General features: G+C 40.8%; 1 long non-coding RNA gene across 1 annotated transcript; it reads right to left on the bottom strand.

Annotated features, from left to right (window-relative positions):
* Positions 1 to 20,947: 20,947 nt before the first annotated feature.
* Gm39609 lies at positions 20,948 to 46,048 on the bottom strand. The gene is made up of 3 exons (XR_872300.2): positions 45,996 to 46,048; positions 44,507 to 44,623; positions 20,948 to 22,945 (listed from the first exon to the last, which is right to left on the bottom strand). It is a non-coding gene; the product is annotated as a predicted gene, 39609 (long non-coding RNA).
* Between the last annotated feature and the right edge of the window lie 26,041 nt (positions 46,049 to 72,089).

Raw genomic sequence — 72,089 nt, forward strand, 5'->3', positions numbered from 1 at the left:
CATGTGCCCATTGAGCAATGACAGGGATGGCTGGGGAGAGAGGCTGATTGTCCACAGAACGGGTCATCTTATCCACTTGATTATTGAACTCCTCCTCAGCTGAAGTCACCTTTTGGTGAGCATTTACATGGGACACAAATATCTTCACATCCTTTGCCCATTTGGAGAGATCTATCCACATACTTCTTCCCCAGATGTCTTTCTCACCAATTTTCCAATTGTGATCTTTCCAAGTCCCTGACCATCCAGCCAATCCATTGGCTACAGCCCATGAGTCAGTGTATAATCGTACATCTGGCCATTTCTTCTTGCAAACAAACTGTAATACCATGTGTACTGCCCGAAGTTCTGCCCACTGTGAAGATTTCCCTTCACCTGTGTCTTTCAAGGTTGTCCCAGAAAGGGGTTGTAATGCTGCAGCTGTCCACTTCTGGGTGGTGCCTGCATAACGTGCAGAGCCATCAGTAAACCAGGCTCTAGTCTTCTCCTCTTCGGTCAGTTGATCATAGGGAACACCCCATGAGGCTATAGGTGCATGCTTGGCAGCAGATGGCATTGTAACAGGAGTAGAAACCATAGGCATTTGAGCAACTTCTTCATGTAACTTGCTTGTGCCTTCAGGACCTGCTCTGGCCCGATCACGTATATACCACTTCCATTTGATAATAGACTGCTGCTGTGCACGTCCCACTTTATGACTTGCAGGGTCTGATAGTACCCAGCTCATGATGGGTAGTTCAGGTCGCATAGTGACTTGGTGTCCTATTGTCAGACGTTCAGTTTCCACTAAGGCCCAATAGCAGGCCAAGAGCTGTTTTTCAAAGGGAGAATAGTTGTCTGCAGATGATGGTAGAGCTTTGCTCCAAAATCCCAAAGGCCTTTTCTGTGATTCACCTACAGGGGCCTGCCAGAGGCTCCAAACAGCATCTCTATCAGCCACAGACACCTCAAGTACCATCGGGTCTGCTGGGTCATATGGTCCAAGTGGTAGAGCAGCCTGCACAGCAGCCTGGACCTGTTGAAGGGCCTTCTCCTGTTCCAGGCCCCACACAAAGCTAGCAGCTTTCCGAGTCACTTGGTAAATAGGCCTAAGTAACACACCCAAGTGAGGGATGTGTTGTCTCCAGAATCCAAATAGACCCACTAAACGTTGTGCTTCTTTCTTGGTTGTAGGAGGGGCCAGGTGCAATAACTTATCTTTCACCTTAGAAGGAATATCTCTGCATGCCCCACACCACTGGACTCCTAAGAATTTCACTGAGGTAGATGGTCCTTGAATTTTGGTTGGATTTATTTCCCATCCTCTGATACGCATATGTGTTACCAATGAGTCCAAAGTGGTTGCTACTTCCTGCTCACTTGGTCCAATCAGCATAATGTCATCAATATAGTGCACCAATGTGATATTTTGTGGAAGATCCAAACGATCAAGATCCCTTCTAACTAAATTATGACACAGGGCAGGAGAGTTAATATATCCTTGAGGCAAAACTGTGAAAGTATACTGTTGGCCTTGCCAACTGAACGCAAATTGCTTCTGGTGGTCCTTATGGACAGGTACTGAGAAGAAGGCATTTGCCAGATCAATAGCCGCATACCAGGTGCCAGGAGATGTGTTAATTTGCTCAAGTAAGGAAACTACATCTGGTACAGCAGCTGCAATTGGAGTTACTACCTGATTTAGTTTTCGGTAATCAACTGTCATTCTCCATGATCCATCTGTTTTCTGCACTGGCCAGATAGGAGAGTTAAATGGAGATGTGGTGGGAACCACCACCCCTGCATCTTTCAAGTCCTTGATAGTGGCAGTAATTTCTGCAATTCCTCCAGGAATACGATACTGTTTTTGATTCACTATTTTCTTTGGCAGAGGCAACTCTAAAGGCTTCCATTTGGCCTTTCCAACCATAATAGCCCTCACTCTACAGTTCAGGGAACCAATATGAGAATTCTGCCAATTTCTGAGTATATCTATCCCAATTATACATTCTGGAACTGGGGAAATCACCACAGGATGTGTCCGGGGACCTACTGGACCTACTGTGAGTCGGACATCAGTCAAAACTCCATTAATCACCTGCCCTCCATAAGCCCCTACTTTAACTGGAGGGCCACAATGTTTCTTGGGATCCCCTGGGATCAGTGTCAACTCAGAACCAGTATCCAGCAGACCCCGAAAAGTCTGATTATTTCCTTTTCCCCAGTGTACAGTTACCCTTGTAAAAGGCCGTAGGTCCCTCTGGGGAAGAACTGGAGAAAGGGTAACAGCAAAACCTTTGAGTGTCTTATCAAGATCCTTCCTCAGAGGAACCTGGCCACCCCTTCATTCAAGGGGTTCCGGATCTGCAAACTGTCTCAAGTCTGGAAATTGATTCACTGGCCGAGATTGCTGTTTACCACGATCTAATGTAGCCTTTCTTTCATTTGTTTGAGAATTTTTCTGCTTATACAGATCAAACAAATATGCAGTAGGCTTCCTATGTATTTCATTCCTGGAAACACCATGATTGATTAGCCAGTACCAAAGGTCCAAGCGAGTCATGCCATTATAAATTTCACCTCTCCTGTGCTGACCATTACTGGGTATGTTATTATAAACATTCTTTTGTCTACGCTGTCCATTATAATAACTAGGATCACCTTGTCTCCGGCGATTCAATGCTGCCACCTGGCCCTTGTTACCTCGGGATCCAACTAAACCCAGTGAATTTAATTCATCTAATTGAGCAGAAGCATCTCCAATGCTAAGATCTGGCACAAGGAAAAGGGAAAGAACAAAACCCTTCAAATGTGCTGGTGCCCCTCTCACCAATTTGCGTCTTATAGAGCTGGTGAAAGGCATATCTTCTGGACCTTCCCATTGTGGACAATTATGCTTTACACAATATATCCACTCTAGCATTGCAATTTCCCTAAGTCTTAAAATCCCTTCATCAACACTAAGCCACGGAATATCAGGCATCTCCAAGTCATTTCCAGTAGGCCATCTTTTGATAAACACCTCAGCCAACCATTCAAACAAACTTTTGACACCTTTTTTAACTATGCGAGCTTCCGTATTAAACCTAGAATCTCTACTCAGAGGACCCATGTCAATAAACTCAGCCTGCTCTAGTTTTATGTTCCTTCCACCCTTATCCCACACCCTTAAAATCCATTCCCACACATATTCACCAGGTTTCTGCTTGAATGAATTAGCAAACTCATTAAGCTCCTTAGTAGTGTAGCGAATTTCCTCATGGACTATACTTTCTACCTCCCCTCTAGGAGCCTGTTTTGCTTTGAGTCTGGTTACAGGTCTAGAAGAAACTATTGGTGGGCCGTGAGCAGACTCTGCAAAATTAATTTCCTCATGTGGGGAAGGCATTATTTCAAGAGGTGGGGCTGAGGGTACTACTTCCTCAGGTGGGGCAAACCCTTGAGAATCTGAGGATTCAAAATTCTCAGCTTCAACATGGTCTTCCCACACATCCCCGTCCCATGTTGTAGGATCCCATTCTTTGCCAATTAGAGCCCTTACTTTAACTGTCGACACACTCTGAGGCTGAGACTTGAATTTTCTCTGTAGTTCAGCCAACCTTACAATGAGAGTTTCTGTTTGATTTTCTGCAACTTGAGCTCTATTGCTACAAGAGAGAAGATTCTCCTCAAGGACACACTTAGCAACTTTTAGATCGTTTACTTGTGTCTGGAGCCTTTCGATTTTATCACACAACTCCTTCCTTTCATTCATCATTTTTTCCACAGATACTAAGAGCAGCCAGCCAGTAAAATCATTTTTCGATTTTTTCCCCATCTTGTAGAAAGCTTTGTGCACTGAATCACCTAATTCATTAAGAAAATCAAGGGCATTAGCTTCTTTAAGTTCGGAATATAGTTTCAACCATGGGTCTTCAAAATTCTCTGAGCTCCCAGGAGGGAGAGAATCTGGAGAGGTTTCAATATTTGAAAGTGCTGGTGGATCAACAAGCCAATTCCAGTATTTTAAAAGATTCATCCTTGTACTTCTGTTACTCTAGAACCACTCCTGGTACCAACTTCTGTATTAGTCAGGGTTCTCTAGAGTCACAGAACTTATGGATAATCTCTAAATAGTAAAGGAATTTATTGATGACTTACAGTCGGCAGCCGAATTCCCAACAATTGTTCAGTCGCAGCTGTGAATGGAAGTCCAAGGATCTAGCAGTTACTCAGTCTCACGCAGCAAGCAGGCAAAGGAGCAAGAGCTAGAGCTAGACTCCCTTCTTCCAATGTCCTTATATTGTCTCCAGCAGAAGGTGTAGCCCAGATTAAAGGTGTGTTCCACCACACCTTTAATCCCAGATGAAAGGAGTAGCCCAGATTAAAGGTGTGTTCCTTAAACTCGGAGATTCAATCTTCTGGAATCCATAGCCACTATGGCTCAAGATCTTCAAACCAAGATCCAGATAAGGATCTCCAAGCCTCCAGATAAGGGTCACTGGTGAGCCTTCCAATTCCGAATTGTAGTTCATTCCAAATATTGTCAAGTTGACAACCAGGAATAGCCACTACAGGTACTTTCTCTAGTTCCTCCATTGGGGGCCCTGTGATGCATCCAATAGCTGACTGTGAGCATCCACTTCTGTGTTTGCTAGGTTCCAGCATAGTCTCACAAGAAACAGCTATATCTGGGTCCTTTCAGCAAAATCTTGCTAGTGTATGCAATGGTGTCAGCGTTTGGAAGCTGATTATGGGATGGATCCCTGGATATGGCAGTCTCTAGATGGTCCATCCTTTTGTCTCAGCAACTGTGAGCCTTTCTATGCCCACCCCAGTTCCCGAATAATGACACCTAGACCATTTACTTAAAGCTTTTAGTCTCACAATGAGGCATTGTTTCTTACCAGCTCTTAATTCAGTTACCCTGTTTGTACTAATCTAAGTTCTGCCATGTGGCTGGTTAGCTACCTATCCTCCCTTTCTAGCCTGTTTCTTTCTTTGTGTCTGTCTGGTTAATTCTCCCACTCCTCAGAGTTTCTGTCTGTGTCCAGAAATCCCACCTATTTTACATTTTTTATGGGCCATAGGCTCTTTATTTTAATCAATCAGAAGGTGCCTTAGGCAGTCAAGGAAGGAGCGAGTCAAATCTTCACACATTGTACAAAAACATCACTCCAATATCAGGCTGCTGGAGGCTGTCATCAACAGTCTTACTGAGCTGTAAACTCTGAACTATGATAAATGGCCAACATGGCAAGATATGATCTTGGATGCAATCGTGGCAAGTGTTATGGGATAGGCAATAACATGCTGATTGGATTTAAGGACTGCTCCATGGAAGGAAACACTTGCTGCTACTGTAGATCTACACAAGAATCCTGGGGTTCATGAGCTGGTGGGGGTGCACCTACTGATATTATTTTGTTAAATGAACATAATATCAAGCTGCCCTTTGAATTCATATCTCTACAGATTCATGCAACTCTAAGACTTCATCAAAGAAATGTTTTTTAATGCTTCTGATAGCAGTTACTATAAAAATTCAACAAATGACCAAAGTACAGAAACCAAATATCTGTCAATACTTGACCACAAATTGTGTGTGTGTGTGTGTGTGAGAGAGAGAGAGAGAGAGAGAGATACGCCCCTCCTTTCAAAGCTCGGGAGCCAATGCAGAAGAGGAAGAAAGTTTGTAAGAGCCAGAGGTCAAGGAGGACCAATGTAAAAGAGTGGCTTCTGGACATGACAGGACATCTATACACAGGAACCCATAGGAGCTGTTGTTTCCTGCATGAGATCTGCACATCAGTCTCATCAACATTCAGGTTTGGGCCAGGGAAAGGCTCAGGAACCTCCAGCCTAGCCGAGGAGCTCCTAGTGGTTGATGGCTACTGGTTTCAGGGTAGTTTTCTTTAAGGTTATGGTCCCTGATAGTCAACCATGGTCCTGTGGATGGCTCCATAGCTCTCAAGTATTTAGACAGCACAAATGAGATTTGGTGGATTATTTTAAAAATAAAAATAATAAAGTTCATAACAGGTTGAATATAGGAGTAGGGGGTAAATAGTATCAAAATATATTGTATACACATATGGAACTCTCAAAAAGTTAATGAAATATATTTTAAAATACTTGCAACCAAATTTAACAACATATTGAAAATATCATTTATCATGACCAAATGGCTTAATTCCAGAGATGAAAGAATGATTATACACACTTAAAACAACAAACTTGATGTAGTATATGAATGAATTCTAGGACATAAATCCTATCATCACCTTAGTTAAGTGCAGGGAAGTTCTTAGATAAAGTCTAATATCCTTTCATAGTAAATACCTTAAAGAAACTAGGCACAGAAGAAACATATCTCAATATAATAAAGGCTATATTTGGCAAACCTATAGCCTGCATTCTACTAAATGGGGAAAAGATCTAAGGATTTCCTCACAAATCAGGAATGAAGAAGCCAGGTTGTCTGCTCTCTCTGATTTTACTCAAAAAATGCTTAAAGGTTTTAAGCTACAGCTATAAGACAAGAGCAAGAAACAAAGGGATACAAAAAGAAGAGAAATTATTCCTATTTGCAAACTGGGACACAGATAATAAGAACTGTAGGGGCAGGGACCACTGGGATCCAGGGACCCAGAAACCTTGCCCAACCAGTGGCATGGGTTCCTTCCAGTCTGGGCCAGAGCCCTGAGCAGACTTTGGGCCCAAACTCTGCAACCAGTCCCACAACACCCAAAGGAAGCTCCACCCCCAGGCACTCTAACACACCCAGAATCATAGGATCAGAGATGCCCAGAGAAGACATTGGGGGCTAACTCCACAGCCAGTCCCACAACACCCAGAAGATTCTCCACTCGCAAGTGCTCTAATACTCCCAGGACCACAGGATCACGGGATCACAGGGTCCCAGGAGCTTGGTCACACAAAATCTCAGGGTTCCAGAGGCAGCTTGACTCCCAGGAGCACTGACACACCCAGGATCTCAGGATCACAGGATCCCAGAATCACAGGATCACAGAGACAGATGAACTCTGAGGAGTTCTGACACAACCAGGATCACAGCAAGGTCAGGCTTCAGTCAGATATAGCAAGGGCAGGTAGCACTAGAGATAATGAGATGGTGGAAGGCAAGTATAAGAATATAAGCAACAGGAACCAAGGTTATTGGCATCATCAGAACCCAATTCTCCCACTATAGCAAGTCCTGGATACACCATCACACCAGAAAAGATTTGGATCTAAAAATCACTTTTCATGATGGTGGTAGAGGACTTTAAGAAGGACATAAATAACTCCCTTAAAGAAATACAGAACACAGGTAAACAGCTAGAAGCCCTTAAAGACAAAACACAAAAATCCCTTAAAGAAATACAGAAAAACACAATCAAACAGGTGACAGATATGAACAAAACCACCCAAGATCTAAAAATGGAAATAGAAACAATAAAGAAATCACAAAGGGAGACAATCCTGGAGTTAGAAAACCTAGGAAAGAGATCAGGAGTCATAGATGCAAGCATCACCAACAGAATACAAGAGATAGAAGAGAGAATCATGAGAGTCTTATATTATTCTTATATTCTTCTATTCTTATGCAGAAGATACCATAGAAAACATTGAAACAACAGTAAAAAAAAATGCAAAAGGCAAAAAGCTCCTAACCCAAAACATCCAGGAAATCCAGAACACAGTGAGAAGACCAAACCTAAGGATAATAGGTATAGAAGAGAGTGAATATTCCCAACTTAGAGGGCCAGTAAATATCTTTAACAAAATTATAAAAGAAAACTTTCCTAATCTAAAGAAAGAGATGCCCATGAACATATAAGAGAGCTTAATTTGTAAAATAAAGCAATGATGCCCATGGACATACAAGAAGGCTACAGAACTCCCAACAGACTGGACCAGAAAAGAAATTCCTCCTGTCACATAATAATCAAAACACCAAATGCACTAAACAAAGAAAGAATATTAAAAGCAGTAAGGGGGGAGAGGTCAAATAACATATAAAAGCAGACCTATTAGAATTATACCAGACTTCTCACTAGAGATTATGAAAGCTAGATGATCCTGGGCAGATGTCATACAGACCCGATGAGAACACAAATGCCAGCCCAGGCTACTATACCCAGCAAAATTCTCAATTACCATACACTGAGAAAATAAAATATTCTAAGACAAAACCAAATTAACACAATATCATTCCACAAATCCAGCCCTACAAAGGATAATAGATGGAAAACACCAGCACAAGGAGTGAAACTACACCCTAGAAAACCAAGAAAATAATCTTTCAACAACCCCCCAAAACCCACACAAACATAATTCCACCTTAAGAACAAAAATAACAGGAAGTTGTTGTAGATAGTCCTGGGGTTAATTATCTTTGATGTTAATTCCGTTCTCCTGTGAGTGGTTGTGAACAAGGAATGAGTCAGCACTTAGGTGATTTCCTATAAGCCTGCTTCCCATCTTAATTTGTAAAATAAAGGATAGCTGATGATTGGGCAGATAAAAGGGAAGGTGGAGTGGAAGGTGAGGAGGAGGAAAAAGAAGAAAAGTGGAGGAGAAGCACATGGCCTGGAGAAACCATAAGTTCTAAGGGGTCTCATAAGTGGAGAAGATGGTAGCAAAGCAGTAGATCTGCCCAATCTAAGCTCACAGCATATATTCATATGAATTGAGTTGTGTTTTCATTGCTGGGGCTTCTTTGGAATGGAGAATTACCGCAACAGGAAGTAACAATCACTTTTCCTTAATATATCTTAACATCAATGGACTCAACTCCCCAATAAAAAGACATAGACTAACAGACTGGACATGTAAACAGGACCCAGCATTTTGCTGTATACAGGAAACACACCTCAGTGACAAAGGCAGACACTGTCTCAATAGAAATAGATGTATAAAAGTTGGGGTCTTAGACATATGCACTTAGCACTTAAAATGAGCAGAATGCATAGAAACAAACAAATCTAGGACTAGTTGACTATTCTGGGTCTTTTGTTTTTCCATATCAAATTGAGGATTTTCTTTCTATTTGTGTGAAGAATTAAATGAGGATGTAGATTATGATTTCATTGAAGCAGTGAATTGTTTTGGTAGGAAGGCCTTTTTTTTTTTTACAATGTTAATTCTACCAAGCTATATGCTTGGGAGGTCATCAAATTTGAGTAGGTGTCTTAATTTCTTTCTTCACACATTTAAAGTTTTCATTGTAGAGGGGTTTTTTTTAATCTCTTTTATTATGTATGTTCTCAATATTTTATTTTATTTGAGAAACTGGGAAGAGGAGTGTGTCCATGATCTCTTTCTCAGCATGCTTGTGACCCATATGTATTAAGACTGATAAATTTTGTAAGTCAATTATGTATCATAACACTTTGCTGAAATTATTGATAATGTCTACAATTTTTCTAATCAAAATTTGGAAACATTGGGTATAAAATAATATAGTCTTCAATTGAAAATAATTTGACTTAATATTTTGCCATTTGTATCCCTTCTCTTGCCTTATTGTTCAAGCTAATGCTTCAGTCACATTATGGAGAGCAGTAGGGATAGTGGGCAGTCCTTTCCCATTCCTGATTTTAATAGGGCTTATTAATGGTTTTATTCATTCAGGATGATATTGATATGGGTTTGTCATATATAACCTTTATTATGTTGGAATATGTTTCCTACAGTCCTACTTGTTCTAGGGCTTTTATTAAGAAGGCATGTTGAATCTTATCAAAGACTTTCTTTTTTCTTTTTTGCTTCCACTGAGATGATCATATGATTCTTGTATTTTTTGTCCATGTATTTGGTTTATTACATTTATTTCTTATATATGTTAAAATAAAATATAAACTTTAGGGAGGAAAGAAAGAGAGAGAGAGGGAGGGAGAGAGAAAAAATGAAAGAAAGAGAGAGAGAGAAAGAAAGAAAGAAAGAAAGAAAGAAAGAAAGAAAGAAAGAAAGAAAGAAAGAGAGAGAGAGAGAGAGAGAGAGAAAGAAAGAACTGCAGGGGTTTAGGCATTTGCTGCCCTGCTTTCCTATGGAGAGACAGGAGGCAAAGACAGGAGGGTAGAGAGAAGTTAGCCTGCCTTCCACAGTGGGGAAACAAAATCAACAAAAGCCATTTTATAATATACATAAAATGCTTTTTCTGGCTAATTAAATCCAATGCATTTTAAAGCAGTTAACAATATGTGGTTATCACTATGCACTCTTGGCTATGTAGCGTTAATTATGATGAACTCAGCTGGCTTTATCTAAGAACAGGAAGGATGTTAGCTAAGAGTATAGCACTTATGATGGTTTATTCTGTGTTAGACTTAAAGTTATAAACTTGGGAGCTTTACATGAAAAACATTCATTTTCTAAATAAATTTTAATGTTGAATCAAAAACTCCCTTAGGGAATAATCTCTGTAGATTTTCCATCTTTATACTGTAGAGCCAACATTAAAAGTATATTTGAAGCATCGTCTTTATGTAAATCACTGTACTTGGCATTGTGAGAAATATAAGTGAATTGGGTTGTAATTTAACACCCAGAAATTCTTCATATACTTTTGGTATGAGATCCCTGAGTGCAGAGACTGGAGCAATTCACTTAATGACCAAGTCCCTGGAGGATGCAGACAATTACAAAGGGTAGAAGTTTTCTCTCTTGAATGCTCTACAAGCTGATTGGAATTATGGCTCTCTACCTGTTAGTGTACTAAAAATTATTAGATTTTATACTGAGAATTATGCCTAACTCTGTACACTGGCCCATATAGAGTTCTCTACCTGGAATTATTACATTTATTAGACTATCCTGTATACCTGGGAAAGGTTCTCAGAGTGTTAAGCTATGCCTGCCTTCTCATATACCCTTCTCTATTCATAATTTTAATGGTACTTTGCCTTATCTTATCCCCTGGCTACAACTGGTTGAACTAAGGATGGATACTCCACCCTATGTGATTCCCATAGGAATTATCTGTGTCACTGAATTGGACTGTTGGTTTAAAAGAAGATAGATTGAGTCCATTAAGACTCCTTTTCAAGACCTGGAATTGTACAGTAGCTAAAACTAAAAAGTCTGAATGTGGTCACCATAGGTTTAGGTGCAAGCTAGCCTGTGGGGGGTGGGTGTAACTGATGTGGAAAAGAGGTCAGTGTACCATATATTTGTGATGTGCTTCTCAAGAGGAAAGTTGATTGGCTAATGCCCTGATAATTTGTAACTCTTGGTCTACATCCAGTTCATATATACATATTTGAAGACATTGTTTTTGAAATAACTTAAGTAGATTGTTTACAGACAAAATATTTTAATTATGACACAAACCTGATGGTCTTACCTTTTGTTTGTTTGTTTAATTTGGAAGTCCTAATTAATAACTACAGAAAACTTTGACCTAGTAAGAATATCATTCTTCCAAAAACGTTTGAATTGGCATTAATTTTCCCCCAAAGAGAGGCAGGCACACCTCATATGAATGGATGAAGCATATACTGATTGGACCCTCTGAATGGCAAAAGAATTACATAGATATCAAAATGTATAAAGAACAAGTGTCCTGGGATTCTCCTTTAAATAATATAGCAAAAGGCCAACAAGATGGCTCAGCTGGTAATGTGCTTTCTTCCCAAACCTTGTGATCTGAGTTTGATCCCCAGAACCCACATAAAGTTGGAAAGAGACCTGACTCCATGAAGCTGTCCTGTCGTGAACACCGCTGCATGAGTGTCCCCTCAACACAAGAAACACTACATCTTAAAGTTGTCCGTATGTGGTGGTTTGAATAGGAATAGCCCCCATAGGCTCACACATTTGAATGCTTCTAGATGTGACCTTGTTAAGGTGTAATCTTGTTGGAGGAATTGTGGTACTAGGGGTGGGCTTAGGGCTTTCAAATGATCAGGCTAGCCACCCTCTTCTGCTTGCTGCCTGCAGATCTTGATGTAAAACTCTCAGCTACTCTCTGGCACTTGTTTCCCTGTGTGCCTTCATGAATCCTACCAAGCTGATAATAGACTAAACCTCTGAAACTATAAGCAAACCCCAATTAAATGCTTTCTTTTATAAGAATTGCCATGAGTTGCTGTGGTCAGGGTGTCTCTTTACAACAGCAGAACATTGACTAAGGCAACATATACTCAGAAAAATATATTAAATGGTAATATGTATCTCTAGGTAAGGTTATGAATGATGTTAAATGTAATGCTTTCCTATAATAATTACTTCTTATAAATTTTCAGAAGCTGAAGGTTACAATATGAAAACCAGTACTACATAGTGGTGCAAATCTGTAGAAGCGGCATGTGTGATAATGAGTCATAAACATTGTTGAGTTTCAGGTTAGCCTGGGGTGCATAGCAAAGTACCATCTCAAACCACAAACACAGAACAGGAGCTCTAGCCCTGAATCTCACAAGTGCTGAGTTCTTCTAGGCATTAGAACAAGGTGGACGCTGATGTTCCTGCCTTATAAGTGAGCATTGAGTTCTGTGGATGTTTAACAGACCTTCCTCACATGGTGACCAATGAGACATACTTAAATGTGAGTTACACGAGACAGGAGTACAGTCTATTTTATGTGCAGTTGTATATCCGTATCAATAGATAGTTTTAAAGGAATGAGGAGGGAAATCAAGTATGCCTTATTAAGATCTCTGCTCCAAACCTGTACTTTAAACGAGTTTAGCATGCTTTTCTACCTGTGGCCTCTTTTTACCAGACAATTTTTTTTTAATGATTCTGGACATATAGCTATAGAAACTAGACACACAAACCAAACATATACTGATATAAATCATAAAAATATTTGAAAACAAGTCTTTAGAATGCCTGTGATTTTACCACTTATTAAACCTGAAAACAAATTTAAATACTAATGAGATGGGTGTGCCAGCTTTACTTTACATAAAAGGTGGCAATGTGGCTAAATATTCGATGCAATGGGACATGAGCATCAACATCCTTCCAGTGTTGATCAATATTTTGATTTCATAATTATCAGTTTTGAGACTGTTGCTTCACACTAATATATGTAGAACAAATGGCAGAATATGTTTCTGGTCACTTCAGAAATTATTGAAAATTCTGACCTTATCTCAAGATAAAATTCATTTAGTGATTGTTTTAAAATGGAACTTATGACAGCAACTTAAGCGTCAGGTTTAACATCAAACATTCTAACAGAATACAATTCAAAGCTCTGATACTTCCCTGCTGAAGAATAAGATAAAATAACCACAAGTTTTGTGTTTTGGACTGGAGCCATTATGTGTCTACAGTAGTGGAAAACGTTGTATATAGTAAAAACACTGCCACTCATAACATACAATTGTCTCAAATCTGAGTCTAGGTGTTAGAGACAGTACCCATGGACACTGCATGGTGTGACAATACACACAATGGAAAGTGTGCATGCTGTGTCTTCAGAACCAAGTTTGCAGGGAAGCCATAGAACATAATACGGCCAACACTTCCACAAATACCCTGGGTTCATTGCATTTTATTCTGAATTTGTTATTGGTCATTATAAGTCCAGAGACTGCTTACTGCTGTCAAAGTTTTTTTCAGGCTCCGTATCAGGTTGCAGGACCCCATACAGGGTTGTGATTCACAATTTAAGAAGTTAGGCCTGAAACTAGCATGCAGTTTATGATAAATGTGTTCCTTTATCTTTTATTTTACTCAAAATGAAAGGAATAAAAATTAAAACAAGAAATGCTTATAGTATGTGATAATGTCAGAGAAATTATAAAGTCAAATTATAGAATTAATAGGCTAATTAGATAAATATAAGCTTAAGAAAACTTTATGTTACATATTTATATTTTAATTAATATAATGTTTGCATTATAGTCATTGCTAGGGCAATGTGGAGATTTGATGCTTAGTTATAAACTCAGATCTGAATTTATTATGTAATTATTTTATGTAGAGAAAATTCACCTTCTTGTAAATAGATATTTGACACCATATAGCTTTCTTAGCAGCTAGTAAAGAACATTCTTTATATTGTTGCCCCAAAATCATATTTTTTCTTTTGTAGTTGTCCTGTCTTTGAAACCAGGTAAAGTACTTCTTTGGGAGGAAATCCGACAAACAGTAATTTTGTGATAATTGAGCAGTGTCAATCCTGGCTCTATTTCAATTTGGACAATAACATTGTAATATTGTAATGACCAGATCCTGGCCAAAAGACTAAGCTAGTCATAGCGATTAATTTGCAAAATGCCAATGCTTTCATGAGTCCAAGTTTGGTCCTAAACTCTCACCAAGTTGCTGATTAACTGGAGGCAAAAGGGGAAGGGTTAAGATACTGATGCTACTAAGAACATGTCTTCTGTTCTCAGCCTGACTTACTATTGCCCATGTCAGAGAAGAGAAGATGCACACCAAGACAAATGAAAACATCACTAATTGAAAACAACTAATTGTATGTCTAGCAAAATGAGTCACCTAAATTTTTTAAGTGAATAGACTGGTAAATAGTCTGATTGTCTTAGTGTTCTATTGCTATGGAAAGGCACTTATATAAGAAAGTATTTCATTGGGACTGGCTTGCGGTTTCAGAGGTTTTCTCCATTGTCATCATTGCAGGAAGCCTGGCAGCACACAGGCAGAAAACTGCTGAAGAGAAAGCTGAGAATTCTACATCCAGATCCACAGGCAGCAGGAAAAGAGAGCAAGGCACTGGGCCTCAATCCTGACCCCACCCCAGTGACACATTTCTTCCGACAAGTTCACACCTTTTCCAACAAGGAAACACCTCTTAATCCTTCTCAAGTAGTGCCACTCTCCAATGACCAAATAATCAAATACATGAACCTATCGGAACTATTCTTATTCAAACTAGCATATTCTTCTCCCTGGCCCCCATAGCCTTGCAGCCACATCATCATGCAAATGAATTCATATCAATTTCAAAAGTCCCCATAGTCTATCACAGTTTCAATATTGTTTAAAGTCTCTTTTGAGACTCAAGGCAATCTCTTAACTGTAATCTCTTGTAAAAATCAAAATAAAAAGGCAGATCACTTACTTCCAACAAACAGTGGCACGGGATATTCATTACCATGCCAAAGTGGAGGACAGGGAGCATAGTGTGGAAATACTACACCAAAGCAGGACTGAAACCAGCTGGGCAAACTCCAAACTCTGCATCTTCATGTCTGATGTCAAAGAGGTCTTCAGATCTCCACCTCTTTTCAGCTTTGTTGACTGCAACATATTTCTTAGGCTGGCTCCACAGCCTGTTAGCAGCTCTCCATGTCAGATATCCCATGACTCTGGTATCTCCGACATCTTGGTGTCTCCAATGGAATCAAAGACTCACCTTCATAGCTTCATACGATGGCCTCTCTGGGCCTCTATATAAGGATAGATACCCCTGACATATGCCTGTCCTCAGCATCTTTTCTTAGCCAAAGAGGGAGATTCTATGACCCCTGTCTTATATTCTTGACTCTAAAACCAGAATGATGTGGCCAAAATTGCTAAATTCTGCCGCTTGTCAAGACCTTGTTTTCCAACTTAGAAACTGGGTTTGGAAACAGAAAACGTGCCTAATGCTTGCTAATGATGTGAATACAAGAGTTTCCATCTTTTTAAGTCTTGCTTTTGTTGTTTTGGTTTTTTGGGTTTTTTGGTTTTGGTTTTGGTTTTTTGAGACAAGGTTTCTCTGTGAAACCCTGGTTGTCCTGAAACTCACTCTATAGACCAGGCTGGCCTCAAACTCAGAAATTCCCCTGCCTTTGCCTCCCAAGTGCTGGGATTAAAGGCATGCACCACCACTGCCCAGCTTAAGCCCTGTTTTTTCAAGAATAAAGAAATAAATACTTTGGGAGCAGTTGGAAATAGAGAATTACACATCATTATTCCATGCCTAGATCCAGATTCTGATGTCCTCATGCCTCCACCTGGAATAATTCTCCTACCTGTTAGCTATGTTAAAAGATTGTTTGCCCAACATGAGTACAATATTTTTGGCTATTATTATATAGTTATCAAAAAAAACCTGCTGGATAGAATGAAAACCACTCTCTTCCTAGCTTGGTCTGCTGCAACTTTCTGAGACAAAGAAAGGAAGGCAGGTTTCTAAAAACCTATTTCTGAAATAGTTGGTAATGACAGTACCAGTGTGAAGGACATGTAAATCGGGTGTTTAACGTGATGGGGGAGGTAAGAGAAACTGATATGTCAAATGTTTCAAACTCTAGGATCAAATTGGAATAATATCAAATGTGATTATAATCTGAGGCAGTGGAATTCAGTTTTCCTTGTGTGGTGGGAATTTCTCAGAGCAGGTCCAGCCTCACTGATTACTGCAAGGTTGATGACACATGGATTCCCAGTGCCAACAATGACTTCAGGCTGATATCAACCTTTAAAATTGCTTCCTGTAAACTCTTTGCTAAAGTAACAAGCAATCTTTATTGCTTGAGATTGACTTTTAGCTGAGGGACTCCACCCAAGGATCTGGATTTAATAAAACAAAATACATGTTGGCATTACAAATATCTTCTTTTCAGGTGCAAGTTCCTCACAAAAGTTTTTGTAAAGCAAAGTACTTTCAATTTCTTTTTTAATGTTTTACTTATTTATTTTCTGTGAATCAGTAAATGAGTTGAGCAGCATTTATTTGGCTATATACCTGGGCAAATGTACCCACTCCTATGTGCAAGGGCCCTGACAGAGTCAGAAGAGGGCATCGTTTTAACGAGAAAAGGAAGAAAAGAAAGGTATTCTTTCCTATTTGGTAAAGAACCATGGTAGTCATCTACTTTGCTCATTCCAAAAAATTTACTGTGATCGAAATAATGGAAATAGGAAAGCTGGCTTTAAATCTGTTTTTCAAAATTAAATAGCCATGAAAAGAAAGACCCTGTTGGGCTAAGACAGAACATGTACTTACTTAGCCAAAGTATACGTAGCCCTAAATTCAATACCTACCATGTGTGCACTTGAAAACACACACACACACACACACACACACACACACACACACACACACACACACAGTGGGTAATGCAAGCACTGGAGAGCTGGAAAGTTAGCAATGAAATTCAGAACCAGCAAATGGCCTGAGAAGTACTGAGGCTAATGATGATACTCTCAGCAGAGGACGGTGTCCTCTGGCAGGGAAGGTGCCCAGATGTCGGGAGCCCGAAACGGGGTCTGCCTCAGAAGCTGTCATCTAGGGACCTTGGGGGTATCCTCCAACTCCTCACCCAGGTGACCTGGTGCTGGTGCTGACTGGAAGGGACTTGTGACTCTGGTCAGGCCAAGTTTTCTGCTTCTCTAATGCTGGTCCCGTGCGATTGGAATGGAACAGAAGTTGTGTTCCACTCACCGGTGGTCCTAAGATCGAGTGGAGAGTCCTCTAGGGACCTTGGGGGGGGGGGGTCTGCCGACTCTGCGCCCAAGGTGCTTCCCTAATGCTCAAAAAAAGCCCAGGACCAGGTGGGTTTAGTGTAGAGTTCAATCAGACCTTCAAAGAAGATCTAATTCCAGTTCTTCACAAACTATTCCACAAAATAGAAGCAGAAGGCACTCTACCCAATTCATTCTATGAAGCCACAATTACTCTGATACCTAAACCACAGAAAGACCCAACAAAGATAGAGAACTTCAGACCAATTTCCCTTATGAATATCAATGCAAAAATCCTTAATAAAATTCTTGTTAACCGAATCCAAGAACACATCAAAACAATCATCCATCCTGACCAAGTAGGTTTCATTCCAGGGATGCAGGGATGGTTTAATATACGGAAATCCATCAACATAATCCACTATATAAACAAACTCAAAGACAAAAACCACATGATCATCTCGTTTATTCAGAGAAGCATTTGACAAAATCCAACACCCATTCATGATAAAAGTCTTGGAAAGATCAGGAATTCAAGGCCCAATACCTAAACATGATAAAAACAATCTACAGCAAACCAGTAGCCAACATCAAAGTAAATGGTGAGAAACTGAAAGCAATCCCACTAAAATCAAGGACTAGACAAGGCTGCCCACTTTCTCCATACCTATTCAACATAGTATTTGAAGTCTTAGCCAGAGCAATTAGACAACAAAAGGAGATTAAGGGGATACAAATTGGAAAGGAAGAAGTCAAAATATCACTTTTTGCAGATGATATGATTGTATATATAAGTGACCCTAAAAATTCCACCAGAGAACTCTTAAACCTGATAAACAGCTTCAGTGAAGTAGCTGAATATAAAATTAACTCAAACAAGTCAATGGCCTTTCTCTACACAAAGGATAAACAGGCTGAGAAAGAAATTAGGGAAACAACACCCTTCTCAATAGTCACAAATAATATAAAATACCTTGGTGTGACTCTAACTAAGGAAGTGAAAGATGTGTATGATAAGAACTTCAAGTCTCTGAAGAAAGAAATTAAAGAAGATCTCAGAAGATGGAAAGATGCTCATGGATTGGCAGGATTAATATAGTAAAAATGGCTATCTTGCCAAAAGCAATCTACAGATTCAATGCAATCCCCATCAAAATTCCAACTCAATTCTTCAACAAATTAGAAAGGGCAATCTGCAAATTCATCTGGAATAACAAAAAACCTAGGATAGCAAAAACTCTTCTCAATGATAAAAGAACCTCTGGGGGAATCACCATGCCTGACCTAAAGCTGTACTACAGAGCAATTGTGATAAAAAAAAAAAAAAACTGCATGGTACTGGTATAGCGACAGACAAGTAGACCAATGGAATAGAATCGAAGACCCAGAAATGAACCCACACACCTATGGTCACTTGATCTTTGACAAGGAGCTAAAACCATCCAGTGGAAAAAAGACAGCATTTTCAATAAATGGTGCTGGCACAACTGGCTGTTATCATGTAGAAGAATGGGAATTGATCCATTCCTATCTCCTTGTACTAAGGTCAAATCTAAGTGGATCAAGGAACTCCACATAAAACCAGAGACAGTGAAACTTATAGAGGAGAAAGTGGGGAAAAGCCTCGAAGATATGGGCACAGGGGAAAAATTCCTTAACCTCAAAATATTGACAGCTGAAGCTAACCATCACAACTTTTATAATTCTTACTATTCTAATTTATATTCTTCAAATGAAGTTCTCCTATTTAAAAAAAATGCTTGATCTCCCATATCCTATTTTTGGAATATCATTTTTTTTTTTTGCATCCTAAAACTCAATAAATGCTGATTGCCTACTTTTCATCTACCAAAGTAGGTGTTTCGCTTGGACAAAGTATTTGACTCTGTCTTTAGTTATGGAAGAATAAACTCAAGTTGTGAATAATTTCAAAAATAAAATCTGATTCCCACACGTATGTTCAGAATGTTTCACATAAAGAATGGCAACTTACAGAATCATGAAGGATTTGACTAGGTCCTCTGGAAGAGCAGCCAGTGCTCCTAACTGCTAAGTATCCCTCCAGCCCTGATCTGATTCAACTATTTGTCACCAATATATGTTTTCCTGCATCCTACAAGATGACTCTATAGGCAAAGATATTAGAAGTACACCATGGTTAGCTGAATTTGGCCTCCAGCATACATGTAAAGGCAGCAAGAGAAAACCAACCTCACAAAGTTCTTCTCTGACTTTCACACATGAACTATGACACTTCTACATATCACAAGACACACACACACACTTTTTAAAAAAATAGGCATGATGATTCAAGTGTCTGAGAAACAAATCTTATTCTTCTAGGCTGCAATGGAAAAACATTTAGCAAAGTTTGGCATTTCCTTTTTTTTGTAAAACTTGCTCAGCAAACTGCACCAGTTAAGTACAGTTTGATAAATTGTTATGTTAACAATTATGACATCTGAAATGTTTTATAAAGCAGCTAATTTAATAAAAATCACTACTGTGAGGACTTAAAAAAATAAGCATGATGGTGCATGTTTAATCCTAGCACTCAGGGAGCATATACAGAAGACTTTGTGAAGTTGAGGTCACCTCAGTCTACACAGCAAGGTTCAGGCAGGCAGGGTCATATAATAAGACACTGTATACTTCTAAGTGTTTCCTTCATCATTCCTGAATGTTAGGACTGTGGGAAGCCACATGTGCCGTTGCAGAGTGGCACTGGCTACCGCTGGCCACCACGCATAAGTTTGGGCAAACAACCAATGTGTACATATGTAGTAAAGCTTTTTGCCAAGACACTGCCTGGCCCGGGCATGATAATGAGGTTCTGCGAGTATAACCAATCAGATGAGGAACATGCAAATGAGGTATGATAATGAGGTTCTGTGAGGTACTGAGAGTAACCAACCAGATAAGGAACATGCAAATGAGATATAGTGCATAACCAATCCGGGTGTGAGACATGCCTCTCTTAGGCCTATATAAGCAGCACCAGTTCTGGGCTCGGGGTCTCTTCACCTCTGCAATCAAGCTCTCCCAATAAACGTGTGCAGAAGGATCCTGTTGCAGCATCGTTCTTGCTGGTCGAGTCCAGCGCAAGATAGGACAGGGTTGGAAATGCCCTAGTGGTTTGGACAAATGAGATAAGGGGCTGGAGAGATGGCTTGGCATTAAGAGCATTGGTTGTTCTTCCAGAAGACCTGGGTTTGATTCCCAGTTCATACATGGCAGCTGACAATCATCAATAACTCCGGTTACAGAGTATATGGCATTGTCTTCTAGCCTCCACAGCCACCAGGAATGCATGTGGTATACAGACATACATTCAGGCAAAAGACCCTTACACATAAAATAATAAACAACAAAACCTCAATAAAATATGAAGTAAGAAAAGGCAATACAATAGTAGCTCCTCAACTATAGAGACCACATTCCTTTTAGAAACATTGTCTACTGCAAGTACACAATGTTTGTTTTTGTTTGAATTTTGTTGATGTGAAAGACACCATGACAAAGGCAACTGTCTTAGTTAGGGTTTTACTACTTTGAGCAGATACCATGACCAAGGCAACTCTTATAAAGGACAACATTTAATTGGGACTGGCTTACAGGTTCAGAGGTTCAGTACATTATCATCAAGGCAGGAGCACAGCAGCATCTAGGCAGGCATGATGCATCATAAACAACTAGCTTTTCATGAGTTCCAGGGGGATTCAAACTCAGGTCTCTGTGCTTGAACAATAAGCACTTTACCCACATAGGCATTTCCAAGCTCCTGGGACTGTCCTCTTAAGGACTTAGGTGGAAGGGCTCTGTCCAAACCTTGGAAAACCAGATTGGAGAAATGATTATTTAGTATGAGCTTGGTGTGTGTGTGTGGGGGGGGGGGGGGGTGTTGTTGTTGTTTTGTTGATATTTGTTGGTTTGTTTTCCAAGGTAGCTTCATACAACCCAGTTGGCCTTCAATTCTTCCTTTTGCTTTCACCTTCCAACACCATATTTAGAATTAACATTTTGATGCTAAAAATTAGTATGAGTTTTATGTACCTTAAATTAATAATTATGATTATGGAATAGATATTAAACCCATTACTACCAAATATTCAGTAGCAAGATCCTTCAGGATCTTCATTTTCATAGTTTCAATAAGATTCCTGTAAGTGTCCCATGGGACTGTTACAAATGAACAGAGAAAGAGCTCTGGCTAAGGGTGATTCTCAGCGTTGTTGAAGTCCTTCCTATTTTATGACATGGTAGTATCCACCAGACTGACTTTTGTCCTGCTCCTAGCCCTCATATGCCAAGGATTTCTTGTAAGATCCGTGACTCTCCCTAAAGACCTCTTTCAACTATGTGGGCAGACTTCATTGAGGACAGGCTAGAAGTGCTGGAGATTAACAACTTCCAGAAGCTAAAGAGAATCAGGGGATAAATACCTTATTCTTCAAGTAGGGCAACTCAAGAGCAGGCAGGCCCTGAGTGCTGTCCTAGAAGTTTCTAGAGCCATTGATCCCCACATGATAGCAGTGGTAAGATGTTTGTGAACACTGCACGTTGACTTCTTTGGTCACATCTGGACAAAATGCATATGCTAAAATCTATGCTTCAGTGTCTTGTGTCTGCTGTGCCTACAGTGAAGCGAAGCTTCACTCCTGTCCCCTGGGCCCTGTTACTGTAATATTTGAGGCCTAGAGAAATGTACAAAGTTTGGAGATTGACAGACCTTGAGAACTGGTCTCCCCCAACACCTGGAATTTGGAGCTTGAGGCCATCAGCCCCCTGCATCTCTCCTGCTTCCTCCCTACTGATGTATAGGAAGGGCTTCCAAGCCCAGGGTTGTGCTGTTCAGTTTCTTTGGTCCTGCCTATCTCCGTTTCAAAAAAAACAGTCATGTTTCTGGTTTAGTTTCTTTTATATTTTCAACCTCTACTTTTTTCTTTGATAGCTGTCCATAGTTGGAGTGACAATTTATCCACATGAGAACTGAAGTTCTACAGTTGGTGATAAGATATAAATCCATATGTATTGATTTAAGAATTATGACTGAGACAAAGCTGGACAGATAATTCAGTAGCTAAGAACACTTGTTGCTCTTGTAGAGGACTCAGGTTTGCTTCCCAGCACCTACACGATGCCTCACAGCCATCTGTAACTTCAGTTCCAGCAGTTCCAGTGCCCTCTTCTGATCTTGGAAAGTGCTAGGCATGTACATGATATACATGCATCCAGGAAAAACACCTGCACACATGAAATAAAATAAAAACCTCTAAAAGACAATAACCAAGAGAACATTGTGGTTGGGAGTTTAGACTGACTGCTTGATGAGAAAGTAGAGATAAGGCCTGGTACCTGGTAATCAGAGACCCTCACAGGGAATGCTGGGACCCTTGACCCAATCTTGTCTCTTATTTCACAGAAAAGGGAATTGACCCAAGAAGTATCCCTACTGGAACAGTCTCATAGCTTAGAGAGGTAAGCAGCTTTCCTTCATCCCTCAGGTCCCTCATGTTCTGCCAGAGGCTAGTCAACTCCCTTCTGGTGCAGGGCCAGCTCCACCACAGCGTTCTTCCTTTGTTAGCATTGGAATTTGCCATGACCGTTAGGCCTGGAAAATATGAAAACAAATAGAACATTCTACTAAGTACCCTCCATATGGCAGAGTAGCAACTATCCCAAGAATGTTTTGCATATGGGGTGAAATATTGTTTGTTCTGTTTTAATTCTTAGAAAAAAAAAATCTAGTTGCATGATTCTTTTTTTCTTCAGAATTAACCATGAGTACCATATTATTTAGCCTTCTACAGCAAAGCAGAGAACAAAGCAGCCATTGTAGACCCCCTTGTTTTGACCTCAGGACCAATGACATTGCTCACCCCTCCCACTGAAGGCCACAGATACTGGTCTCCTGCAGAGTTCTGACTGCCCAGGGTGGCGGGAGGCTGCAGAGGAAGCTTATCCTTAGCCCTAATTCCAAAAGGACAATTCTTCTGATTGTTCTTGAGTCTTGTCAAATCAAATGTGCTCAACAAGAGCTTCCAATTTCTGCTTTTGGAGTAAAAATAAAAAAGGCCAACACATTCCTTTTATGTTTGTGCAAATGACACAGAGGCAAGAAACTGGGGTAACACCAGAAAGAGTCTTTTGATATGTAACTCAGCTGATTTCCCACTGAAGTCCCATGACATGAATGAACATAACACACAGTTGTTCCTCTGTGTCCTGGAGAGGTTGGCTCTAGGCCAGACACTCAAGTCTCTTATATAAAAAGCATAGCATTTGAATATAACCTATGGTCATCCTCCTATATAAACAGTCTAAAGACTGATTCTGATACTTAATACCATGTGAATATTGAGTGACTAAAAACTACTGAACCTTAGGGAGTAAAGACAAGAAAAACATCTGTCCATGTTCAGAAGAGATGCAGTCTTGCTAGACATTTTGACCTATGGTTGGTTGGATCTACAGATAAGGACACTGTGGGCTCAGAGAGCTTGTCACTAGATGGAGTTTTTAGGGTCCCTGTGGTAGCCTTGATGCCTAGGCTTGTCCATCCATCCTCACTGGGTCAGTGAAACCAACAAACAGAAGTGAAAAGCAGGAAGCAGTTATCCAATGTGGTCAAGCTGAAAAGATACACAAAGAGATCAGTGGTTCCTATGCACCTAAGTCTAGCTTTGGAACCCAGACAGGGGATTTACGTCTGAATAGAAGGCAAGAGGCAAGCATAAGTCTCATTGTGGTGTGTGCCTGTCAGTGCATTGACTTTGACCCATCATTATCTGGGCTCCAGGCTCTCTTGCAAGGTGCCCTGACAGGTAGTCAGACTGTGAAATCTCTTCCTAAGAGACAAGTTCCTCCTCTGGCTGGCAACATTGCTGTAGCTTTTACTTCCCCATGAGACTCCTGGAAAATTCAAATTCCTTCGAGTGTATTGTCTCAATAGTCTGATGGCTACAGGGAGGGCATGAGGTGCTCTTGAGGAATCTTCATTCTGCAGGAGGTTACAAGCTCACTGGATTTACTTGCATCTGGATTTCAAGATCATATTCTTGGTACTTTGTCTAAGGAGTGTGCCTTTATCAACCTCCAGGCATAGTGACTCAGGCATAGCTGAAGATCCATTAAAATACAACTTTCTATACCCACATCATGCTTCCGTATTAAAGTGGGACATTCATAGCTCACTTAGTATTCACTTCAGAACAAAGCAATCCAATACAGTCATATAATTAAAAGCCAATTTCCTGTAATGTAAAATTTCGTGCAATTCAATATTGGTTGAGCAATACACTGACAGTAATGTTACATGCTCTGCACTGCTCTCATTTTCCGCATTAATTCATGTTTGACTAGAACCTAATTGGGCATGTCTCACTACAGCAATCACCCCTCCTCCACAGAGATGTTTAGCCACTGAGTGTCTGCTGCTGTTAGGTATGGATGTGAGAGAGCTAGCCTAAGAGTACCTAATCCATACACCCTCCCTAAGTCCACCTCTATGCTGATTCTCCTGCATCTCCCACAGGAGAGTCACTAGATGTAAATTAAAGATTCTAGAAAAATCAGAGTTTCAAAGGGAAGACATTATAGTAAGTAGGAACGGCTCCAACAAGCTCCCTCCAGGGGCAAAACACCAGCCAGGGATGGGCTCTTCCTGGAAAACCATCCTCTTGAAAGCAAACAAAGTGACACATGAAAGCTGACATATGAAGGCTCTAGGAAAATAATACAAATATCTTTCTCATCTTAATACCCTCAGTTCAGCCAATTGCTTCCATCATTACATACCAGCTATACCAAGATGATGGAATTGTATTTGCTAGGAAAGGGAGGTAGGCAATTCAAGAACATGGAGCACTCAGCAAGCGTGGTGGGTGGGGACTGTGTGTGGATAGATGAGGGAGGACACAGGGTGACACACTCTTAAAATAGGAAGGACATATGTGGATCAGGTTAGGCATGATGTTGCACACCTGTAATCCAGCACTCAGAGACAGAGGAAGGGAGTCATTAGTTTGAGAGTTTTAGGCCAGTGTAGACTATATATCCTGGAAGGGGGAGGGAGGGAAGGAAGGAGGGAGGGGAAGAAGAGAAGTGGAAGGAAGAAGAGAAGGAGGGAGGGAAGGAGGGGGAGAAGATGACAGGAAAGAGGAAAGAAAGGAAGGGAGAAAGAGAAGGAAGGGGAAGAAGGAATAGAGGAGAAAATGTGTATACCCAAATAAACAATACTACTCTCTAAATGTGTCCTGAAGATGTTAGTATCCTGTTCTTCAGCCTCCTCCTCTTCTTCACAGCCTGGTGTACTTCAAGCCTGCATCCCTTGTGCCTAGGAATAGGAATGGAAGCTAGTATGGCCAGAATGAGGAATTTAGCAATGTGAATCACTAAACAGACTTTTCTGGGACTCTACTAGAAACTCCACTGCTATAATAATTAAAAGTCACAATAATATCACTAATGGTTAAGAGTAATTATCATTGTTCCCATCCTTCATCTCCTCAGCATTAAAACTTCTTTGGAGAACTGTGTAGCAAATTTGAAACTGTGGTATATTATGGCTCCTGGACTAGACCATTAGAGAATCCAGAGAATCAGGCAGATGGACAGGGCTTTTGAGCACAAGAAAACATGTTGGGCCCTGTACCTCAGGGTCAGCCAGGAGGATGAGCAGATTAAATTCTGGTCTGCTTTCCAGACTGAACATCTGGGCTCATGCCTGCATCAGTGAGGAAGATGGGACATATTTCCTCATGTTCACACAAGCTGCACAGCAACTGGACCCTGAGCCTAAGCTAGGTATTATTTTTTTACTCCAGAGGTAGATTCCCAGCATCAGGAATAGTACGCACAAGCTGATACTAAGTCCTTTTAGAGAGTTCCAGAACCGTGACATGCACACTTTGGCGTGCCACCGAGGCTTCCCTGTTAGTCTTTACCTGGTGCTGTTACCACTGTTCTGAAGCCGATAGCAACTGGGTGTCTTGGTTTCCCACCTTACTTTCTTATGTCTCTTTAATTCTCTTATCTTGAAGAAGCAAGGCGAAATATAGTGCTTTGATAAAGAAATGAGAGCACTGACCACTGTAGGTTGTCCAATACACACACACACATACATACACACACACAATTTTTGAAGGAAGAGAAAAAGAAAACCTGCTTTTCAGAAAGCACAGAAAAGTAAAGTAAAAGTCCAGCATGCTACAAACCTGGGGTAGTGTCCCAGACCTTCCTCCTTCTACTGATTCTTGCTCGCCACCACGTTTTAAGGGCAAAATATCTCTCCTTGACTTCTAAGACTCTCCTTTATCTTTATTACAGGAAACTTCTTGTTTTTAAGTTTATACCTAACAGTTTCTGTCACTTAAAAAAAGGAGGAAAGGAAGAAGAAAGAAAGGGAAAGGAAAGGAGAGAAGAGAAGAGAAGAGGAGAGGAGAGGAGAGGAGAGGAGAGGAGAGGAGAGGAGAGGAGAGGAGAGGAGAGGAGAGGAGAGGAGAGGAGAGGAGAGGAGAGGAGAGGAGAGGAGAGGAGAGGAGAGAAGGAGAGAAAAGAAAACAGAAGAGAAGAAAAAAGAAGAAAAGGTAAAGTCATGGCTAATTTGCCTGGGGCTTCTGCAGTTTCACTATACTTCATTTTACCATGAGGACAGCTATCTAGTAAATAAGGTTTGTCTTCAGTTTCTAATCCCTTCATGCCCTTTTATTCCTCCTGAGAACATTAAGCTATGTAACAAAGCCATATCCAGATGAGTTTCTATAGTGTAGCATTCAAGACATGATTCCAGAGTTATTGATCTTATCCATTTGTCGGAAATTTAAGTACAGGCAGATAGTCTTTTCAGTTTATTGGTGACAAGCAACTGGCTGACAAATGACCCCACTTTTGTCTTTGTAGGGGAAATCCTCGAGTTATCAATACCGAGTCACTTGTTCAAGAAGAATGCCTTGGGAATCGACTGGCTGCTCAGAAGGTGTGCCAACCTCCTTTCTTCAGGTAGGGTGCCTTTTACAGAGGGGGGGCCATCATCTTAGCAAACACTCTCTGTGCTGTGAAAAAGCCCAAAGCTATCTCAGAAACTGCAGACAAAAGAGCTTTTGATGACAGACATTGCTGATGCCTGGTGCCTTCAAAGGCATTCCAAAACTGGTGAAGGAATAACATAACTTATGTTTCTCCAGGATATTACTCGCTGAACCAGTGGCTCACTGGAGAATAATCGAGTGAATGTGCACATAGTCAGTTTAGGAAAACACTGTAGATCTTCATGCCTATTGCACTGAACCAAGTGACCTCTAACAGAATCCATTTTAGAGGTGTTGGGGAGTAAAGGCAAGAGACTGTGATAGCGAAACGTAAATTCATCCCTTCAAATTCCTTGTCTACTATTTTAACCATAAATTTAAACAGAATTAAGAAAGCAAGATTAATGAATAAAAATTTGAGCCTAGAATGAGGATGTATGCTTAGCAGTACTCAGGAAGTGGAGACAGGGGGATCATGTATTTGAGTTTAGCCTGGGCTACATATCAAAGTCTTGTCTCAAAGAATGACATGAAGGATGAGGAGGCAGCTCAGTCAGTAAAGTTCCTTCCTTCCAAGCACAGGAATCTGAACTGGGCTGGAGAGATGGATGGCTCAATGGTTAAGAGCACTGACTGCTCTTTCAGAGGTCCTGAGTTCAAGTCCTAGCAACTACATTATGGCTTAAAACCACCTGTAATGGAATCTGATACACTCTTGTGTTGTGTGCCTGAAGACAGCTACAGTGTACTCATATAAATAAAAATAAATAAATAATATTTAAAAAAAAAAACAAGGATCAGAATCCATTCCACACAAGAAAGGATGGGTGACATGGCGACCCACTTGTAATCCCAGTGCTGGGAAAAGAGAGGCAGACAGAGTTCTGGGACTCTGGGACTCACTGGCAAGCCATCGTAGCCTACGTGACAAGTTCTATACCTGTATGAGATAGTGTCTCAACAACAACAACAACAACAAGGTAGCACAGAAGAGTGACACCTAAAGCTTGTCTTCTGCTGTGCACACACAAGTACACATACATACATACTCAATAAACACACAAACATACACACACATGCATACACACCATACACACAGACCACACATATTCATGTGCACACTCACATATATATACATGATGTCTATAAAACAACACCTAAAGTTGTCCTCCAGCCTCCATATGCACACATATGTACCTGCACACACATGTACACCCGTACAGACATTAACGTGCATATACACATATACAAAGAAAATCTTGAGCTCACCATTCAAAAAAGGGCAGAAACAAACAAAAAAGGTCTATCTTTGAGTTCAAGACTAGCCTGATCTACAGAACAAGTTCCAGGACAGCCAGGGCTACACAGAGAATCCTTGTCTTGAAAGAGATTCAGAGACAGAGACAGAGACAGAGACAGAGACAGAGACAGAGACAGAGAGGAAGAAGAAAAATATCAAAGCATTACCAAATAAGGAAATGAATCCAAAACAATATAAACTTACAAATTTATATTAAAACTTATACCATGGGCTGAAGAGATGGCTCGGTGATTAAGAGCACTGACTGTTCTTCCAGAGATCATGAGTTTAAATCCCAACAACCACACGGTGGCTCACAACCATCTGTAATGAGATCTGATGCCCTCTTTTGGGGTGTCTAAAGATAGCTACAATGTACATATATATAATAAATAAATAAATTATTAAAAACATATCATAAAGAGAGATAACAACATCTAATTAACATGGCTATAAGTATAAAGGAAGCTAAACTGAAAAGTCCATCATCTTTTATCCCAAATTCCATGGCAAAATGACTACAGAGATTCATGTGGCTGAAAGACTATGATCACTGGTTAGATTGCCATCTATTATCTTAATTTTTACTGCATTCAGAGGGGTTTCTGAAATATAGGTTGTTTTGTTTGTTTGTTTTTTGAGACGGGGTTTCTCTGTGTAGCCCTGGCTGTCCTGAAACTCACTCTGTAGACCAGGCTGGCCTGGAACTCAGAAATCTGCCTGCCTCTGCCTCCCAAGTGCTGGAATTAAAGGCGTGTGCCACCACTACCCAGCTTTAGGTATATTTTAAAGAATACCATGTATTTACCTCTTAGCCTAATATAAGAATAAAATATTATGATCAAAATACTCTATAATATTATTAAAATATCATGATAAAGTTCATTATTATATATAATTTATGCTATCACAATCATTTTAAAAAATAAATATTAACTATCTTGCTTATGAGGGAATTTTTAAACTTATATGTATGCATCTTTCATGTGTACAGGTACCGCTGGAGGCCAGCAGAGAACATTGGTTGTCTTAGAGCTGAGTTACAGGTAGCTATGAAACGTGGGCACTGAGAACAGAATTCTGGAAGAAGCAGCAAGCACCCTTAACTACTGAGCTACCTCCAACTCCAAATAACAACTATCTTATAAGCCCTGCCCTCCTGCCCTCTATTTGTTTTTACCTCCTATGTTTATATATATATAACATACATATATGTTACATATATATATATATGTAAAACATTTGAAATTCTAACTTCCTAAAGAAAGATCAAACTTACACCACTAAGACGTCCAAGATGAGCACATTGAACCTTGGTATCTGTTTATTTATAATTTCTTTTTTTTATTACGTATTTTCCTCAATTACATTTCCAATGCTATCCCAAAAGTCCCCCACACCCCCCCCACACTCCCCTACCCACCCATTCCCATTTTTTGGCCCTGGCGTTCCCCTGTACTGGGGCATATAAAGTTTGCGTGTCCAATGGGCCTCTCTTTCCATTGATGGCCGACTAGGCCATCTTTAGATACATATGCAGCTAGAGTCAAGAGCTCTGGGGTACTGGTTAGTTCATAATGTTGTTCCACCTATAGGGTTGCAGATCTCTTTAGCTCCTTGGGTACTTTCTCTAGCTCCTCCATTGGGGGCCCTGTGATCAATCCAATAGTTGACTGTGAGCATCCACTTCTGTGTTTGCTAGGCCCCGGCCTAGTCTCACAAGGGACAGCTATATCACGGTCCTTGCAACAAAGGCTTGCTAGTGTATGCTATGGTGTCATCGTTTGGAGGCTAATTATGGGATGAATCCCTGGATATGGCAGTCTCTAGATGGTCCATCCTTTTCTCTCAGCTCCAAACTTTGTCTCTGTAACTTCTTCCATGGGTGATTGTTTCCAATTCTAAGAAGAAGCAAAGTGTCACACTTTGGTCTTCGTTCTTCTTCAGTTTCATGTGTTTTGCATCTTGTACCTTATATCTCGCTATACTAAGTTTCTGGGCTAATATCCACTTATCAGTGAGTACATTTCATTTGAGTTCTTTTGTGATTGGGTTACCTCACTCAGGATGATGCCCTCCAGGTCCATCCATTTGCCTAGGAAATTCGTAAATTCATTCTTTTTAATAGCTGAGTAGTACTCCATTGTGTAAATGTACCACATTTTTTGTATCCATTCCTCTGTTGAGGGGCAACTGAGTTCTTTCCAGCTTCTGGCTATTATAAATAAGGCTGCTATGAACATAGTGGAGCATGTGTCCTTCTTACCGGTTGGGACATCTTCTGGATATATGCCCAGGAGAGGTATTGCGGGATCCTCCGGTAGTACTATGTCCAATTTTCTGAGGAACCGCCAGACTGATTTCCAGAGTGGTTGTACAAGCTTGCAATCCCGCCAACAATGGATGAGTGTTCCTCTCTCTCCACATCCTCGCCAGCATCTGCTGTCACCTGAATTTTTGATCTTAGCCATTCTGACTGGTGTGAGATGGAATCTCAGGGTTGTTTTGATTTGCATTTCTCTGATGATTAAGGATATTGAACATTTTTTCAGGTGTTTCTCAGCCTTTCGGTATTCCTCAGGTGAGAATTCTTTGTTCAGCTCTGAACCCCATCTTTTAAGGGGGTTATTTGATTTTCTGGAGTCCACCCTCTTGAGTTCTTTATATATATTGGATATTAGTCCCCTATCTGATTTAAGATAGGTAAAGATCCTTTCCCAATCTGTTGGTGGTCTTTTTGTCTTATTGACGGTGTCTTTTGCCTTGCAGAAGCTTTGCAGTTTCATGAGGTTCCATTTGTCAATCCTCGATCTTACAGCACAAGCCATTGCTGTTCTTTTCAGGAACTTTTTCCCTGTGCCCATATCTTTGAGACTTTTCCCCACTTTCTCCTCTATAAGTTTCAGTGTCTCTGGTTTTATGTGAAGTTCCTTGATCCACTTAGATTTGATCTTAGTACAAGGAGAGAGGAATGGGTCAATTCGCATTCTTCTATATGATAACAACCAGTTGTGCCAGCACCATTTGTTGAAAATGCTGTCTTTCTTCCACTGGATGGTTTTAGCTCCCTTGTCGAAGATCAAGTGACCATAGGTGTGTGGGTTCATTTCTGGGTCTTCAATTCTATTCCATTGGTCTACTTGTTTGTCACTATACCAGTACCATGCACTTTTTATAACAATTGCTCTGTAGTAAAGCTTTAGGTCAGGCATGGTGATTCCACCAGAGGTACTTTTATCCTTGAGAAGAGCTTTTGCTATCCTAGGTTTTTTGTTATTCCAGATGAATTTTCAGATTGCTCTTTCTAATTCGTTGAAGAATTGAGTTGGAATTTTGATGGGGATTGCATTGAATCTGTAGATTGCTTTTGGCAAGATAACCATTTTTACAATATTGATCCTGCCAATCCATGAGCATGGGAGATCTTTCCATCTTCTGAGATCTTCTTTAATTTCTTTCTTCAGGGACTTAAATTTTTTATCATACAGATCTTTGACTTCCTTAGTTAGAGTCACGCCAAGATATATTATTTGTGACTATTGAGAAGGATGTTGTTTCCCTAATTTCTTTCTCAGCCTGTTTATTCTTTGTGTAGAGAAAGGCCATTGACTTGTTTGAGTTAATTTTATATCCAGCTACTTCACTGAAGCTGTTTATCAGGTTTAAGAGTTCTCTGGTGGAATTTTTAGGGTCACTTATATATACAATCATATCATCTGCAAAAAGTGATATTTTGACTTCATCTTTTCCAATTTGTGTCCCCTTGATCTCCTTTTGTTGTCGAATTGCTCTGTCTAGGACTTCAAGTACTATGTTGAAGAGGTAGGGAGAAAGTGGGCACCTTGTCTAGTCCCTGATTTTAGTGGGATTGCTTCAAGCTTCGCACCATTTACTTTGATGTTGGCTACTGGTTTGCTGTAGATTGCTTTTATCATGTTTAGGTATGGGCCTTGAATTCCTGATCTTTCCAAGACTTTTATCATGAATGGGTGTTGGATCTTGTCGAATGCTTTTTCCGCATCTAACGAGATGATCATGTGGTTTTTGTCTTTGAGTTTGTTTATATAATGGATTACATTGATGGATTTTCATATATTAAACCATCCCTGCATCCCTGGAATAAAACCTACTTGGTCAGGATGGATGATTGCTTTAATGTGTTCTTGGATTCGGTTCGTGAGAATTTTATTAAGGATTTTGGCATCAATATTCATAAGGGAAATTGGTCTGAAGTTCTCTATCTTTGTTGGATCTTTCTGTGGTTTAGGTATCAGAGTAATTGTGGCTTCATAGAATGAGCTGGGTAGAGTTCCCTCTACTTCTATTTTGTGGAATAGTTTGTGCAGAACTGGGATTAGATCTTCTTTGAAGGTCTGGTAGAACTCTGCACTAAACCCATCTGGTTCTGGGCTTTTTTGGCTGGGAGACTATTAATGACTGCTTCTATTTCTTTAGGGAATATGGGACTGTTTAGATCATTAACTTGATCCTGATTTAACTTTGGTACCTGGTATCTGTCTAGAAATTTTTCCATTTTGTCCAGGTTTTCCAGTTTTGTTGAGTATAGTCTTTTGTAGAAGGATCTGATGTTGTTTTGGATTTCTTCAGGATCTGTTGTTATGTCTCCCTTTTCAGTTCTGATTTTGTTAATTAGGATGTTGTCCCTGTGCCCTCTAGTGAGTCTAGCTAAGGGTTTATCTATCTTGTTGATTTTCTAAAAGAACCAACTCCTCGTTTGGTTAATTCTTTGAATAGTTCTTCTTGTTTCCACTTGGTTGATTGCACCCCTGAGTTTGATTATTTCCTGCCTTCTACTCCTCTTGGGTGAATTTGCTTCCTTTTTTTCTAGAGCTTTTAGATGTGTTGTCAAGCTGCTAGTACGTGCTCTCCCGTTTCTTCTTGGAGGCATTCAGAGCTATGAGTTTCCCTCTTAGAAATGCTTTCATTGTGTCCCATAGGTACGTTGTGGCTTCATTTTCATTAAACTCTAAAAAGTCTTTAATTTCTTTCTTTATTCCTTCCTTGACCAAGGTATCATTGAGAAGAGTGTTGTTCAGTTTCCACGTGAATGTTGGCTTTCCATTATTTATGTTGTTATTGAAGATCAGCCTTAGGCCATGGTGGTCTGATAGGATACATGGGACAATTTCAATATTTTTGTATCTGTTGAGGCTTGTTTTGTGACCAATTATATGGTCAGTTTTGGAGAAGGTCCCGTGAGGTGCTGAGAAGAAGGTATATCCTTTTGTTTTAGTATAAAATGTTCTGTAGATATCTGCCAGATCCATTTGTTTCATAACTTCTGTTAGTTTCACTGTGTCCCTGTTTAGTTTCTGTTTCCACGATCTGTCCATTGATGAAAGTGGTGTGTTGAAGTCTCCCACTATTATTGTGTGAGGTGCAATGTGTGCTTTGAGCTTTACTAAAGTGTCTTTAATGAATGTGGCTGCCCTTGCATTTGGAGTGTAGATATTCAGAATTGAGAGTTCCTCTTGGAGGATTTTACCTTTGATGAGTATGAAGTGTTCCTCCTTGTCTTTTTTGATAACTTTGGGTTGGAAGTCGATTTTATCCGATATTAGAATGGCTACTCCAGCCTGTTTCTTCAGACCATTTGCTTGGAAAATTGTTTTCCAGCCTTTCACTCTGAGGTAGTGTCTGTCTTTTTCCCTGAGATGGGTTTCCTGTAAGCAGCAGAATGTTGGTCCTGTTTGTGTAGCCAGTCTGTTAGTCTATGTCTTTTTATTGGGGAATTGAGTCCATTGATATTAAGAGATATTAAGGAAAAGTAATTGTTGCTTCCTACTATTTTTGTTTTTAGAGTTGGCATTCTGTTCTTGTGGCTGTCTTCTTTTTGGTTTGTTGAGGGATTACTTTCTTGCTTGTTCTAGGGCATGATTTCCATCCTTGTATTGCTTCTTTTCTGTTATTATCCTTTGAAGGGCTGGATTCGTGGAAAGGTAATGTGTGAATTTGGTTTTGTCGTGGAATACTTTGGTTTCTCCATCTATGGTAATTGAGAGTTTGGCCGGGTATAGTAGCCTGGGCTGGCATTTGTGTTCTCTTAGTGTCTGTATAACATCTGTCCAGGCTCTTCTGGCTTTCATAGTCTCTGGTGAAAAATCTGGTGTAATTCTGATAGGCTTGCCTTTATATGTTACTTGACCTTTTTCCCTTACTGCTTTTAGTATTCTATCTTTATTTAGTGCATTTGTTGTTCTGATTATTACGTGTCTGGAGGAATTTCTTTTCTGGTCCAGTCTATTTGGAGTTGTGTAGGCTTCTTGTATGTTCATGGGCATCTCTTTCTTTAGATTTGGGAAGTTTTCTTCAATAATTTTGTTGAAGATGTTTGCTGGTCCTTTGAGTTGAAAATCTTCATTCTCGTCCACTCCTATTATCCGTAGGTTTGGTCTTCTCATTGTGTCCTGGATTTCCTGGATATTTTGAGTTAGGATCTTTTTGCATTTTCCATTTCCTTTGATTGTTGTGCCCATGTTCTCTATGGAATCTTCTGCACCTGAGATTCTCTCTTCCATCTCTTGTATTCTGTTGCTGATGCTCGAATCTATGGTTCCAGATTTCTTTCCTAGGTTTTCTATCTCCAGTGTTGCCTCACTTTGGGTTTTCTTTATTATGTCTACTTCCCGTTTTAGGTCTAGTATGGTTTTGTTCATTTCCATCACCTGTTTGGATGTGTTTTCCTGTTTTTCTATAAGGACTTCTACCTGTTTGGTTGTGTTTTCCTGTTTTTCTTTAAGGACTTGTAACTCTTTAGCAGTGTTCTCCTGTATTTCTTTAAGTGAGTTATTAAAGTCCTTCTTGATGTCCTCTACCATCATCATGAGATATGCTTTTAAATCCGGGTCTAGCTTTTCAGTTGTGTTGGGGTGCCCAGGACTAGGTGGCATGGGAGTGCTGGGTTCTGATGATGGTGAGCGGTCTTGATTTCTGTTAGTGGGATTCTTACGTTTGCCTTTTGCCATCTTGTATTCTCTGGAGCTATTTGTTATAGTTGTCTCTGGTTAGAGCTTGTTCCTCAGGTGATTATGTTAGCCTCTATCAGCAGATCTGGGAGACTAGTTCTTTCCTTAGTTTCAGTGGTCAGAGTACTCTCTGCATGCAAGCTTCCCTCTTGCAGGGATGGTGCCCAGATATCTGGTGTTTGAACCTGCCTCCTGGCAGAAGTTGTGTCCCACTCACCAGAGGACTTAGGATCCCGTGGCGGATCCTGTGTGGGTCCTTGTGGGTGTCCAGAGACTCCCCTGGGCCAGGGACCACGGTGCTGCAGTGGGCCGGCCTGAAGGGACTTGAGCCTTATTTATAATTTCTAAAAGACCTTTAGGAAACTCAATGGGCCAGGTCATAAAACAATTCTGGGGAACACAGGACTCTATAGTCAGGCCACGTGGCAATGCTGCAGTGAGTCTGGCGTGAAGTCAGCTACAGTGCTCAGACTACAGGGACACTCTTCACCTTCCAGCTTGTCTCCAGCTCTCAGGTGTAAACTTAGAGGAAAGTCCGGTAATGTGAAATGAGTGTCCTCGATGATCATGAAGCAAGAACTTCACCAGAAAATTATCATGTAGCAGATCTGACCTACGCATGCTCAGGCAAGCATCCATATTTAAGGTTGATGAGAAGGTTAAACAGCACTGAAACCTGGCTTGAAGGCCAATATGTCTATTGTGGAGGTTCATTCACCTGTCTGACTCCAACTGCCTTCTATATCCCCTGATAGCTCTCCTCAAATTTCTGTTTATCATCACCATGGGAACTGTCTTTGCATCTCTCTTCTGTGTTGGATCATGTATCAAGGTATAGGCTCCATAATTTGCAAAGTAAAAATGCAGGGTCCCTTTCCTTAAATTTTAAGCATTTTAAGACAGTGTCATAAAGCACTAAACAAAGTATAGGACCTTCCTATGTGTGGGATCCTATGTGATGACATAAGTTGTTTTGAACTTGGGTCAGAGAGTTTCTTCCCGGTGGCAAAATCTCAGATGTAAATGCTTTTACTTCTACTGCTCAAATTTTGTTACAAGGTCAAGCTTGAGTGAAGTGCCCTTTCCTATGGCCTTGCCTCCTAAAACGTACCTCAAAAGGACCCCTTTGGAAGACACAATGAACCTCCTAATTAGTGGCAGATAATAACTTGTTGTATTCAAGTACACCCCTATGATAGGTCTCAAAGCAGGAACAAATTGGCTGAGGTGCCTATTACACGTATCAAAGTGGACCTGGCTCCCAGGTTGTCCCTCAGTCCCTACATGTTACAGGGTATGGCTGACATACCCTGCCCCCTACTCTTAACTTCAGCCCAGGGACTAAGCCGTCATTTCCCAAGCTGCCTTTCCCTTATAATTCAAGCATTTTGGTTACCTGGCCAGAAGAGGCCAGAAGAGGCCAGGTAACCAACCTTTACCCTCTTGGCCAGTCTCTTGGCCCAGGCTACCTCTCTTTGTTGATCCTCTCTCCTCTGCTCCCCATGCTGTGGCACAGCTCTGTCTGGACATGTTCACTCTGGACTCTCCCTCATTTTTATCTACAATAAACCTTCTCCTCCATCATACCTATGAGCAGTCATGTTCTTCCTTTTTTGTTTCTTTTTCATTCACCTGTGTTCACCTTAGTATCACATTAGTCCTTCGCCAAGCTCATTTGGCATTTACACTTCTCCGCAGCTAAGAGAGATTAGTAGGGATGCTGACAGAACACATACTCCCACTTGCTGTACTTACAACTTTACTATTTGGTGGAAAAGACAAGAAAAGGAGAGCTCTTATAATGTGGGGCACATGGGTTCACAAAGAAGGTATCTCTAAATGAAATAGGACCAGTTAATAATGACAATAATTTCAAGGATTGGGTAGCTTTAAATTAGACATTTAGAAGCTTTTTTGAAGAAGAAAAAAAAAAGCATTAACTCCTTACTTGGTCCACAAGGCTAACAACACAGAGTTGTCACTGGCCTTAACCTATATTCACCTTGGATTCTAGAAAGAGCAAAATTCCACAGGACAAACTCACCTCTCCTACCGTGAGGATATTTACCTACAGGGTGAGACTGCTATCTGGGCACAGGAGTCATCTTGTAGCAAGCACCATGCTCCCTTGAGGATGACTGGTGAAGAGACTTAACAATTCATGGACCACCTTCAGTGGTGGGCAGGATGGGGTGGTATCTCGACTAGGACTGCTTGATTATGTTCACCTCTCTCCCTTTACTTAAATCGAGTGGATGTCAGCATCCCAAAGATGGACTAGGCTCACTGGACCCCTTTATCTCTTCTTCCCAGTGTGGACACAGTGAATACATCTTTTCACAGCTCCTTGACTAGAAAGTGGGGACAGGTAGCTAGGCATGCCTGTTAGGATGGCTAGAGGTGAGAAAAGCTCTTGTACTGTGGTGGTTTGAATATGTCTAGACTATGGGAAGTGCCACTATTAGGAGGTGTGGCCTTGTTGGAGTAGGTGTAGCCTTGTTGAAGGAAGTATATCACTGTGGGGGTGAGCTTTGAGGTCCTGTGCTCAGACCCCACCCAGTATGTGGAAGAGAATCTCCTACTGCTGCCTTTGGATCAAGATGTAGAACTCTTGGATCCTCCAGCACTGTGTCTGGCTAGATGGTGCCAAAGTCAGCCCCAACTTTAGCAATCAATCAGGTGAAAAGAGGCCTCTGAGCAAAAGCCACTAGTAGCTATCTGGAGAATGGAAGGGAAGGATGGGATGGATGGATGTTCCCACATCGCTGCCTCTGCCCTAGCTTTCCACTGCTATTTTGTAAGGAAGAAGTGTTTGATGATTGGCTTATCAGAGGCAGGAAAATCTGAAAGCTATGGCAACATACCACTACATATAGTACAGAATTTAACTGTATGAGAGTTCTTGAACTCTGAACAAAGAGAGAAATCCTTCCTGTCCTTTATGACTCCAAGTAACTAGGGTCTTAACAGAGAAATCATGTGTATGTGACCCTGTGACATGCAGAATTCTCTTAAGGAACCCCATAAGATGATGTGTTCCTGATTTGCTCATATAAGAGGTTCTCATAAATGTCTTATTCCATACCTGAACTACTAGTTTCCTTTCTAGTTGTTTGTATCAGGACCTCCAAAACCTGTGACATCACATAAGCGAGACATGCAGACCTGTTGCCAAGGCAACAGCCACCATATTCCCAGAATCCACTTGGCTCACTTCCCACCTTTACCTGTGTTACATTATCACCTATACATAAAGAAAGCCCCCCCCCCAATCTCTCTTTCTCTCTTTCCCCCTTCTCTGCCACCACCTTGCTCCTCTCTCTACCAATAAACCTCACATGGAACTGTGTGGCCTGGTGTGGTCCTTCTGAAGCCCCGAGACATTCAAGATCACAACACTAGTCGCTGTGATAAAATACCCTGAAAAGGCCACTGAGTGAGGAAGGGTTCATCTTAGTTCACAGTTCCATGTTATATGGTGATTGCTACAGGGAAGTCACGGCAGTGAGAACTTAAAATAGTTGATTATGTCATATCCACAACCAAGAGCAGAGAGAAATGGATGCATATATATACTCTCTGCTTATCTTCTCCTTGTTTGTACAACCCAAAGCCTAGAGACAGGAAAGAGTGTCACCCACACACCATTTAGGCTGGGCCTTCACACATCAATCCCCCAATCTGATGGATAGATAGTCCCTCATTAAGACCCCCTTCCCAGGTGATTCTCCATTGCATCCAATTAGTATTTAACCATCACAGGGACACCATATACCTTTGGAGGTGGCTCTCTAAGGCATGAGAGGAGCTATCTGCCATTGGTAATACTCTAAGAAAGACTCTGACCCAAATTTTCCTCTAGCATTGATCCCTGTTTCAGCCACCAAATTAAGTCTCTAACCAAATGAGTCTGAAGACAGCAGGGGCCAAACAAAAGCAATGTTATATAGACTTTCTGAAGAAACTGAGAAGCAAACCTAGAAGTGCTTCGTTTTTACATTTTTCTAAAACCTTTTTTTTTTTTTAATCACTGTTTTTGAAATGTCTAATTTGAAATGTGTGAGTGTGAACATTTGGGGGCTTGAAGTTTTGCCTATAACGGATGTTCCCACTTTCTTTTCTCTCTCTCTCTCCTCTCTCTCTCTCTCTCTCTCTCTCTTTTCTCTGTTGTTGTTGTTTCCTCTTTAGCTGCTGACTTTTTAAAGTTGGTTTTTTTTTTCATTTTTCTTTATTGCACATGCTCACATGCATGACTTTCAATATCAGCTACCTTTCCTTGATCAATCTTCCATTGCTTCTGGAGCTAGGATCTCTCATTGAACCTGTAGCTCTCCCATTTGCCCAGCCAGGCTGGCCAATGAGCTTCAGAAATCCACCTATCTCTACCCAAACCCCAAGGCTGGGGTCACAGGCACTCAGCAGCACACTGGATTAATCTGTTTCTCAAGAATAATTTGGATTCAGCTGTCTATCATGATACATTCAGTACTGTTAACAAATGTGTTTTCATAGGTGGATAATGAACAAAGAAACAATTTAGGGTTTCTTTCTGGGTCTTTGCTAAGAATAAAGTGATTAAGAGTTTAAATCCCAGCTGACACAGGCAGTTCTATATTCAGTCAACACGAATTTGTTCTTTGTTTGATGAGGGAAACTACAGGAAAAGCTTGGAGTACTCTGTTCTTGCCGTTCCTTGTGGTGTTTACACAGCCCCAGAGCCAGAGGCAGCAGGAGTGAGTCAGACAGCAGTCGCCTATCACGTGCTGAGCATTACAGGACAGTCTGACTGGGGACAAGGCTGCTGGAACTCCACCACCTGCTGGACAGACCAGAGGGAACAGCAAAGAAACGACCCAAAACTGCCAGTTGACAGCAACTGGTCCTCTGAGGAAAGGATTTTCACTTCAACCAGGACATTTTTCTCCTTCTTGCGTGAGAAGTATTCCACCACACGTAATCTAGGGGAAGCGGAGAATGGGGCGGTCTTCAGCTACCAACAGCAGCAGAAAACCTCCCATATTTTTCAAGCATGACAGAGGAAAGGTTAGAATGGACTTTAACCAGTAGGTCCCTGGTGCCTGCCAATGCTCTGCAAATATAACCCACACACACTGCCAATATTAATTCAGCAACAGTTTTTTTGAGTAGCTGATCCCTGTGGCAGCTGTGAACTGGGGCAGCCGCCAAGAGTACTGGAATTACCTGAGAGACATCCCAGAAGCCCAGGGAACAGTGCAAGGGTGGAGGTGGGCAAGCCCATTATTTAAAGGCTTAGCAGCTAAATTGGAAGATCTGTGACCCCCCATCCTTAGATTTAAAGGGACAACACAGACTAGCTAGGGATTCTGCTATTTAAAGGTATAAAAAGCCCCAAAACAGATATCCCAGGCTACTCATGGGAACATAACAATGTCATCTTTTAAATATTTTTCTTTCTGCCTGGGATGTGTGGGGCATACAAAGTGGAATCATAAAAATTAAAAAGTTACTCTAATCCCTTAGAATTCATAGCTTTCCCTTATTTTACCCTCCTGTGCCTGGAAATGGGTCTTTAACCTTCTTTACGAATGAAGGCACTGGCTCTTGGGGCTGCTCAAGGCTATCCAGTTAATAAGTGACAGAAATCACAGATCTAGGTCTGACCCTAAGCCAGTAACCTTTCTTGGTGCTTCACTTCCTTCACAGAGATGAGGTGAGTGTCCCTCCCACACTCTCAGCAAAGAGGCCCTGTCTAGATACAGAAATTACCTGCTGTGCCTGTAAGTGACTGCCTTCACTGCTTTTCTACCACAAGACATTGCTCACACTGTCCTCCTTATGCAATGGCTTGCTGTGACTGTGGAGTAGTTTTATTGTTTTGTTTTGATTTTGATTTTTTTTTTTTTCTGTTTGGGATCACACTGGCCAGCTGGCTCATGTTCAGACCAAGCCATCCAACTGTGCTTGACTGAGAGGCTGTAGTCCCCACTCAACAAACACTCTGAGGTTACTGTAGTCACTTAAGCCAAGGTTATCCAGTCAGTCTGTGGGTATTTAATAAGCACCACTACCTTCCTCTGGGCCAGCCTCTTCTCTCCTCCACCATATGTGTGGGGTTTCTCCAAACATGATTCAGATCTAGTCACTCCTCGCCTTAACAGCGCCCCTGCATCTTCGCAGTGAAGATAAGACTTGTCACTCAGGTCTGCCCATGTGGCTCTGGACTAGAAGTAAACTGAGATCCTGAATCAGAGCTCGTTTGTTTTGATAGAGCTTCGAGAGTAAAAACTTCTGCCTGCCTTGTCTGTGCAAATCACGAGAGCCTAGGTCTCCTCCTCGCCCCAAGACAGGGAAGTGTAGGCCTACAGGGCCCTGACACCGCCAGCGTTCATGTGTTAAAGTTGGCTGTGAATTTCCTGGTGGCCAAGGGAAAAAGGAAAACAGACACATTATCTGCATTTTTGTTAACAGAAAAAATAAAACTTACAAAGCCTCTTACTTATGAGACAGTCTTAATATTTTTATGTTACTATTTTATATTCTTCACATCCTTAATTGTAAAATTACTACATATTTTTGCTACCAAAATCAAATAGCATAAATATCTACAGAACAAAATGTATACATTTCTCTTATCTAAATCTACTTCCCCTTCTCCAGGAGACAAAAATCCCTTGTCTTAGTCAGGGTTTCTATTCCTGCACAAACATCATGACCAAGAAGCAAGTTGGGGAGGATAGGGTTTATTCGGCTTACACTTCCATACTGCTGTTCATCACCAAAGGAAGTCAGGACTGGAACTCAAGCAGGTCAGAAAGCAGGAGATGATGCAGAGGCCATGGAGGGATGTTCTTTACTGGCTTGCTTCCCCTGGCTTGCTCAGCCTGCTCTCTTATAGAACCAAGGCTACCAGCCCAGAGATGGTCCCACCCACAAGGGGCCTTTCCCCCTTAATCACTAATTGAGAAAATGCCTGACAGTTGTATCTCATGGAGGCATTTCCTCAACTGAAGGTCCTTTCTCTGTGATAACTCCAGCTGTGTCAAGTTGACACAAAACTAGCCAGTACATCCCTATACAAATTATTTCTAGATTTTTGTTGTTTTCCAATTAGAACTATCACACAGCTGAGATAGAGTCCGGCTTTACCTGTTTGGTTACTAAAACCAACCCATGTTCTTCTGTGACCTCCATATTCACCTCACATGGTACCAAGGAAGACTTTATCAATATAAACACAATCTCTAGATTTCATTTTAATGTCTTTTTGGTATTTTGTTTCTCTCTTAAAGCTGTTCCTGCTTTTGAATCTTATAGTGAGCAAGCTGTGAAGACATTTTGAAGTGGAAAATTAAGGGTTCTTTGGAAAGTTGAAAAGTTAGTTTGCATGGTGTTTTGCTGGGGCAAACAACAGAAGTATTTTCCTGAAGTGGACACAGGTGAAAGGCTAAGGCAGACTTGTGGAGGAATGTTTAGCTGAAGCAGACACAGGGGAAAGAATGTTCTGCTAATGTGAAAGGACATGTGATAAAGGATTCTTCAATAACAACACACATGTATTGGTCTGCCTTACATTGCATAGTTGAGCTGTATTCATCAGGACTCCATAGAGAGAAATGCACCAAAAAACTTCTGGTGGTGTGTGGCAGTTTTGCTGCTTCTACGGACTAGGGCTGATTGGCAGAGTGATAGACACAAGTGCTGAGGAGAGACATGTGGAGGACATGTGATGTTGGGGGAGGGTATAAATAGGACTCTCAGGCAGTAATGAGGGCTGAGCAAGGCTTGCTCATAGAGCTAGCTGTGCAGCGATTGTGGGCCCTCATGTCTTTGCTGAGAGAGGCACAGCCAAGAACTTCTGGCATTCCTCCCAGTTCTTCCTGCTGATGTGTACCAAGGCTGAGGCCTGGCTATCTCTGCTTGATCATGTCACCACTGCTGCTAATCCAACTCTACTGAACTGCTGATTTCCAGACAAAACAGACAGTCATTGCTCCCCAAAACCATTTCTTAGAAGGTCCATTTCTCCATATTCTTTCTTCCCCACTACCTTTGGTAGGTGGTAGACTAAAAGGGAGGTTAAAATATTTAAGAACCATCATTAAAAATAGGTTTTGAAAAAAATTAAAGTTACAACACATTGATTTTTAGACTGGGAACTACAAGAACACATGGCTTATACATTTAAGAGTGATGAGTTAATTTCCAAAGAGTATGTGGATTCACCATCTCATCACTGGGGTCTGGACATTTTCCCACTCCCTTGCCAACCCTAGATTTTAGCAACCTTTTTCACTGTCTGGTACAAACCTTAAATTAATGTCTCCTAACTAGCTTGGCATGCTTTATCAAGAACACAGACCAATGGGGTACCCTGGGCTTAGGTTGTGTTCTGTGGAATCCTAAGAATTCTGAGGATGGGTCTGAGGAACAGAGGGCAACACCATCCCACACTTGACCAGGCCAACTGAGGTTTTAAAATCTATTTTTATCTTTGATCAAATAAGAAGCTGCTGTTCAAAACTGGCACGGGGCCTTGTTTCTTATCAAACCATTAGAGACTTGAAGAAAATTGTCTAGGCAAAGTAAAAGGGGCCTCAAAAGAATGGTTGTCTAACTATAGACTGTAAAAGGAAATCCAAATTCCAGTTAGCCTGTGTAAAAGACACACGATCCAGGAAAGTTATTTACACACTGTGAGCCTAGAGTGGGCAGGACTGGAGCTGTTCTAATTTATATCCCAAGCATGTGTCCCTTGTTACTTGCTATTTCTCCTGGCCTATCTCCTCTCATTGTGGCTTCTTTTTATTCTTCTGTGGCCTTTCTCCTCTCTCCCTTCTCTCCCTGCACCCCAGCCAAGTAACTGAAAACTCACCTACCTCTATCCATTGCCCAGTCACAGGCTTTAGTCTGTTGTTGACCAATTAACTTGGGGAACAAGGTTCACATAACAAAAGCTGGTGAATGTGAGGATCTCCTTGCCCTTGGTGATTTCCCTGTGGGAGAAACCAGATTTTGGGGTACAGAATTTAGCATTTGAATACAAGCAGCATCAAGCCAACCTCCTACACGTCCCCCTTTTTGTCTAAATAAATTCTCATCTGCATGTGTGAGGCTGAGTGTGGATATGCACACTCGTGCTCTCCTTCAGCCTAGGCCTCTCTTCACTGTCCCCCCTACCACCACCACCACCACCACCATCTTGTAATCAAACTTAGAAGGTCGTTTCCTCAATGTTTTTGATTAGCTCCTCCCCCCAGTTCTCCTTCTTCTTGGAAACACCCCCACTCTGTGTGTGGTAGTGTGATCGAGAATGGCCCCATAGGCTCATGTGCTTGGATGCTTAGTTCCAGTTGGTGAAAGTGTTTGGGAAGAATTAGTAGGTGTGGCCTTGTTGGAGGAGAGTGGGCTTTGAGGTCTTAAAAGATTGGTACTCGTCTCAGTGTGCTCAGCTTTTGAATCAGTATTGCCCCATCATGATGCCCACCTGCCCGGGGCCATGCTCCCTCCTGTGATGTAGCATCTTCTTATCCCTCTGGAACTGTGAGCCCCAAATAAGCCCTGCCTTCTATAGAAGTTCTTGGTCATGGTGTTCTATCACACCAACAGAGAAAAAACTAAGGCACTATGTACCTCCTGTTTTGCTTTATTAGTATAAATTGGGCTTCCTTTGAATAAAATCTCATGGTCCTTTATGACTATAGGGAACCTCTCTGACCCTTGGGTCTTTTCCATGTTCTTCTCCGCTTCCTTCTTTTGGATGCTTCTATTGCAGCAGCTAATTGTCTCACCTAACACATTCTGCCCAACAGTGGTGTAGAGGGTGTGCTGGGCCATGCTGCAAGCAGAGGGATCTCAGGTCCCGGGAGGCAACAGCTTCAGAAAACACAGTGAACATTATTGTAACCTTTGCGGCCCGGTGCCACCTCTACCTTAGCTTACTGATCACCTCCCTTTCTCTTCAGCTTGCCATTTTTACACACTTGACCTGCACTAAACCTAGAATGCTTCATTACTTTCTTGCAATAGGCTTGTCCCTCAATTCTTCCCAGCTTTGGGGCAAGCATGAAGGTAAACATGTTTTCTTTTAGTCAATTTTTATGCCCCGAGTCTTTAACATATGAATAATGAGTAATCACTAAAAAGACAACTTTTAAATATATTGTATAAACAAATATAAGACCCTTGGCAATGCTTTATAAAATGTGGTAGATGTCTCCTTAAAAGGACTACAAACCATGAACTTGTTAAAAGTTAAATCCTGCATGTGTGTTTTTGGCTTGGATTCCTTGTTTAGGAATTCCATTGTCGAGCTGTACTTTCCATTCCCCCTCATGCTGGCCTTTAATCTCTTAAACTTTTTCTCACCTCTTCCATGAGCTGGACACAATTTTTCCTTATTCCCATCTACTTGTCCAGCTGTGAAGAAAGTAGAAATGGTCATGTATATCATAAAGTATCTTTTCCTGCAGAGATCTCAAAAATAAAGAACATTACATAAAGTAGCATGCTATACAAGCCAAGGCTTAAAACACCCTTTAGTGAACCACTGGAAAATATCACTTGGAATTCCTACTGGATCTTCTATCTGCCGTATTTAATTCCTAAGTCTCATGTTATTAAAAGAAGTCTGTTTGTTCTACTACATTATACCATTTTTTCATCAAAACTGGCTTAAGTTTGGTGTGAGAAAGTAAAAACACATAACAATTTATCATTTCTAATATTTGACTCTTTGCTGTAAGTTTAAGCTCATGAAGTTCAAAGTGCAGAAGCAAATTCCACCCTAGTTAGAGACACCAACTACAATTCCACCTCAAAAATATTTGCATATACAGCCTTGCTATTCTGCTCATCAGATTTTTACCAAAACATCCAAATGAAAAAGATTTGTTTAATGAAACTTATTCTGTGCCAAGAGAAATAGAATAGATAATAATCAAATGTTTCATTGCCCAGCTCTCATGCAGGCTCTTCCAAGGGGAACAAAACCATTTGACCTGTTGACTTGCTGTTTGGCTATCATTATAATTGTCTAAATAAGTCATGTTTATACACAGGGTACAGGGACAAAATGAACCAGGTTTTATTTTAAGCTGCTAGCATTGTCTGGGGTTCTTTTAATAAACATGATAAATGGAAAGAAAAACATTAAAAGCATAAGGTGGGTGATTTTGGTGGTGATTGGTGGCTAAGACTATGCACTGATCTTGCAGAGGATCTGAGTTCAGTTCCCAGAACCCATGTTAATATCATCTTAGTGGGTCAGCCATACCCAATTTGAATCCTGGGCAAAACTATAACTGCAAGAAATGTGTGTTTAACTGCCACACCTAAGAATGGAGAATATTGCAGAAGAGGAGCAGAAAGGGCAAGAGCCAGAGGATTAGGGAGTTCACTATAAGATTTTGTGTCCTAGGAATGTCAGATGCCACATCTATAAAGTCTCACCAATATGACTGCCTTAAACATGAGCTGAGCAAGCAAACAACAGACCTTCCAAAGTGGGTGGGGAAAAGACCATGAGGCCTCAACCCTACACAAAGAGCTACAGACAACTAAGGGATGCTGAGCACAGGAGAAATAGTCTTCCCCAGGGAAGAGCACATCAAGTTTATTATCCAATACCAAACGATCAGCCCCAAAACATACATACAAATAACATCATATGGACTGAGCAGGCTATATTTAGTAATATATGTGTGTGCATATAAATATACATGCATGTAACAACAATTAATTAAAAACTGACCATGAATTTTAAAGAGAGTGAGGGAGGAGGTGTATGTGGGAGGATTTTGAGGGAAGGAAGAAATGATATAATAATAATTTTTAAAAAGAATAAAAAAGTATGTGTTTACTAAGCAGTGTCCCTTCTGTGCTAATTGGCATCATGTAAGTCTTGCTCTGTAGTTCTTTAGCATCCAAAATTAACCTTCTGCATTTGTCTCCCCTTGAGCTTCACAACAACCTAGTATTCTGGAGCTAACAGACTAATTTATATTTGTATGCTGCGTGCATGCATGCCTGTGTCATGTATGGCGTGTGTGAAGGCACAGGGTACCCCTGGAGCTTGGATTCTAGGTGGCTATGAGCTGTGTGAGCTAGTACTGAGAACCAAACTCAAGCCCTCTGAAAGAGCAGCAAATATTCCTTACTGAGGTGCCCCATAGCACAACCTAATTAACCTAATCAGTAAACTGAGAACTAGAAAACATCAGTGCGCTCAGTCAGGGGAGATGTGGCAAGAGTCTTCTCCTTACACTCAGGAACAACCCGTTGGCTCTGGAGGGTTCATCTGACCATGCTGTCCCTGTCCCATCTCCCCCTCTCCACTCCCAGCACTCTGAGCTCACAGAATGTTGCTCACAGAATAGGGGAGTCTTTACTAGAAAGTCAGTATGTTTGACCCCTCTCCTGAGTTCTTCTCAGAGTGCACTCCTGATTTTGGATCATCTGCACCAAACATTTCCCTTGGATTGCTTCTGGTTTCAACTTGATTTAAACATCAAAAACGAACTCCTAATCCTTAGTGGGGGGAAAGGGAAATGAAAGTGGGCAGTCAAAGGCCATGTACTTCGTGAGGCCATTACAGAGAAGCCAACATCCAGAATAGGCCATTCTGTACAGAGTAGACCACACTTTTCTAAATGCTGAGGAGAGAAAAACCTGGAAGTGCTTGCTTGGGGTGTTTATCATCAGGTTTCTGGCAAGATAGAAATGCTAATAATTGGATTGTATGAATGGTTGTAAAACTACTAGTATGCTAAAGTCCACTGAGTTGTGCATTTGAATTAAGTGGATTTTATGATATCTTATTTATACCACAAAAAGACGCTTTCGAGCCAGATGATTCAGTAGGTACAAGGCTCACAAGCCTTATGTTCCTAGATGGATTCTGAGAACCCATGGTAGACAGAGAAAACTGATTCCTGAAAGTTGTCCCCTGACTGTTGAATGTACAACATCATGTCACATGAACACCTGCCCCCTACACACACACACACACACACACACACACACACACACAGGCACGCAAGCAGGCGCGCGCACACACGATAATGGTAGTAGTTAATAAATAAGCTTTAAAAGACAAAAGATACATTCTAACCATAGCTGTAATCCCAGCACTGAGGAGACTGAGGCAGGAGAATCACTGGAAGTTCAAGGCCAGCCTGGGCAGTGAGTTCCAGGGCTATATAATGAGACTATCTCAAACAAATAACAAAAGGATAAATGTATATGACTTGCTGTTGTAAAGTCTTAAACTAAATTTTCATAAGTTTACCTTTAAGTAATTACAGATTTTAAAAAACAGTTGATTACAAAGTGTTTCCAGTCTTATGAACCCTAGAAGATCTAGTCTGAAGGCATAATGATGTGGTTCTCATGGTGTGCAGTGGGGAACTGGAGCTCTCCATATGCAAAGAGGGATGTTCGAGATATTTTTAAACTGGTGTTGTAGCTGAGCATTAACCATTGGGAGAGATGCCAACTAGTGGTTTATGAGTTGGAAGACACTGGAAGCATCCTGGAACTCAGAGGAAAGGCTGGAGGCAGGAATTAAGGAGGCTTGGGAAGCTCCATGAGGACTATAGGAGACTAGAGGGATGCTTCAGCAGTTAAGAGCACTGGCTGCTCTTGCAGAGGACCCAGATTTGGCTTCCAGCACCCACATCATGGCTCACAACCATTTGCAACTCCAGTTCCAGGAAATCTGACTCTTTCTACTGGCCTGGGCAGTACTAGATATGCCCATGGTAAACATAGATACACTTGGGTACCGACACTTAAAATAAAAACAGATAAATCTTTTTTTTTAAGGCATAGAGAAGATCTCACTGTATTAGCTCATGGGGAGGGCTATTCCAGATGTTCTATCTGCCCGCTATACCACCTGTGCTCTGTAAGAGTACACACCTGGCTTCCCACTGTGGCCAAGAATCAAGTTCTACAACCTCCTCACACATGCCACAGGCATGCACGCCCACTCACCAACTCATAAATAAGTAAACATAAAAAAAAAATCAAATTAACTACTCATTGTTCTGCTATCTCTTAGCCAACATTTGCTGATAGTTCGTGTAGCCAATGGTTATAGTCTTTATTCCAATGCACATTTGAAAACTGGAAACTGAACAAATATAATGGCTAGCAATGAAGGTTTTCTGTGAGGAGGCATAACAAGGGAGTTCAGCAGTGACACCAGCTTTCTCTCAAGCGTAGGCATTGCCAACAAATACTTGGGAGTTCAATGAGTTATGAAGATTTTAAAATGTAAGTTTTGCCTTGGATTTATGAATTAAAGAGCTTCACTCTGAATTTTATCCTCCCTGTTTGGTGTTAGAATTAACAGTTTAAGTAGCACAACATTTCAGCTTTAAAGACTGCCTGTTTGCCTTCCCATTAGTTTAAATTGTCAAAGACAATTCTGGATTAAGTGCTTTATATGTTCCACCAGTAAAAGAGGCAATTTAATTTAAGCAAAGTTACCCTAACCAATATTTAGCAATCCGTTGAGGTTTGGTCTGTTGCTGTGCATTGTAGTGTTAAATACTGGCCTCCAAGGTCTGTTGGAAGAGGGACAACGCCCCAGGAATGCAGCAATCCTCATGTACACCAAGTTCTTAGGCTTGGGGTCTGAGGAGGATCTGGAGGGGGAGAGGAGAGAGGGTGGAGAGAAGAGAAGACACCATGGGGTAGGTGAATCATGAAAGCATGGCCATGAGGGCTGGCCAATTGGAGAAAGAGTGGCCCAGACAGAGCATGTCAAGTTATAACTCAGAAAGTAGATACTAATAACTTAGAGGGTAGTTATCTGCCCAGCTCTAGTGCTTTAAGGGCTTATCATAAATATAAAGGTGTGTGTCTTTTATCTGGGAACTGAATGATCAAACACATGGTAGAAACCATGATTAAAGATTAAATATTTACTACAATAGCAACTAACTACCACAACTTGCTTAAATATCAAGAATTTCAGTTCAAAAATAAAAGAGAAGAATATCACTTTTAAAGAAAGAAGATCTTTTAGAACACATTTAACAAAGCAAACTCCTCCTTTCAAAGACTAAATCATGTTTTTTTGGTTAATGCAAACAAGCATTCCTTCTCTTGGGTTGCTATTTAAAGGTTATTATTTAGCTGACAGGGACAAAGTTTTATATGGCAAGATAAAAATGGTCATTTGACATCAAATACATAATTATATTTATTTATCATTCAAGTTAATTTGGACTTCCTCTAGTCTACAGAAAACCTATCCCAATAGGTATGTACTTATTTTAAATAGTCACTCTTTAGATTTAGAGAAAATAAATACAAGTTTTAAAATATTGGAACCACTTAAGCTTAATCAAATCTTCATAATCTATAATATTTTTCTTATAATCTTTCATTCAGAAAGGGGTTGTATATGAAATCCATAGACTTGCATGTATCTGTTTTCTTTTATTTTTATAATCATATATCTGATATATGATTTTTTTAAGATCCAGAAATGTGCTTTAACACCAAATGAAACCTATTTTTTATTATTTTGATGTGATTATAATAAAAGGATGAAGAGTATTAAATGTAATTAAGTATATTATACTCATTTACATTATAATAAAATTATCACAATTAGAAAGTTCTACTTTTAAGTATATAGAAAGGTACTATTTTTTCATATTATAATTTTATGATAATTTCATATGTTGATAAAAATTCAAACTACTTTAAATTTAGAGCTTTTCTGTATTAGATTTGGAGTGAGTGGGGACGGGATAGGCTGGCTACATATGGCCCAGACATTTAACAGATTTCTCATTCAGAGTTCATCACTAATATTTTATAAACAAATGAGCTCTTTTAGTTTTAGGACTGTTTGGATTTTTTGTTGTTGGTTTTGTTTGTTTGTTTTTGTTTGTTCTTTGCTGAGTGTCCCTTAACTTAATGACATACTTGCACAGACAGGTTAATCCCAGGTAAGGAACATAAGCTACGTTATTGAGACTGAGGCCATTCATTGAGGCAGCTCTATTATAAAACATTACTTGATAAATAATTATTTTACAAACAAGTAAGTTGATTTATTCTTGACCTTCTTGCTTGGATAGATTTTAAAGGTCCTGGGTTTAAAAGATGTTTCCTTTGATTTTAGTAACATCTTTTCATCCCTTAAAAAGGCTTAGCAGTTAAAGTTCATGCTGCTCTTATAAAGATTCAGTTCCCAGCACCAACACTTGGCAGTTCCCAGACTCCTATAAGTCTAGTTCCAAGAGATCTGATGCCCTCTTCTGACATTTGAAGGTGCTTGAGTACACATAGCATACGTGCGCACACACACACACACACACACACACACACCACACACACACTCACACACACACACACACAATCACACACACAGATAGATAGATAAATAAATAAATAAAATTTAATAAAAGTAATAATTTAAAACTTCAAACATACCTTAAAGTTTTAAATTATTATATATGTATATACTTATACATATTATATAGGAGGCTGTTTGATTAATAAAGATAAGTGTTTAATTTTTTTTAAAGCATTTATATTTTACATGAAAGAAAAGATATTGACCATAGGAAACAGAGAGGTGGTGGGTGGCTTTTATATTTTACATGAAAGAAAAGATATTGACCATAGGAAACAGAGAGGTGGTGGGTGGCTTTGACTCACAGACGTGCTTTGGTGCACATGTGGCATCTCTCAGCAGAAGCACTGAATCATTGCCAACACAAGTGTGAAGAGAATAAATCAGAGCATGCAAAGCCAAACATGCCGGCCCAGGATCTTACTTTATAACTCTGTCCTCCTCGCCATCAAAAAGAAAAAAGTAAGTGATGGGTAAGAAGAGGCACACAAAAATCATCCTGCTGGCCTTACATTTTATTAAAAGATTTGCTAGTAGAATGGTACAGGGTGACTTTGGGATGCTTGGGGTTTCATACATATTGGAGAAAAATGAACCCATATTCTTTGGTGTTTTGATGACTACTGATATTTGAAGGACCCTGCACTCTCTAAAGAGTGCTCCTCTACATGGCAGACAACTTCTGACGAGATATTTTGTAGACTGCACAGTAAATGCTATGCCCACTTTGCATGTGCTTATATACTTGATAGGGTATGTGCGTGTGTGCATGTGTGTATGTGAGTGTGTTCATGTGTGTGCCTGTGTATGACTGTGTGTGTGTGTGTGCCTGTGTGACTGTGTGTGTGTGTGCCTGTGTGTGACTCTGTGTGTGTGTATGTGTGTATTGAACATACATAGAAAAGAAGTTTAAAAGACTAGTGTGCTCTGTGCTTTTTGGCCTCATTGGTTGGTGAGATGACCAAACTTCTGTGAAGTGGAAATTTCTGGTTTCTTTATAAACTCAGTTATGTTATATAATATTTTGCTGGGGCAGACAGGTAAAAAGATGTTTTGCTAAAGCAGACACAGGAAACAATGTTTTGCTGAAGCCAACATGTGAGAGGACGCATGATGTTTAGAAAGTCTATAACTATAACCCCACAGACAATGGGAAGGGGCTCTGGATTTGGTTCACCTTGCTCCGCCTTGCTAGTCTTCACTAGCGCTGTTAATGTATTAGTTTGCCTTGCACCGTGACTTCATGGAGAGTAACTAGCCAAAGAACTTCTCTTAGTAGTCTAGTGGTTTCTTGCCACTTCTGCTGACTCAGGCTGATTGATGGAGCATTATAGTTTCTTCTGGATTGAACTGCTGTTGCTGATTCATGAGCGGTGATTGCCGAGTAGACTGGACTGCAGCTGCTGATTCCTGATGGTGTTTTGCTAGAGTACTGGACTGCTGACAATGAAGCTTGGAATCGCCTGAAAGAACTATTTCTAAATGGGTCCACATCCCCCTGTTCCCTATTAACCTTTCTTTCTCACTACCTCTGGTGAGTGGTGGACTAGGGAGGAATTTGAAGCACTTAAGAACCCTTATTAAAGTAGGTTTTGAAACATCTAAGCCTCCACTTCTGCCTCTGTTTTCCAAGCCTCTTGCATGGCATGCTGGTGCCTTTGTAATCAGAAAAAAAAAAGTTTAGAATGGTTTCATCTACTTTGGTTTTTTTCTTGTGAGCTTCACAACTATGTGAGATACAACACTTTGTTTTCTAGAAGAAGGTACTGGGATTCCGAAGACCTGAATGCCCTACAATAGGATAGGTATCAAACAGTAGAGCTCCAGTTCTCTTGAGGGCCCCTACAACTCTTTCCTGTGTGTGGTGCACATGTTCATGTGTGTGCTTTCATGTGCATGCAGGTACATGAGAGTGTGTGTGCACATGGAGGCCAGAGGTCAGTGAATGTACCTTCCTCTATAGAGCTTTGTCACTTCTTTCTTTATGTTTTCTCTTGTCTTTTGTTGTTGTTTTATTCTTTTTCTTTTGTGGGTTTTGTCGTTGGTGATGGTGGTGGTGGTGGTGCTTAGTGGTTTGGGTTTGAGACAGTGTTTCTGACTAAACCTGGGGCTCCCTATTCAGCTAGGCTGGTTGGACAGCTAGCTTCAGAGACTTGCTTGTCTCTGCTGCCCCAATGCAGATATTACAGGTGTATGCTGCTGTGTTATGCTTCTTGCATGAGTGCTAAGGATCCACATGAGCCAGTTCCTCAGACCCCCAGTGTGAATCTTATCCTGTTCTCTATATTACAAGGCTTGGTTCTTAGAGCTGGTTTCCAGGGCAGCTCACTACAACACATTTATATCCAAGGAGCTTATGTCACTTTGTAGCAAAGCATCATCCACTCATTTCAGACCTGTTAGTCATTCTGTACATACTGATTTTCTGATTAAAATGGTAAGCATTCTGGAAGGAGCACCAAAGGCTTGAAACAATTATGCTCCAGCAACAAATTCTTGTAAGTCTATTCACCTGAGTATCCATTATGTCAAAGCAGTATGGTGTACACCACTCTCAGAACTTAATCACTTTTCCTGTTCTCTCCCAGATGCCAACATCATCCTCTTTATCTAGTTTGCACTCCTATTAGTTTTTCAAGGGTTGTGCTTTTTTTCACTAACCTTTTTCTGAAAAGCAACTTCTTACTCACTAATAGGCCATCTTCCACTGTGAAAAAGCAAGAGGTGTGTATGCAAGTGGAGCTAATGGGACCACAGGTTCGGCTGGAGGCTCTGAAAATCTAAGCCATTACCCCACTGTTGCCTCACAAGCAACAAGAGAGAGAGACAGACAGAGAGACAGAGAGTCAGAGAGACAGAGACAGACAGACAGACAGACAGACAGACAGACAGACAGAGATTGCTGTTGGCTTTTATGAGCACAGGAAGAATTCCCAGCTGCTTGGAAATGAATGCTTTCCTTTTTTGAGTTTTCACACAAATTATGCAGATGCAACTACATATCCAGAACAAACAGGATTTGGAGCATAGGTATCTTGACCACTGTTGAGAATACACAGACATTTTGGATCTGGTGTGCTATTGCCTGGTAAAACTTGACCTTCAACCTTCAACCTTTGACCTTCAGAGCTGAGATGTTATCCTAGGCCCAATGACAATGGATTCTGGATGCTTTTCTACCTTTTAAAACTGTGTATCTGCAACTGGAGAAGAGAAGCTAAATCACAGGACACTGGTGTGGTTGGGCCTCATGGGCAGCACCATCCTAGGCTCATGAATACCTTCAAGTAGAACTCAACATTTCTCATTTCTAGAGAAGAAATTCACTTTCTCTAAAACATCAAAAAGAAACATGGATTTTTACTGTAGATTTCATAGAGAGATACAGGCAAGGTTTAGATCAAGGTCCTCATGCCAAACTTTTGTAGAAATTAAAATCTGGGACCTCCACAAAAAGTTCCCTCAGTGTCAATCCTGTCCACACAAAGGGTCTTTCTCTGATTCTCTGGATCTTACGTATTCTCACTCTGACCCTGTCTTCCTTCAGCACCTTCTGCAATCAATCTCTCAATCAACCAGATTTTTCTAACACTTAGCAACATAGCAGACTCAACTCTGCCCTTCAGTCCCTGCACTCTTTTCAGCAAACAAAGAGCCTTCTTTTGGAGCCAGTTGGGTGTTATATATTTCAAGTAATTTTTCTCAGTCACAAATAATTTTTCACTTGTCACAGTACAGTTGGTTTAACATGCCAAGTCCTACTGAAATTCTAAGTCCAAATTCCAAGGGGGTTTTCTTCAAGGACAGCTGGGCCAAAAGCTTGAATCTTCAACAGAATTTTTTCATGTAGGTCTGTAGAAAGGGCCTGAGATGGGAAGAAAGCAAGGACTTTAGGATTAAAAAAAAAAAAAGTAAAATGTGTGGCATTGAGTGAGGTGCTTCTGTTTATCTCTTCTCTGTATTGTCAGAGCTACCACAGATGAGAAAATGGAGGGCTCTCTAGAGATATCAAAATAATTCAGTAAGAGGCAAGCCAGACTCCTGAGCCAGGTGCTGGGACTCCAGAGTCCAAGGTCTGTTTTTATGCTCTACCACTCCCAATGAACTTGGATTCCCACCCCACCCCACCAAAACTTCTTGTCAACCCAGAACTGTACTATTTACAAAAAGCCCTTTCCTCTCTAGCCTGGCACAGAGATAGCTGGATTTAACAGTTTTGCCTGGCTGAATGTTTCCTTGTTGGATTGCCAGCCTTATCAAAGCAGCCACATGAATTCTTGACTTTTCATAGGAGGGCCAACGTATCGCCATGAGTCGGGTGTTAAGTGGTATAATGGAAAGGACCACAGACCTTTGTGGTCTGTGCAGAATTTAATAAACACAAAATAAATCAGTGCCCATCTCTCTATTTTTTAACTCTTTGGAGACAAAGTTTATACAAAGTGTGGAATAATAGGGAATAAAAGAAAATTAGTGGTATGAGCCAGTCTCACAATGTCTCCCAAATATATGAGCTAATTGATTTCTTTAATATGTATCTAGATGATTTATCAACTTAATAAAAACAGATTTACTCTTGGAATCTAAAATGGAATGGAACATATTTAAATCTTGTGTTATTGACAAGATGTGTTGTTTTTATCCATACAGGAGTGGTTACATATGTACCTCCTTCTACTGCCCACTCAGTGCCTAAAGGACGCCTACTGAAGTTACCAAATTTCTTTCTACCCCAATTTCTCCAACTCTAAGAGGAAGCCCATGGACTATATACTCCTGGATTCCCTTCTAGCCATGTGGTAACAGTGTTAAGCAACTGTAAGAGTCTCAGACTCATTATATTTACCAGCAATGCTACCTCCAATAACTCTAGGGTTTAGTTAGCAAGTTAACATGACTTAGTGTATGTGTACATGTGCCTTAGTTAGGGTTTTACTGCTGTGAAGAGATGTTATATCCAAGGCAACTCTGGTAAAGGAGAGCATTTAACTGGGGTTGGCTTACAGATTCAGTGGCTCAGTCAATTATCATCATGGTGAGAAGCATGGCAGGCATGATGCTAGAGGAGCAGAGAGTTCTACATCTTGATCAGCAGGCAGCAGGAAACTGTGTGCCACACTAGGTGGAGCTTGAGCATGGGAGACTATACTACAAGGCCACACCTACTCCAAGGCCTCACCCACTCTGACAAAGACACACCTCCTAATAGTGCCACTCCATGTGGCCAAGCATTCACATACATGAGTCTATGGGGCCAAACTTATTCAAAGCACCACAACTTCCTACATCCTCTGGCTATATCCTTCCAAATTGTACTTATTTTTGCCTTAGTTTCTCAGCTGAAAAGCAGTCCATGTGAGACTCTTGATTTTTGTTTCCTGGATTTTTAGCAATAGCAAATTGGGCAGCACCTTGGTTATGTGCAGGTGTATATTATGAGGAGGGATATGTGCAGGTGTATATATATGAGGAGGGATATGTACAGGTATATATGTATGAGGAGGGATATGTACAGGTGTATATGTATGAGGAGGGATATAGCAATTTGAAGATGTTTGGCTTTTTCACTGGCATGAGTCCACTGAGAACAGTTCCTAGTTATTTTATGTGTTGCTCATTTATTTGTTCATTAGTTTTTTGAAACAGGATTTCACTATATAGCCCAGTCTGGCTTTAAATACTTTACAATCCACTGAGTACTGGGATGACAGGTGTGGCCACCATATCTAACACAATGCACTAGACAGCACATAGTTTCTAAGACTAATATCTGAAACTTTTTTACTAGAAAGTCAGAGAACTTACGAGTATTGCCTCTTAGAGACTGTAAACATATATTCCAGAGATGTTTTTCAGATTTTGGCCCCCTGCAATATTTAACCTATCTCTCACTCAGCCATTCTGGAACTTCTTCCTTCTCTTGGCTTCTGTGACACCATGTGCTTTTCCTCAATTTCTTTCCAAAGCCATCTTCTTTTCACAGGTTCCCAGCTCTCTGGGAACTGTCATCCATTTAGCTCTTGAGTTGCCACCAACTCTACCAAACTATGGTAAGAGGTACCTAGTCCAGACTATCCAACTGCCTGGTCAGCACACATCTGAACACCCACAGGGGCCTCCAGATTGACATGTGAAAACAAATCGCATTTCATCGTGAGTTCCCTGCCTGAGCCAGAGCTGAGTTATATTTTGTCTTCTTTCTTCAGCACCAATGCCTATCCATCCATGATCACTTTTATAACTTTTAAGACTAAAAAACTTTCAAATTCTGAGCTCACCAGGTTGCACTGGGTAGCTCCAAACCCACAGCCACATAGATAAATGGCCCTGGTTAACTTCAATGGGTCACAAAACAAAATGAATAGATATGAAAATGTGTGAGAGAGAGATCTGTGGGAAATCAAGAGGGTGGGCAGGGTGGGAGGGAGGTAGGAGTGATCAGTATTTAAGGTGTGCATGTGTGAAATTGCAAATAGTAATATTTTTAAAAGAAAATATGAGCCGGGCATGGTGGCACACACCTTTAATCCCAGCACTCGGGAGGCAGAGGCAGGCGGATTTCTGAGTTCGAGGCCAGCCAGGTCTACAAAGTGAGTTCCAGGACAGCCAGGGCTATACAGAGAAACCCTGTCTCAAACAAACAAACAAACAAACAAACAAAAAACAAAAACAAAACAATAACAACAAATATATATGTGTGTGTGTGTGTGTATATATATATATATATATATATATATGTATGTATATATATATATCAAGCATAGCTTATCACATAAAAACCATCAGTAGCAATTTGATATTTATTTTATAATAACAAATATACATTTATAAAATAGAATCACAAGCTGTCACACCTCTTGACATATGTTTGAAATCTTCCAAGGAGAGTCCATTAGTGGCCTTTGCCTACCTCAGGAAATGAGGCTAAATGGTGCTACTGAGTAACTCTAGTTTGACTTTCCTGGTGGTGTTCTTCGAAGCCAGAGTGGAAAAGGACACTTTCTCAAAGATTTCAAGACTCCAACTCTGTAAGGGCACAGACAATGCATTTCCACATGCGCTTTAACATAGGAGATGGTTCTGCACAGGAAAAAGCATAACAGGATTCACCCCGGTGCTCTCTGCTTGGGACAGAGCCCAGGAGTCTATGATTCACATGAAAATTCCTCTTAGTGGTGGTGATGGGTCCACTGACCCCAGAGCCTGTGAGCACGCTAGGCCATCACTCTGCCACCAAGCAGCGTCTGCAGCAGCACACACAGAGTTCTAAGCCCCACGTCTGTAGTACTGTCCCTCACGCACGCAGCGCCGAAGTTCAGGTTTCTTTGCCTTACAAAGTTTTCCTCATGAATCATGTAGAGAATAAGTCACCAGAGGGATACTTGTCAATAGGAAATTACATACAAAATGTCCATACTTTGAAGTGGTTAGGAGGAGAAGTACAAGAGAGACCCACACAGTGCAGGGTGAGGTTGTAGCATCTACTGTAGGACTTGATCCCCAGAGTGTTCAGGTGCTCAAAGCTCTGAACCATTGAAAGAATTGACCTCAAAGCCATTGAGCAACTGCTTCCTCCACATTATTGTGGACAATGGAAACGTTTTTGAATTTTATAGTACTGTTTGTTTTGACTATAGTCAGAGCTTTCCAGTGTGGAACAACAGCATGATCAGTCCACAGTATGGTCAAAAATTCATTGTCTTTCATTGACTGCAATATTAAGAAAGAACAAAGGGAAAGAGCTATGTAATACCAGTTGAATTTTAGCACTAAGGCCATTGCGAAAAAGCTACTTCTAACTTGACTTATACTTATTACATTGTGACACCTAATAAATGTGACATGATTTTGATATAAAAATTGAGATTTTACAGAGGCAGTTGAGGCAACTCTCTGTCTGTTTTCTTAATAATCGGTAGAGTCAGAATATAAGGATTTATAAGACAAGTTGATTCAACTCTTCATTATCTAACTTTTGGTTTCAGAAGTTAGTGAGAAAATGGAGACTGATCTAGAGCAGGCTGTGTGGTGTTAGAGTAGCCAGCACAAGAGATCAACTTCTTAACCCAGCAAGCTCCCTAAGGGAAGGCTTCTGGCAGGTCACACCAGGCCTGAACCTTAAAGATAAATGAGAGTGAAAATCAGGAAAGAGAGGGCAGGGTGCTGGGAGGGAACCAGTGAGTTCTGGATGAGACAGGACCAATCTACATTGCTCCCTTGCTGCGCCACATGGCTGCAACATAAAGTGTTTTCAGGGGATCCCAGGCGATTTGGCTAACACAGTGGCCTGATCAAGGCCACAAGGGGAGTGTGAAGATGACTTTGAACATCTCTCTAGAAGAGAAAAAGAACATGAGCAGATAAGTAAGAGAGAAATAATGCAGCAGAATCTGTTGTCAAAGAGTAATTTTCAGAATTCAAAACCTGACACAAACAAGGAAATTGATTATTTTTTATGTTGTCTTGGTTACTTTCCTACTTGTTGGGAGCTATTAAGACAACTCTTGATCTCTGAATTGAGCCTCTCCCACCGAGAAGAAAAAGGGGTCAAAAGCGGGCCACCGACACATGGATTCCGAGAACCAAGGGATGTTCCAGCCCTAGGTCATCACCGATGTCCTGACCACACCCTGATACCACCAAGTCCCTGCTTCCCCGTGTAGCTGCCAAAAGAAAGAATTTCTATTGCCCCCCCTCCCATAAGTACTTCTCCTTTTGCTTGTATTGACCCACCCCTCCGGCTGATAAGTGTCTGTACTTCCCCTTTTGCTTGTGCATTTAAGCCTTGGACCTTTCTCAATACATTGGGGTCTTGATACAACTTCAGAACGGTTTCCGTGTCATTACTCGTACAAGACCCTCATCTCTCTCTACCCCCCATTTGGTTATTAGGAGGAGGTCCCCTCGAGATCCTCGAATAACTGGACCTGCTGGATGGGTCACCTACTGAGGTGATGCAATACCATGACCAGAGCAACTTATAGAAGAAAGCATTCATTTAGGTCTTACAGGGTTAGCACCTATGGCCCTATTGATAGGGAGCATGGTAACAGATAGGTATGCTGGAGCAGTAGCTGAGAGCTCATATAGCAAGGGGGGGAGGAAGAAGGAGAAGGAGAAGGAGAGGGAGAGGGGAGAGAGAGAGAGAGAGAGAGAGAAAATTTGGAATGGATTTGAAATGAAACCTCAAAGCCCAGCCCCAGTTATATACCTCCTCCAACAAGTTCTTATCCTTCCCAAACAGTTCTAATAACTGGGGACCAAGTATTCAAATATATGAGCCAATGGGGGGAATTCTCATTCAAACCACCAATTGTGCTGACTTAAAAAATAATAATAATTCAGAACACTAAAAACAAGCAGCAAGTATGCTGTACACATGTATGCTTAAAGAGGCATGGCATTAGCAGGGTCTCAATGGTCTGCTGCCACACCTGATCACCTGGCTTCAATTCTTAGAACCCACATGGTGGAAGGTGAGAACTGACTCAAGGTTGTCCTTGGAATCCTATACATGTGCCATAATACATGTTCATACACACAAGATAAATAAATCAAAATGTAATTTTAACAAACATTTTTTCAGAAAGAAGTAGCAAAAAACCCCACAAAAACAAAAAACTCTATGCGTCTCTGTTTAACTTAGAATGGACTCTGGCTGACAGAATTGCTGTAGCTAAGAGACATGCTCTGCCCATGAGGGGTCCTCTCTGGGTAAGTTGCCAACCTCCACTGCTCAGTGAACCTCATGGACTCCCTCCCAGCTTCTGTGCTCTTTGTTTGTTAGCAGTGAAAGGAATTAGAACTACAAAGGAGGCGCTGGCATTAGTGTGCTTGTGAACTCCAAGTCATCCAAGTAACAGTGCAGAGCCTCCTGCATAGGAATCATGTGACATTTCAGACAGCAATAGGGTGACTTTTACACAAGGACACAGCCTTAGCCTATTCAGTATTGTCTCCTTAACCCCGACCTCAAAGCTGGAAGACTTCATGACAACCAGAACTTGGCCAGCCAAAGCTTCAGAAAGCCAAGACTTTTGAGGTTGTGACTATCATCTCTCCCAAGTCTGGGCATGAGATGAAAATTCTATGCCTAAGCCTCTAAAATCTCAGCTAGGCACCTCCTCTATGTGGTGCTGTTCCACTGAAACAATGCAGCTGCTGTAGCTGGTTTGCCATGCATCCTGGATCTTTTTTTCCAAGCCTGTGGAGGTTTCCAAGATTGCTGTGATTTTCGCTGGCACTCAGACCACTGGCCCTGCTGCAGCTCCAGTGCTCATCAGCTTGGTCTGCTGGGTTTCCCTGAGTGGTCCTCTGGCCTGGAATACAAAAGAAGCTGGAAGCAACTGCTGGGGCATGTGTATTCGTGGGTTTGGTGTGACTGCTTGGGCATGCGTGTTGTGGGCTTGGTCCTGGAGTAGACTGTGGAAGCAGCCTTCGAGACATTTAACTCCTTTCACCAAAGAAAAGAAAGCTTGTTGTTGATTGACAACACTAATCAGTCTTAAGGATTGTATGTATATCAGGTGGGATTCCCAAGTAGAAAGAAGCAAGACGAGTATTCCCTTCTGTATGAGCAGTGCCAGAGGAACCAGCCATTTGTTGGGGAAAGTTTTCTTAACAAGGCTATATAACTCAGGATGAGTCCTTGGTAAGGGCATAAGCGTTTAGGAAGCAGTGGAGTATATATATATATATATATATATATATATATATATATATATATATATGTAATGTAATGCTGTCACAAGGAAAGATGTTCAGAAGTTGGCAAACCCTGGGCAAACCTTTTTGGAGATAAATCAGCTGGGAATACATCCTAACCAATATATAGTCTGCCCTTGAACCAAAACACAAATTTAAAGTAACTTGGCAATGGTTACAAAAACGTACCATAGTTTAGTATGAGCTCTCAAAGAAATAAGTTTGTAATCGGTTCTTCTTTCTCCAAAGAACAGTAAAAAGCCCACAGCTCTATAAAGCTGGTGAGCCTCAACAGACATTGTAAGTCTAATTGAAGCTAGAAACGTTTTTTCCAAGTCTCTCTGCTGCTTTCCTAATACATTCCAGGGAATCTTGTCTTTTCTAGTCACCATAAAGGGAAAGAGACAAAGTGGGTAACTGAGAAGGTTCTTACAAGGAGGGACTCAGGTGGAAAATGTTCTATCTATGAGCAAGGTGATTGCAAATGGTGCCTGCTGGGACATAAAGGTCATAGCAAGAGATACTAGTCTGGTTTGGAGAGGGGCAGTAGGTCCAGAAAGACTTGTTTATACATCGTGTTTGTTTCTTTCTAAGAAAGATTTAGTTTACTTGTATGTTGATAGGAAAAGTCATAAGGCACAGAGAAGCTGTAGTACTCTTCTCTCTGTTGGGGGTGTGAGGTGAAGATGAGGTTTCTGGGTAGACTTGGATCACAGCATACTGGAGTATTTAATCATAAACAGAATGGAATGTTCTACTTATGGTACAATGTGAAGAAAAGAGGGAGAAGATAATTTGAAAATGGTAAAATTGGGGGATTTTTTTCATGAAGTTAGCAAGGGTGTGGGTCTGGATGAGTAGTTAGGTGTGGATATGGAGGGGAAATGCCAAGCTCTCCGGTCGAGTCAGCTTGACAGGCTGAGACTTGAAAGCTACTCACGAGGCAAAAGAGTTTCACAGAAACTCACTCCTAGAGTCTGGCGTTCTCTCTAACCTATACATTAATTTTCCATTCCTGTGTTAGTCTAGTGTATGGCTCCACGTGCTCTCTTTTAGTATTATCCTATTATAAGTGCCTTTTAAGATTGAATTCTGACATAGCTAAAGCCTTCCGCCAGTGTTCCAACAGTCCTAGAACGTCCTTGAGCAAGACCATGGGCTTGAAATTCAGTAGGAATGTTGCTATTCAGTGACATTCAGAATACCCTCTGGTACTACACTATCATTTAGAATAAAAGCCAAGTCGCTCCCATATACAGGAATTTACAATGGTTTAGGAAGTAGATCGGGCTGTGGTTTTAGAGTATTGCATTATTCATGAGATGGTTAGCTAGAACGGAACTCCCTAGTTAGAACCATGACTTGGGTATGAAAGCCCTTGCCCTAGGAAAGTAAAGACCTCACACCTGGCTTCTAAGACTATAGCTGAGTTACACCCATAGACACACATTTACAATGGCCTAAGGGGAAGGTGGACTATACAATAGACTAAAATAGGAACTATGGCAAGGGCACGAAGCCCTTGACCCTGGCTTCTAAGATTAAGTGAATCTTAGATGGAACCCTTGTTGATCCCAGTTGTTAACAATGAATTCTATCCCAGGTGGTTCCTGTTAAACCTTCTGTGTTTGTATTCCTCTGTTTTATGTAAGAATCTAGTAACCTCTTTGTACCTTGCTGGTATGTCACCCAACTTCCTTATTGTCTTCTGTATAAAAAGTCTGATGCTCGATTTGACAAAATACATTCAGATACTACACAACCTCTCCTGTGTGCATCTGTCTGTCTTTTAATTCATCCAACACTTTGCCCACCCGAGACTAGAGACCCGTTCCACGCAGACAAAGGGGCCCAGAGAGTCTGCGGCAGGGAAACTCATGTACTGTGAAGAAAAAAAAGAAAATGCTTAAAGGTTGGGGAGAGAAGTTTGGAATTCCGCCTGGAAGACTCTGAGGAGAGATGCTTCCTGAGTGCTGCTGGCATCCAATATGGCAGTTACTTTTCTGGCTGTGACATAACACCTGATGAGACCACCTTAAGGGAAAGAGGGTTTCCTTTAGCTTGCAGTTTTAGGGAACTCAGGTCATCATGGCAGGAAGGTGTGGCCAGCAGGAGTGAGACAGCTGGTCACACTGCACCTTAGTCAGGAAGCAGAGTGAACAGGAAGTGGGAACAAGCTATGCAACTTCAGCCTACCCAGTGTCTCACTCATGAAGTAAGTCTCTACTTCGCAAAGGTTCCAAACCTTCCCAAAATGCACCACCAGCTGAGACCAATTGCCCAAACACAGGTCAATAGAGGCATTTCACACTCAAACCACTGCAGTAATACTAAGGTTCCATTGGTATAGGAGAGACCATGCCTATGTGGTAAAAACAACCCTTAGCAGTGCTTAAGAACAAGTCTCAACTAGGAAGAAGGAATAAATGAGAGTCCGTTAGAGCTTCATTACTTTCTATTTAAAAGAAGTTAGTGGAGTGCTAATCTATTAAAGACATAAAATAATATAGAAAAAAAATCACTATTATCCAGTGAATAAGTTCATAGCAAATCAGTCATCAGTCAACCCAAAAATAAAACAATTAAGTGAAGGGGGCAATATGAAACTGTCATCAATTTCTGCTTGTTTTTATGGCCCTGCTTTAAATTAGAATACATTTTAAAGGAATCCACTAATAAGTGAAAGTCTAGATAGCTCCTAAATAATAGAGGCTAGAGTGATGGCTCAGTGGTTAAGAGCACTGACTACTCTTCCAGAGATCCTGAATTCAATTCCCAGCAACCACATAGTGGCTTGCAACCTTCTGTAATGGGATCTGATGACATCTTATGGTGTGTCTGAAGACAGTGACGGTGTCTTTATATACATAAAAGTAAATAATTCAAGCTCCTATTCCTCTACATGTGTATTTTCTACACTGAAAAACAGATTTTTACCAAAAATTGAATATGTACCAGAAAGAAATTAAGTTTAGATAACAAACTGAAGAACACTTCGAAGTCATCCAAATATCCAGTACTCCCTTGAGGCCACAGGAGTCATTTTATTAAAACAAAAATCACAGAACAGTATGTACAGAACAGTGTAAGAAATTGTGATTTATTGATAAAAACAAAATAAACAATAGGAATATGTAAGAATATCGATCTCTTAGTATCTGCTGGTAAGTGATCCTATGACCTCCTCAGATATGGAAGTCTGTAGGTGCTCAAGCACCTTTTATACAGTATTATAGTACTTGCATACAGCTTAGCTATATCTAGTGAGAATTTTGATTTCTTTTAAAAAACACAGAAATATTATAAAAATATGTTTTTGTCTTAGTCCCAGTTGTGGAATAAATGCTGCTTTGCAGCAGCTGACTATGTTTTATCTCATGTTCTAGGAGAAGTGTGATTTTTTTCCAGACGTGGATAGTTTCTGGGATTGTGTCACATTTGGAATTCTGGGACTTTACAATGGATATAAAATGCTAGGGTCCCTGGGAGGCATGGGGAGGTTGTTATTGGTTGGTTGGTAGTGGCTTGGTTGTCGGTTGTTGTTGGTTACTGTTAGTTGAAATTTGTTAAGTAGTCATGTACAAAGAATAAACAACAATAAGAAATTAACTATCCTGAGTGCAAAGATAAAACTTGGAACTCAGTGCCCTAATCAGCAGGAAGTAGTCTAATGAAGAAGTATTTTCTTGAAGTGGACACAGTTGATAGGCTAAGGCAGACTCATGAAAGAATGTTTGGTTGAAGCAGACACAGGTGAAAGAATGTTCTGCTAAAGCAAGCACATGAAAGGACACATGATAAAGGATTCTTTGGTAATGACAGGCAGGTATTGGTTCACTTCACACTGTGTAGTTGAGCTTCACCTGTCAAGACTCCATAGAGAAAAATGCACCAAACAAGCAAACAACCTTCTGGTGATGTGCTGCAGTTTCTTACTGCTTCCATGGACTCAAGCTGATTGGCAAAGTGTCAGCTGAGACAGATGCATGTGCTGAGACAAGACCCATGGAGGGCGTGTGGTGTTTGAAGGGAGTATAAAAAGTGGACAGTGACAGAGGCTGGGCTTAGCTTGCTTATAGAGCTAGCTGTGTTTGATCTCGAGTCTTCTCTGATCTTCACTTCACTGAGAGAGGCACAGCTGAGAACTTCTCTGGGCATTCATCAGGGTTCCTCCTGTTGACTTGTGCCAGGGCTGAGGCCTGGCTGTCTCTGCTAGGTAGTGCCACCACTGCTGATTTGTGTTTGCTATCCTGACTCTACAGAACTGGACTGCTGGTATATCTGTGAAGTGTTTCAAGTGGATTGAGCTGCCAATGTTAACCTGTGAACCAAACTGCCAATTTCCAGACAATACAGATGAGAGTTTCTCCAAAGAACCATTTCTAAACAGGTCCACTTCCTCTATATCCTTTATTTTCCACTACCTCTGGCAGGTAGTGGGCTAAAAGGGAGGTTAAAGCATTTAAAAACAAGGTAGGCTTTGAAAGAATTGAAGAGGGGCATCTTGGGTCCCGGATCCCTCAGAGACTAGTCTGTGCAGGTGAAAGTGCGGACTACAGAAGCTACACAGCTTCTGGAACAGGCAGAAGCGACACAGCTTCTGGGACAGACCACATTTCAGGCTCCAGACATCTGAGCACCTTCCCTGCCAGAGGAGAGGTGTCTGCCCGGGAGGGCTCTGCCAGAGCACTTGGGGGATCCATCTTGGGTCCTGCATCCCTCAGAGACTAGTCTGCACAGGTGAGAGTGCAGAATACAGAAACTATACAGCTTCTGGGACAGGCAGAAGTGACAAAGCTTCTGGAACAGGCCCTGTTTCGGGCCTTGCAGCCAGGAGGCAGGTCCAAACACCAGATATCTGTCCACCTTCCCTACAAGAGGAAAGCTTGCCTGCAGAGAGTACTCAGGAACGAGCTAGACTCCTAAGTCTGCTGACAGAGGCTAACAGAATCACAGGAGGAACAAGCTTCTACCAGAGACAACTATAACAACTAACTCCAGAGATTACCAGGTGGCAAAAGGCAAACGTAAGACTCTTACAAACAGAAAACAAGACCACTCACCATCATCAGAACCCAGCACTCCCACCTCAACCAGTCCTGGATACCCCAACACACATGAAAAGCAAGACTCAGATTTAAAATCATATCTCATGATGCTGGTAGAGGACATCAAGAAGGACTTTAATAACTCACTTAAAGAAATACAGGAGAACACTGCTAAAGAGGTAGAAGTCCTTAAAGAAATACAGGAAAACACAACAAAACAGGTGATGAAATTGAACAAAACCATCCATGACCTAAAAAGGGAAGTAGACACAATAAAGAAAACCCAAAGTGAGGCAACGCTGGAGATAGAAACCCTAGGAAAGAAAACTGGAACCATAGATGCCAGCATCAGCAACAGAATACAAGAGATGAAAGAGAGAATCTCAGGTGCAGAAGATTCCATAGAAAACATTGGCACAACAATCAAAGAAAATGCAAAATGCAAAAAGGTCCTAACTCAAAACATCCAGGAAATCCAGGACACAATGAGAAGACCAAACCTAAGGAAAATAGGTATAGGTGAGAATAAAGATTTTCAACTTAAAGGGCCAGCAAATATCTTCAACAAAATTATAGAAGAAAACTTCCCAAACCTAAAGAAAGAGATGCCCATGAACATACAAGAAGCCTACAGAACTCCAAATAGACTGGACCAGAAAAGAAATTCCTCCCAACACATAATAATCAAAACAACAAATGCAATAATAAAGATAGAATATGAAAAGCAGTAAGGGAAAAAGGTCAAGTAACATATAAAGGCAGGCCTATTAGAATTACACCAGACTTTTCACCAGAGACTATGAAAGCCAGAACATCCTAGACAGATGTTATGCAGACCCTAAGAGAACACAAATGCCAGCCCAGGCTACTATACCCAACAAAATTCTCAATTATCATAGATGGAGAAACCAAAGTATTCCATGATAAAACCAAATTCACACAATATCTTTCCATAAATCCAGCCCTTCAAAGGATAATAAAGTGAAAACATCAACACAAGGATGGAAACTACACCCTAGAAAAAGCAAGAAAGTAATCCTTCAACAAACCTAAAAGAAGACAGTCACAAGAACAGAATCCCAACTTTAACAACAAAAATAACAGGAAGCAACAATTACTTTTCCTTAATTTCTCTTAACATCAATGGACTCAATTCCCCAATAAAAAGACATAGACTAATAGACTGGCTACACAAACAGGACCCAACATTCTATTGCTTACAGGAAACCCACCTCAGGGAAAAGGACAGATACTACCTGTAGTGGCTATTCCTGGTTGTCAACTTGACAATATTTGGAATGAACTACAATCCGGAATTGGAAGGCTCACCAGTGACCCTTATCTGGAGGCATGGAGATCCTTATCTGGATCTTGGTTTGAAGATCTTGAGCCATAGTGGCTATTGATTCCAGAAGATTGAATCTCCGAGTTTAAGGAACACACCTTTAATCTGGGCTACACCTTCTGCTGGAGACAATATAAGGACATTGGAAGAAGGGAGTCTAGTTCTTGCTCTTGCTCCTTCGCCTGCTTGCTGCGTGAGACTGAGTAACTACTAGATCCTTGGACTTCCATTCACAGCTGCGACTGAACCATTGTTGGGAATTCGGCTGCCGACTGTAAGTCATCAATAAATTCCTTTACTATTTAGAAATTATCCATAAGTTCTGTGACTCTAGAGAACCCTGACTAATACACTACCTCAGAGTAAAAGACTGGGAAACAATTTTCCAAACAAATGATGTGAAGAAACAAGCTGGAGTAGCCATTCTAATATTGAATAAAATTGACTTCCAACCCAAAGTTATCAAAAAAGACAAGGAGAGGCACTTCATATTTATCACAGGTAAAATCTACCAAGATGAACCCTCAATTCTGAATATCCATGCTCCAAAACAAGGGCAGCCACATTCATTAAAGAAACTTTAGTAAAGCTCAAAGCACGCATTGCACCTCACACAATAATAGAGGGAGACTTCAACACCCCACTCTCAGCAATGGACAGATCCTGGACACAGAAACTAAACAGAGACACATGGACACTAACAGAAATTATGAAACAAATGGATTTAATTGATATCTACAGAACATTTTATCCTAAAAAAAAAAAGGATATACCTTCTTCTCAGTGCCACATGGTTCCTCCTCCAAAACTGACCATATAATTGGTCACAAAACAGGCCTCAACAGATACAAAAATATTGAAATTATCCCATGCATTCTATCTGATTACCACAGACTGAGGCTGATCTTCAATAACAACATAAATAATAGAAAGCCAACATTCACGTGGAAACTGAACAACACCCTACTCAATGATTCCTGGGTCAAGGATGAAATAAAGAAAGAAATTAAAGACTTTTTAAAGTTTAATGAAAATGAAGCCACAACATAACCAAACTTATGGGACACAATGAACACAGTCCTAAGAGGAAAACTCATAGCCCTGAGTGCCTCCAAAAACAAACTAGAGAGAGCATACACTAGCAGCCTGACAGCACACCTAGAAGCTCTAGAACTAAAGGAAGCAAATTCACCCAAGAGGAGTAGATGGCAGGAAATAATCAAACTCAGGGCTGAAATCAGCCTAGTGAAAACAAAAAGAAGTATTCAAAGAATCAACCAAACCAGGAGCTGGTTCTTTGAGAAATCAACAAGGTGATAAACCCTTAGCCAGACTAACTAGAAGGCACAGTGACATTATCCTAGTTAACAAAATCAAAAATGAAAAAGGAGGCATAACAATAGAACCTGAGGAAATCCAAAACATCATCAGATCCTATTACAAAAGGCTATACTCAACAAAACTAGAAAACCTGGATGAAATGGACAATTTCCTAGACAGATACCAGGTACCAAAGTTAAATCAGGATCAGATTAATGATCTAAACAGTCCCATTTCCCCTAAAGAAATAGAAGCAGTCATCAATAGTCTCCCAACCAAAAAATACCCAGGACCAGATGGGTTTAGTGCAGAGTTCTATCACACCTTCAAAGAAGACCTAATTCCAACTCTTCTCAAACTATTCCACAAAATAGAAACAGAAGGTACTCTACCAATTCAGTCTTTAAAGCCACAATTACTCTGATATCTAAACCACACAAAGATCCCACAAAGAAAGAGAACTTCAGACCAATTTCCCTTATGAATATCGATGCAAAAATACTCAATAAAATCCTCGCAAACCAAATCCAAGACCACATCAAAACGATCATCCATCATGACCAAGTAGGCTTCATCCCAGGGATGCAGGGATGGTTTAATATATGGAAATCCACCAACGTAATCCACTATATAAGCAAACTCAAAGACAAAAACCACATGAGCATCTCATTAGATGCTGAGAAAGCATTTGACAAAATCCAACACCCATTCATGATAAAAGTTTTGGAAAGATCAGGAATTCAAGGCCCATACCTAAATATAATAAAAGCAATCTACAGCAAACCAGTATCCAACATCAAACTAAATGGAGAGAAACTCGAAGCAATCCCACTAAAACCAGGGACTAGACAAGGCTGCCCACTTTCTCCCTACCTATTCAATATAGTACTTGAAGTTCTAGCCAGAGCAATTAGACAACAAAAGGACATCAAGGGATACAAATTGGAAAGGAAGAAGTCAAAATATCACTGTTTGCAGACGATATGATAGTATATATAAGTGACCCCAAAAATTCCACCAGAGAACTCCTAAACCTGATAAACAGCTTCAGTGCAGTAGCTGGATATAAAATGATCTCAAATAAATCAATTGCCTTTCTCAACACAAATGATAAACGGACTGAGAAAGAAATTAGGGAAACAACACCCTTCACAATAGTCACAAATAATATAAAATACCTTGGTGTGACTCTAACTAAGAAAGTGAAAGATCTGTATGATAAGAACTTCAAGTCTCTGAAGAAAGAAATTGAAGAATATCTCAGAAGATGGAAATATCTCCCATGCTCATGGATTGGTAGGATTAATATAGTAAAAATGGCTATCCAGCCGAAAGCAATCCACAGATTCAATGCAATACCCATCAAAATCCCAACTCAATTCTTCACTGAGAATTAAGTGAAGAATTAATTAATTAATTAATTAATTAAGTGGATCAAAGACCTCCACATAAGATCAGAGACACTGAAATTAATAGAAGAGAAAGTGGGGGAAAGCCTTGAAGATATGGGCACAGGGGAAAAATTCCTGAACTGAACAGCAATGCCTTGTGCTGTAAGATCAAGAATTGACAAATGGGACCTCATAAAATTGCAAAGCTTCTGTAAGGCAAAAGACACTGTCAATTAGACAAAAAGGCCACCAACAGATTGGGAACAGATTTTTACC

This window comes from Mus musculus, chromosome 11 (genome assembly GCF_000001635.26).
Source record: "Mus musculus strain C57BL/6J chromosome 11, GRCm38.p6 C57BL/6J".
In the NCBI taxonomy this organism is placed as follows: Eukaryota; Metazoa; Chordata; class Mammalia; order Rodentia; family Muridae; genus Mus; species Mus musculus.